Source organism: Vicugna pacos, chromosome 12, assembly GCF_048564905.1.
Source record: "Vicugna pacos chromosome 12, VicPac4, whole genome shotgun sequence".
Taxonomy (NCBI): Eukaryota; Metazoa; Chordata; class Mammalia; order Artiodactyla; family Camelidae; genus Vicugna; species Vicugna pacos.
In genome coordinates, this window is record NC_132998.1 from 65,495,539 (window position 1) to 65,565,477 (window position 69,939).

General features: G+C 59.8%; 1 long non-coding RNA gene across 1 annotated transcript; it reads right to left on the reverse strand.

Annotated features, from left to right (window-relative positions):
* Positions 1-24,642: 24,642 nt before the first annotated feature.
* LOC140700533 (uncharacterized) lies at positions 24,643-26,017 on the reverse strand. Its single transcript, XR_012078946.1, has 2 exons — positions 25,873-26,017; positions 24,643-25,109 (listed from the first exon to the last, which is right to left on the reverse strand). It is a non-coding gene; the product is annotated as an uncharacterized lncRNA (long non-coding RNA).
* Between the last annotated feature and the right edge of the window lie 43,922 nt (positions 26,018-69,939).

Genomic DNA, 69,939 nt, shown 5'->3' on the forward strand with positions numbered 1-69,939 from the left:
TTTCTCACTTTGATAAAATCTCTGAGAGCTTGTCTAGAAGAATGGAGGCAGTGAGCTGCCCCGTCTGAAAGGGGGGGCTCGTCTCTCCGCACCACTCCGGGGCCAGCGGCCCCATGCTCGGCACTCACTGTCAAAGGCACCCAAGCTGACCCCGCAGCTCCGAGCTGGGGGTCCCCACGGAGCCGCACAGCCCCTCAGGCCTCCGTGTGTCGTCCGTACACCAGAGCTCCGTGGGACCTCCGAAGGGGCGGGTGAGGAAGGCCTGGGAGGCTCCGGGGAGGGGCCGCTGTCGGCGCTCCCCCCTGGGGCTCGGGCCTCTCCCCCCCCCCAGTGCCCGGGTCCCCACGAGACCAGATGCTCCTGCCCGTGCACGCCCGTGGAGCCCCCACTCGAACAGCGTGATCTGTAAACAGAACCTTCCCTCGGAGTGGAGCCGGAGTCTGACAGCGAGGTGTCTGCAGGGCCACCCCCCCCACGGGGGCTCTGGGAGCGTCCCTCCCACATCTCCCCCGGGAGTGCCTGGCGCCCCTTGGCCCGTGGCCACATCACCCCCTCTCTGCCTCCGTCTTCACGTGGCGCCTGCCCTGCGTGTCTGACCTCTCTCTACCGTTGCCTCAGCAGGACTCTTGTCCCTGGGTCTGGGCCCCCAGGTAACCAGGATCAGGCCCTCCTTTCAAACCCCTTAAATCCACCTTTTGCCACGTGAACCAGTCACAGGTCTGGGACTGGGACGAGGACACTCCTTTGGAGAACAGCCACCCGCCCGCTCTGCTGGCCCGTCTTCCTCTCCTGTGTCTGAGCGGTGCAAACCGCATGTGCTGTTGCAGAATCCTGGGGTGCAACCCCCAGACCTCCAAGCCCCCTGGGAACTTGGCCTGAGGACCCCCAGCTTTCTCCGAGGCCCCACCAATGCCACGCACCACACCCATGTTTCCACCTCCCCTGGGCCTGACCTCCGTCCACGGACCCCACTCCTGCCTCCACAACGCTGCTTCCCAGGGTCTTTCCCTGAGCTGCGGGGGAGGCACATGGAGGCCCCAGGTGCTGTCTGGGGGTCCTGCTGGGGGAAAACCCACCATGCTCCCCACCGCCCCCACCATCCCCTCCTGAAGGGCCGTGCCAGCCTGGGGAGCAGAGCAGGGCCCATGACGCTCCCTGCCTCATCCCGGAACCTCCCCCAGGATGCCCCCCGTGCCTGTCTCCTGACCCACCCCCTGCACCCTGGCCTGTCCTCCTTCCTTCCTCACTCTGGAACTCCTGGCACGGTGACCTCGACTCTCGCACCCTCTAATGCTCACCTGTCACCTCTGCTGTTCAGGGTGAGGCACTGTTGCCTGGCCGGGGACAGGGCAGGCCCTCCATACACAGCAGTGACAGGCACCCGGGGGCCATCGGGGGCTTCTTCCCTGCTGGCTGTTCAGAGAGTCTGCCCGAGGACATATTCTTCTGAAATTCAACTTAATTCCACCGCCTCTGTTGACATATATGTGCTCAAAGCCTCACTGCTGTCCGCACAGCCTGCCTTTCTGGCTTCATCAGTCAGCCTGGCCCTGCTGTTACCTCCTCTCACCTCCCCTGCACCATCAGATGCCACCGGGGGACGCAGAGAGCCTGCCTGTCTCGGCCACACCGGGCAGTGGCCACTCATGTGGCCTGCAGTTTGGGGTCGTTAACCAGCCCTCTAATGAGGGCAGCGCGGTCCCGGCCAGCTCCTCTGCCGCCTCTCAAGGGCACAGATGCCGGGAGCGAGCTGGGCGGCTCTGAGGCTGCGCTCCACAGGCAGGGACGCCGTGCAAGAGACATAGGCCTTGCCGTCGGGGCCGTCTCTTTCCATCTCCCCAGAGGCTGATGCTCCTTGGCAGGCTCTCATCAGGAGCCCAGAACCAGAGGCCGCAGGTGTGGACCTCAAAAGGGGGTGAGCATGTGATGGCCGGCTGGTCCAAGGGTGTCGAGGAGCCTCTGGGAGGCACAGGATGCCTGGGTCTCCATCCTAGTCTGGGAGGGGTTCCAGCACAGCCCTGGGTGTGTGGGGAGGGGCAGCTTCCCAGGGACGGGGCCCAGACACCTGCCCTGGGTGGGGGGGACGGGATGTGGGTGCTGCTGGCCCCCCGCGTTGCCGTGTGGCGCGGGGCGCTGTCATGTTAGTGTTGGTGAGACATCCGGGGAACCCACCAGGCCCACCCATGGAGGGGAGGCAGGAAGAGCCCAGCCCCCGCCCCAGGTCCTGGCGATGGTGCAGCAGAAAGAGACGTGAGTGGGTGAACGGGGACTGTCCGTGCAGGACTCGTCTGACCACGCGGACCCCAGACAGTAGGTACCGTCACTGTCCCCGTTTCCACAGAAGGAAACAGAGGCGCAGAGGGACTGTGACTTGCCCAAGGTGAATGAGTGGGGTTGGCAGGAACAGGGATCGGGCCAGGCAAGCTGGCTCCAGCGTTCAGCCACGAGGGCGATGTTCTCGTCTGGTCTGGTCTGTGCCGCCAAGCAAGGCAGCCGATGGCCACCGGGGCTGCTGAACACTGAACGTGTGACTTGGCCGTGATTACTTCTGCTCTGATCAGCTGTCTGCAGCCAGAGCTCTGGCAACGGTCAGGGTGGCTCAGGAGACCTTCCCACGGCCCCTCCTGACCCCCGTTGTGCGCCTTCCCCTGGGAAAGCCCACCACGCCCGCACTTCCCCTGGAGACGCCCGTCTCCCTCCCACTCAGAGTCGACATCCGCCCGGGCATTCCTACCTGGATGGGCCAGGGAGCACCCTGCCCAGTGTCCGTGCTGACCTCTTCGCCCCCAGGCTCCTCCCTCCCATCAGTGGGTGGCTCCATCCTTGGGTCAGCGGCTCCTTCAGTCCGCAACCCACAGATGGCTGTGCGCACTCTGGGCTTCCCTCGGGCCATCACGCCCCTGCCCTTCTCTGCTCAGTGAGCCCCTCCTGCAGCCGCCCCGGCCTCCAGTGTGGGAACCACCCAGCATCTCCACAAGCCACTGCCCCCAGGGATGCGGCAGTGGAGCAGAGCCCCCAGCCGAGGAACTGTCCAGACCCCTAAGTGCGACTTGCAAGAAGAGCGCCCGGGTCTGGGCGGGCGGCGTTGCCCGATGTCACGCCCTCTGCGCCTTCGTGGTACGAGCACCCTGGCATGACTGTGACAGCCCCACGGACAGGGTGGCTTAAAGCAACAATAAACTGGCTCACAAGATCTGACCTGGCCTCCCCGCCCAGTGGGGTGCCGGCCCCACCCCCTCCGGAGGCTCCAAGGGAGACGCTTTCTTCCCAGCCCCGGGAGAGCTGGGTTCCTGGGCTCGGGGCCCCTCTTCCACCTACGAAGTCGGCAGCACGGGTCCTTCGGTCTGACCTTTCCCTGCCTCCCTCTTGTGAGGACCCGTGCAACTGCACTGGTCCCTCACAGAAAATGCTGCAGAAACTCAAATCTCCAAATTCTTAACTTAGCCACATCCAGAGTCCCTTTTGCCACGCAAGGTGTCATTCACAGGCTCCAGGGATGGGGGCTTGGACGTCCCCAGGAGCACAGCTCAGCTCTCCAGGACCGCCGTCGTGCCCGAGGCCCAAGCACACGCTCGGGGGCCATGCCCTCCCCCCAGCAGCCCCTGCCCTACGCGTGGCGCTGCCCACCCTGACTCCCATCTTTGCTCTGTGCCCAAGTGCCACCTCCCTGTCCCCGCTCAGCAGGTGACTGAGCTCACACTCTGGGCCGGGCCCTGGACCGCAGGGCAGGATGCAACATGAGCAGAGCTCAGCCGGAGCCGGGGAGGATGGAGAGGGAGACTGTGCATGCAGCAGCTCTGAGCTTGGCAGGGCCCATGGTGGGGCGGGCAGAGGGCTTCCATAACTTCAGAGGGGCTTCAGGCTGAGTCTGAGGGGCAGCGTGGCCCTGAACACTGAGAAGTCTCAGGCAAATTGGTCAAGACAGCAGGAACGCCGGGTGAGGCAAACCAGGAAGGCGGCGCCGGTGGCGTCAGGGAAGCTCTGGGCCAAGATGCTGGGGTGGCCGGGGCTCCCCGAGGAGCCGCAGGGCACGTTGACGGGGCCCTTCCATGCCCTGAGGCATCACATCACCGACCAGCCTCCATGCAGCTTGGGAGCTGGCGCGGCTCCGAGTGGGAGCCAGAGGCCCGGGGCCAAGTGGATGGCGTGTTTCTGTGAACTGTCTGGGGGCGAGAGGAGGCAGATGAAATTAAGATATGAACATAATCGCATCACCTGCGCGCAGGGCTCCGGTGCCGCCCCTCCCGCTCCCCACCCGGCCCCAGACGCAGGAACACAGAACTGAATTAACTCCCCTAGCTGCTGCAGCCACGGCTCTGGTTCTGCTCCGCGATGCTGTTCCTTTGATGTTAATCACCAGCTTTTCTCCGGGATTTTGCCTCCAGCTGGGAGACTTTGCTTAGACCCCAAAGACCCCACATGCAGTGCGTAGAACCCCCAACCGGGGACTTTCTCCCACACCAGCCCCAGGACTGTACCAGTTCTGAGCGTTTGTTTCCTGGAGAAATCACACGCGCCTCACCTGGGATGCCCCCCACCCAACCCGGTCCCAGCCGGTCTACCAGTGCGCACTGCGGATCAGGGCAGCCCACTGGGGCAGGCGCCCTGAGCCTCACACGCAGCAGGATTGGGGGAACCCGGAACAGGAGGCGGGAGGCTGTGGTGAGCGCGAGGGACGGACGAGGCCACGTCCAGGTCCTCCTGCTGAGCCACCCCCGGGGGTGAAACATACACAGAAGCCCGAAGAGGATCGTGGCAAGACAGGTGTCATCGTCAGAGACGCTGGCCTGAGCCTTGGCTGCGCCCCGACCCACGCAATCTCAGGTGAGCTGCCCCGTTCACCTGTTACACAGCCGACGGGAGCACCTGCCTGGCCAGCCTCAGGTGGTGACACGGGAAGGCACCCAGCACAGTGCCTGCTGGGGGTCAGCGACTGTAATCATCGCCATCCTCCTTGAATGAGCAAAATCACGTCGCCTCCCTGAGAGTATGAACTCAGATCTGAGTAGGTAGAGACACATCCCAGAAAATGCTCTTTGAGGAATCTTCCCCAATGGGGTCTGCAGACCCCTTGACTCAGAAAAACTGACGCTGGGAGTGGGTACCTGGACTCTTGCTCAGGCCACTGCATCAGGATCTCAGGGGGCGGGTCCCAGAAGAGCCCAGGAAGCCACGGGGCTCCTGGTCCTTCTAGAGCATCACACACAAAGCTGCTTCTACCTCATCCCCTCCAATGACGCCCGCAGGACACAGAGCACACACAGCCCATGAGTACAGAGAATGGTGGCTCAGTGCGCAGGTCCATGGAAAACCAAGAGAAGACCCGCAGGTTGAGAAGCCACAGAGAAGGCAGCCTCCATGAGCCACAGGGTGAGTCCAGGGCCAGGGGGGCACAACACAAGGGTGGGGTGCACATCCTTGGGAGGGACAGTCAGACCCTGTCCTCTCCCCGTGGCAGACGGCCCAGTCCAGCACAATCCTCTGAAAGGGTGACACGGGCTCCCTGGGACCTGGGGCTTCGTGAGCAGCTGAGGCAGGGGCGATGGAGGGGAGGGAGTCAGAAAGGGGAGGGTGATTCCCCAGCCCCTCTGCTGACCTAGCTCCCTGAGCAGAAGCACTTAGAGTCACATTCTCCCATTCTTCTGTCTCTGGGGACGGTTAGACCACAGGGACCTCCAGGGACCCCTGTGAAGTGGCCTCACACATGCGGCTGAGGGGCTGATGAAGACTGCTTGCCACACAGCTCCCTGCCAGGAGGTGACATATTAAAAACAGCGACCCCTGGATGGCAGGGAAACCGCCAGCGCGGAGAAAGGACCACACCATCAAGTGGACAAGGGACCCAGAGACGCGGGGGCCAGAGGAGGGCAAGCAGCAACAAAGGGGCAAAAGTGCATCCTGTCCCCAGGGAGACAAGCTCCTCACCCGGGAAGTCAGACGATGCAGAAACAGACTCGCAGGGAACAAGGAGGAAACTGAAAATAAAAGCGAAACGGAAGATGGCCCGATGGAGCCTGGGGAGCGAAGGTCGAGAGAGAAAATCAACCCCAGAAGTTCATCATCAGAAAGTCAGACGTTCTAGGCAAAGAAACAGAAAGACGGGAAGGAAGACATTGTCAAACCCACAAAGCTCTCCTGGGAATCAAGGGGTGAGTTATCAGGCCGGAAGTACAGAGACGTTTTCAAGTTGCTGTAGAGAAGCGTGTTACAGCTCAGTTGTGACAGCAGCCTGGATCCGGGCGAGAGACCAAGCAGCACTCAGAGGGTGGAGAACTCGGGTTTATTACGCCAGCAGGCCCGGAGAAGTTTACATTCCAAGCCCTGGAACCGTCTGTAGGTTTACACAGGCCTTTATAGGCTGCCAGTCTACACTTTGCAACATCGTATGCAAATAAGGTATAGCAAAAGTTGGCTAATTAGGAACAAGCTTTGTAGAAATGGACCAATCAGGTGGGAGAGAAATAACCAATCAGGAGTGAGGGAAATGGACCAATCAGGAGTGAGCTCCATGCAAATGAAGTACTACAAATAGACCAATCAGGAGTGAGCTCAGGGAACCAATAGAATTTTAGGGGTAAGTTCCACTTTCCTAGAAGTTAGCCGTTTCAGAGGCAAAGCGTGAGATCAAGCCGCTGGGCCAGGGAACCGGACGGCGCTGGCAGGAGAGTAGTGGCCCTGCCTGGGGGTCCTGCCGGTCTTATGGGGCTTCCCGCCTCAAAATAGTGAAAAAAGACCAGCTCTGAAAGCACATGACTGTGAAATGCCGGAACATTGTGATGGGAAGAAAGACTTAAAACGGTCAGAAAGAAAGGACTAATCACGCAACATTAAAAAGATCCAGAACCAGGGTCGGATCGGCATTCTCAGCAGCCGCCCTGGGCTTGGGGAGCAGCAGCGGTTTTCAGCTTGGATTTCTGCAGCTTTTCCAGCTATTGTCTCATTTGAGGGGAGACCTGCAGGCTGTGACGAGGCTCCATGCCCCCCGACTTCCCCCGGGAAACCGCAGGTGCTGCCCGGCGCGCAGCGTGTGTGTGGAGGGTGGCAGTCGCCCGGTCTCCAGCCCGGGCAGCCCGCTCAGGGGTCAGGGGCTCCGGGAAGGGCTGCCGGCGGGGAGGAACCTCCTGGAGTTCCTGGCGCATCGACCACGCAGAAAAGAGGTTTTCACTCCAGCGTTCTGATAAGTGGGTGATAAGCGCCGAAAGGAAATGCTAACACGAGGGCAACAAAACGTGTTACAGGAAGTGAAGCCCGCCGGGGCGGCGTGACTGCTGTTTGCATATCGGCAGCGCTGCCAGCGCCGAGCCTGGATCGACCGGCGGCGGGCGAGACAACGGGAGCCCCTCCGGGGAAGGCTGTCGAGTTTGGAGGGGAAGCGATGGAAAATGAAACCGTCACTCTCGGTAATAGGAAATCAATGCATATATAATCTAAAGAAGAGAAAACCAGGAAAACGCAGTGTAAGCGCGTTCCTATGGAGGAAGCGGAGGTGAGACAAGGAGAAGGGACGACTCGATTAGGACGCTTTGCTTCGGAAGGGCAGGAAGGGCAGAGCGCGCTGCCGATTTTCCTTAACAGCCCGGAGACGCTGTTCGCCCCGTTCACGTGCACCTGTATTGCGCTGCTGAGAACGAAAAGCGGCTCCCGGGAGGGGCCGGTGGACGGAGAACGGCGCGTGGCGATGGACAGGCGAGGGCGCGGACCCGTTTCTTCTGGCCACAGTATCCGACATTTGGATACTGGGGACCCTAAACTGAGGGACGGAGGTGGACGGTCAGAACCTTCCCCAGTCCTTTAAGAAGACAACCTTGTGTCCCCTGAGAGGCGCAAAGCCGTGATGCCAGCCTTGTCCTGAAAATGGTCTGGGGTGACGGCCCAGGGGTTTGCAAACGTCTCAGCCCCTCCTGTCGGGCTGAGATGCTCGGAGATCCAGGCGTGGCCAGGTGCCCCCCCGACACCCCAGGATTCACACGGAGCGCAGGACCCGCCGCCCCGCCTGGCAGAGCAAACCTGACCCCAGAGAGTGGGCTCGTCTTTGGAGGCCTCCGGAGAGTTCCACCTGCAGCCCTGGGGGCCCCACGCAGCCGTGACCCCTGCCCGCCCAGGGCGGGGGGCCCTCCCTCTGGGTGTGGACTGCAGGAGAAGGGGTGACCAAGAGCACGATGCACCCAGTGAGGACCCCAGGAGAGGGAGACATCTGGACCAAGCTGAGAAGGCTGGTTTTTCTGATTCCAGGTGAGGGGCTGGGCCGGCGCCCGCTTTCAGAATATGAGTCGTGTCTGATGAGGAGCAGGGCGGCAGGGCAGCTCGGGGCTGGGGTCCAGCCTGGGTCTGGGCGTTCTCCTCACTGACTCGCACAGCCCTGAGTTAAAGGACCCTCCGGGGCCGACGAGAGCCCACCTCCCAGACCCGGGGTCCCCCTGGCAAGGGCGGCCCCGCCCCGCCGAGGCACTCAGGAGGGAGATGGGCCTCCTTGTGGACAGGCATCTGAGGCCGCCACGTTGCGGGCGTGTGTAGGAGGGCGGCGTCCATTCACGCCGGCTGTCGGTGACGTCCGAGTTGAGGCCACAGCTTCCTCCCTGAGCCTGTGGGTGTTCGGAAAGGTGGTTGCTTTCTTTCAGAAGCCATCGTCACATCATGCTGTCATGAATTTTGATCATTTTATGAATATGAACAATATTTTCAATTTCATAACCATTTTGAACACCGTGTGAGACCAGTTCTCCTCCACCTACTGAGCCCTGGGGTCGAAGGTAACGCAGCTCTGGCCACACACTGGGTAGAAGCTGCAGCTGGCCGGTGCCCACTTGCTGTATAACCACCCCTTCTCTGGATTGCAGACCCCAGACTCTGCTTCCCCGACACGAGAGCTGGGGGTGGGGATCTGGGCAGAGGTGGGGCTGGTGGGAGTGGGCTCCGGAGAGGGGTTCTCCTGGCAAACTGGAGTCACAGCTCTTCCCTTCCTAGGCCAAGATGCTTCTCCGAGAGGGATGCACACATCTGTGTGCAGATCTGGCAGGTGGCAGAGGAACAACCTGCTTCCAGGAACAGGACCCCCCCTGTGTGGACGGCCTGGGGCCCCTGAGTGCCCACCTGTGCCCCTGGCCAGGGTTTCCTAAGGTCCTGTCTGTAGACAGGGATGTCCTGGGCTACATGAGGGCAATCACCCCCAGGGCTGGGGTCCCTGCCTGCCTCGTCCTTGCAGGGTGGCCTATGTCCTGCACACCCAGGACGGACAGCCAGCGTCCACGGAGCAGGTTGGGGTGGGGATACCGGGCACAGGAACCTGGATCTGAACCAGCCTGCCCATCGTGGCGGCAGAAGGAGCACCAGCTGTGCTCTGAGGCTCCGGCAGCCGGCTGGTCCCCATTTCCTGGGACCCTCCCCACAGCCGGGGACCCTGCAGTTCTGGGTACCTGGGGTGAAGTCATGTAGTGCGGGGAGCAAGGGGGCCTCACTCTCTGATGCAGGCCTGGCCCTCCCGTGCCGGGACCAGACACCGGCCTCCTGACTCAGCAGAGGAAGATGGGGCGGGGATCATCAGTCCCCACGGTCTCCGAGATGCCGGAACAGACACTCCCAGGAGCTCAGGCCGCGATGACACAGGGAGGAGGTCCTTGCAGCCCCGGGGTCAGACCGGAGGCGTCTTCTGGTCACCTCTGCCAGTCTCGCCGGGCTCCTTCACACACCTGGGGGTCACTGGTCCAAGAGGCCAGAAGCCCCAGATGGAGCGAGACGGAACCCACTGGATGAGCACGTGCCTCACTCTGTCGGCCCCATCACGGAGGGGAAACGGGCACACCCAGCTGAGGAGTTCCCGCGTCATACACGATGGGGCCACGAGTCCAGGGGTGAAAAAGCAGGGGTCCCCCGGAGGGGAGAAGGGCAGTGAGCAGGACACAACTGCCGGACAAAGAATAAAAGTGGCCATAAGTGAGCTTTATGAGAAACGCACTGCCTGTCTGGCCGGCTCCCACCCGCGGGGGAGGCAGCGTGGCTGGGGCGGTTCTCTGGGGCTGGGGCAGGCCTGTACCGCGCTCTCCCGGGATGAGGTCCAGGGGCCCGGCTCCAAGCCCATGGAGGGCCCCCAGGGAGGAGACCTCTCGGCCGTCCCCGGGCATCATGGCGGCTTTTGGGGCCGGCCCCCCGCCGCCTCCTCTCGGCCTCCTAACGGTCCTCACTGCTGGTTCCACCGTTATTTACGCGCTTTGTGAAGGATGGAGACTCGATCTGTGTTGCTAAGTAGGAACAGTATTATTCTGGCCCAGAAGGAAGTCTTAAATAAAAATATTCCCATAAAGAAAAATAAGTTATTCCTCTAATGTATTCAGAATGTCCTCACCCAGCGTGCAGATCCATGTAGCTCTTAATAATTTCCTTGCCTGTCTGGCATCAGTACACATGTGATATTGATTTTTTTTCCTCAGCAAGTGTAAGAAATACACATTTTATTTACTCTTCAAAAAATCCCCGGCACCCACAGGCTGCTAGTTTACAACCGGCACGGAGCGCAGCAGTCAGCAAAACCGACCGAATCTGGGGGGATCCCCATCGTTCTGTGGATGAAGCTTGGCCGCTGCCCAGCCTGAGTGACAGGCCAGAGGAGGTCCAGGCGGCCTGCCCGGCGTCGCAGAGGACGTAATCAGAGGCCGCCTGAGTCATTCGGGAGCCTCCTTTGAAGATGCGAAGGGCTGGGCTGGTGTCCCACAGACGCATGAGGGCTAGTGCTTCTGGGCGCGCTCTGGACCCCGTCTCCTTTGTCGAGGACCCTCTCACACCCCCGGCACTGGGCATCGTGCCGGCCTTCTAGGGGCCCGTCGGCTTGTTGACACGGGGGCCCTGCAGCAGCGTCGCGGGGCTCACGGGGGCCCGGGAGACGGTGTGTGTCTCCCCCCACAGGGTGGCTGGGCTTTGCCGGCTGTGGACTGAGCTCCAGAGATGACGGAGCCGGCTCAGGGAGGAGGGAGACCCGCACGGACGCCCTGACCTCAGGGGCCCTGCTTTTGAAGGAAAGGCTGGAACGTGCGGCTCTGCCTTCTCAGCGCTAACAGACGCCCAGGGGCTGACTCCAGAGGAAGCTGCCGTAGTTCTCAGGTTCTCCATGAGCATCAGGGGCACCTAATGCCCTGCAGACACACTAATGTTTGTGTTACGTCTTGCTGGTCACATAGGTGCGAGATAGTCAGGCGGTCAGTCATGTAATTACAAATAAAATAAAAACGCCTTCGTGCATCTGCTGACCCCTCCTCCTCGGGCAGCTGCCCCTGTCCTCGCGCCCCGCGTTAGCTGCGAGCTCCGCTGCCGCAGCGCGGCGCGCTCCCGGGGGGCGGCAAAGGCGTGTCAGCACGGAGACTGGCTCTTCATGGTCAGTGTGCTCCCGAGAGACTTGCTGAGCGCCCGTCTGCCCCTTGAGGTCGCCTGTGGGCTTGGCTGGCACCCGCCCTCTGGAAGCCGTGTGGGTCAGGGGTGTCCGGGTTCCAGAGCATGGCCTCGGGGCTTTCTGCTGTGAGGAAGCCGCTCCGCCCAGGGCTGCGCACAGGTTCGCTGGCTTCTTCCTCTCCGTGCTCTCTGTGTCGCTTTTAGAGACTCTGTCTACCTTGAATGGGTTACGATTAGGTGAGAGGTAGGAGCGCTTTGTTACTGAGACCAGAGGCCACTAACGCTCATAGCCAACGACGTAAGCGCTCCTCTCCGCAGAGGCCAGGAGCCCGGGGGCTGGGCCCCGCGGCAGGGCGGCGCCTCGGGCTCCACCCCGCCTCATCCTCGGCTCCCTGGGCCAGGGCGGCACCGCGCCTCGCGCCTCCAGCTGCGCGGGGCTGAGCCTCCGCGACGGGCGGGCCGAGGGCTCCCCGAGTGCCAGTCTCCTCCAGAATCTCCTTTGCAAAAGATACTTCCTTTGTGTGAACGTTACCCTGTTTGTGCAGCGTCAGAGGCAGGCCCGCTTCGATGCTGTCTGCAGTGACCCTCTCTCCGCATTGCAGCTGAGCGGTGACATGCCAGGGGGCTGGGATCGCGTTTCCTAGGCAAGCAGAGGTGCCTCCTTCTTTGCCCACGCCTGTCTGTCTCACCAGTCCGGCTTAGACTCCTCTCACGGGGTCTGGGCCCCCACTTGCCCTGAGCTCTGCGGGGCGGGTGTTACCGCTCCTGAACACAGTTTTCCCCTTCCTCGCAGCTTGCTGCCAGTGTACAAAATAGCTGTTAATTTTTTGTTTGTTTATTTTGTATCCAACCACCCTAAAAGCCACATTTTATTGCAATGGTATGTTTATTCTGCGCAATTACAAATGGGACATTAAGGGAAAAACTTCATTCTTTTTTGGGGGGGTGGGGAAAGGTGACTAGGTTTAGTCTTTTTTTAAATGGAGTTACTGGCCATTGAACCCAGGACGTCATGCGGGCGAAGCATGCGCTCTGCCCCTGAGCCAGACCCTCCGCACCGAGGAGGAAGCATTCAGAGGCCAAGGGTGGGGGGGTCTGAGGTGTGTCTGTTCCTCCGATTCTACATGTGGTTTTCAGAGACGCCAGCTTTTCCAGGGGCTCTGGCCTGGAATCCCCGAACTGCGCACAGTATAAATCAAGGCCTCGTGTGTGAGTGCGCGCATGTGTGTGTGTGCGCACACACGTGCATGCACACGACACATGTGCAAAATGAGCGTGCGGATATCACTGAAAGTAAACAGACTGTCCAGCTCCAAATACCCTGCCTATTCAGAAGCCGGCTGCCGTGGCTGGCCAGAGCCCGCCTGAGCCCCGCAGCGCGCTCTGCCTGGGAGCATGTCCGGAAGCCCCAGTCTCACATTCGTAACACAGTGGACGAGACAGTCCTGCACACGAGCAGGGTGCATAGTAACAGAAAACGCAAAATTAATAGAGGATGTAAATAAATAGGCAGCTGAAGGGAGAGGAAGTGTTAAGAGCTGCTCAAACTCATTTTCATTTTATTCACAATCATACTACTGTTGTCCTACTATCTTGCACCTATTTGACAGGGACACTTAAAATAATTGTCAGCGAGGCTGCAGGGTGTCAGGCGCTCCTAATGTGCATGGTGAGAATGAGAATTACAGCGATGTTCTGGGAGCAATCTGACCATCTGTTACCATTAAGAGGACAAATTTCCTTTGACTCCGAAGCCCAGAGAGTCTGGCATCCGGGGGCCGAGTGGGGGTCAGCACTGCAGTTTGCCACCGGCTAGGCTTGAGTCCAGGGCATCCGTCCCCCAGGCCTCTCCACCTCCCCCCAGCGTCCTCCGTGCTGGTCCTCCTTCCGGCCTCCCTTCCTCCTGTCTCCCACCAACCACCCCCCTCCTCCGGGAGCCCTGGGCTGTCTCTTCCCATCACCGCCCTCTTGTATCAGCCTGGCTGTCCCGTGTGTTCTGCGCTGCCCGCACCAACATGCCCCCCACCAACACCCGTCCAGACCCGCACGCCCGGCTCGCGCGATGCACTAATGGTAGGTTCCTTCTGGTCACGTGGCAAAGCAGCCCCTGGACTTGCACTCAGGCCCCATCTTTTGTTCACCCATCAACCTGTCATTCCAACCTGACCTGTCTTGTGCTGACTCCTGAGTGGTGCCCTGACGGGGGTTGGCCTGGAACACAATGGGAGCAGATGCACAGGGACCAGGAGAGCGGAGCAACTCTGAAGAAGGAGGAGGAAAAGCGTTCGGAGATCCCGCTGAGGTCTCCACCCCTGGGCCCGGCCGGGAAGGCGAGGGGGTGCCCTTGGGGAGCAGGGTGGAGGGGGTGCTGTTCCAGGAAGGGGGTCTGTGAGCAGAGGCCTGAGAGGCCGCAGGGGGGTGTGGGGAGCTTGCAGGGGGAGCTGGGCTGGGCCTGGAGGAAGTTGGCTGGAGAGCCCTCAGGAAGGCGGGCCCCGCGCCTGCACCCCGCACGGATCCGTGCCACCTCCCTGCACCTGGAGTGCGTCCTGGCCCCACCGCCTTTTCCAGGTGGGCTTTCTTGGCAGAGGCGCAGGCAGAGGCCTCCGGGACCCCCCTGAGGCCGTTCTCATTAGTGACCTTGAGGCAGCAGTTTGGCGCCATGAGTTTGCGTTTACAGAGGCTGAGCCCAGCTCCGGCAGGTGGGGAGCGGGTCTGGACTCAGGATGCAGTCGCAGCCCTGTCTTCTCCCCACGCCTCGAAGGGCAGCGTCCGTGTGGCCTTTTACTCACAAAGGCTCTCCTCCCAAACCCGCCTCCAGACCCCTGACCCCCTAACAGCCACTGTGCCGACCTGCCGGCGTGAGGATGCTGGTGCCGCCTGAGACAGCACACCCGGAACAGGGCCCGGACTCAGGCGCCCAAATGCTGTCTCCCCCGCGGAGGAGGGAGGAGGGCCTTTGTGAAAGTCGGCAGAGCCACGCGTCCTGAAGACAGAGGCCCGGGCGTGGGGCTGGGGGCTGAGCTCCCGGGGCGCGGGAGGGCTGCCCTTTGTGATCGGACAGAGACCAGGTGCTAGAGAAGGGGCCGCAGAGCCGAGGAGGAAGAGGGAGGGGGTGGGGGCGGGGCGGGAGGGAGGGGCGGGGAGGTGGGAGGGGCTGGAGGCGGGGCTGGGGAGGGAGGGGCTGGGGAGGCGGGGCTGGGGGAGGAGCGGGGAGGTGGGAGGGGCTGGGGCGGGGCGGGGCGGGGAAGGAGGGGCCGGGAGGCGGGGCTGGGGAGGGAGGGGCTGGGGAGGCGGGGCTGGGGAGGGAGGGGCGGGGAGAGGGGCTGGGGCGGGGCACCAGGCTCCTTGGCTGGTCCAGGTAGGAAGACCCGACCTGCCCCTCAGTCCTGGCGGCCTGGAAATTCCTGCGTGAGGTCTCCTGGGTCCTTCATTTGCTCTTTTGTGAGTCGGGGGCAATGACAGTAAAGGGTCTCCACGTGCCAGGGTCACCTGTTATCACCCGCCTTCCCTCAGTCCCCGGACGGAGGGGGCTTCTCTGTGCCCCTCCCCCGACAGCCGGGTGGGGGAAACCGGGAGCTGGTACCTGACCGACCCGACGGGCCCCGGACCCCTCGGCGAGTCAGAGACCCGGCCCCTCCGTCCTGGTCCCGCCCTCCCTCCCCGGGGCTCTGGGAGCTGGGGCGGGGAAGATGCGCCCCACCCACAGGGTGTGGCCGGCGAGGCTGGGCTGCTTCCACGCCAGCGTCCCCCGCGGCCCCCACGCCCTGCTCCGCGGCCAGAGGGCTCCTCTGACTCTGGCTCTCGGGCCCCTAGCGCTTCCCCTCCTCCGGCCGCGCGGGGGGTCAGAGCCCGGGAGGCGGGCCGCGCCGGGCCGCGTGGAGGGTCTGGGATGACCACTGGGTGCGGGTTTGGCCTTCAGCCCACGCTCCCGGGGAGCGCTGGCGCTGGTCGCCAAACCCCCTTTATGTTGGGGGCGGGTCTGCACGCGGATGCCCCGAGGAGGCTGCGTCCAGGTGGCCTTGCGGATTTCTGGAACTTTCTGTGTGTCCAGGGCACAAGCGGTGCTGTCCTCACGGCAGAATCAGGCCCTGCAAGGCCCCGCAAGGCCCCGCTGCCGGAGCAGCGCCCTGCCTTGTTGTCATTCAGCTCAATTTTATATTTAAACCTGACTTCAAAGTTACATGAAATATTAAAACGGAAGGTTCTCCGGCGGCCTCCCCGGCTGCTGGCCTATTTTTAGCGCGAGCGCTGGTCCCTCCGAGCAGGCACGGGCCCTGGCCCGGCTCGCTGCTGTCTGCAGGGAGTGCAGGGGCCGGCCCGGGCCCGGGGCCATCGCTTGAGCCCTGAATTAAGAGCTTGAAATGTCATTTAGATCAAAATGGAAAGGAATTAGGATTCACAGCTCAGCCCACTCCCAGGAGAATGTCCGACCTGGGGCTCTCAGGGGCCTGGCCCGTGGATGACACATGCCTACAGGCCTCCCCCCGCTGCCCCATGCTGGGCGGACACCAGGGCTTTCCGGCCGCCCCAGGAGGGCCCTTGGTGTGTGGTCAGACCACGTGAGGGGCAGAGCAGGGCTGCTCAGAGGCGGAGGGACACGCAGGGCCAAGAGCGTGGCAGGCCTCTCCTCTTGGGGACCGTCCCCTCCCGGCCAGGTGCCTTCTGGGAAGGGCAGGGTAGCCCCACCGCGGAGGCACAGCCACCCCTCCCCCGGAGCAGCCATGAGGGTGGGGTTCCCTAGATGGGGGCTCTCGTGGAGGCCTGGGTCCTCCAGCCCCAGGAAGTTGTCCCGTCCCCTCGCACCACGGCCCTGGGGGCAACCTCAGCTTTACTCTCCCTGCTTCAGGGTCTAGAACTTGCCCACCTCCTGCGTGAGGCCTGCTGCCCCCCAGGTGCAGTCAGGGCCCCTGGCCGTGGGGGATGAGGGACACTCACAGCAGCTGCAGCCCCTGGGCTCTGGGTGGGGAGCCGAGTGAGCCCCAAGCTTGGATTCCAGGTCTGAGGAAATGAGGGCTGATGGCCCCCACATAGGTCCATTCACTCTCTCAGGAACCTTCCACCCGTGCAAAGCACCGAGCTGGGGCCGTGGGGGGATTGAGGACCCTCTGCTTCTAAGGAGGGGGACCCACAAACAGAGGAGAGGGTGGGGGTCATCAGACAGGGCTGAGGACAGCGTCCAGGGACAGCAGCCCGGGGCCAGGGTAGGGAGCTGGGAGTCAGAGCTGCCCTGCAGCCCGGAGGATCCCTGCGGGACCTGGGGCTGAGAAGAGGCCGGGGGACTAGTTTCAGCAGATCCGTCCAGGAGCTGACCAGGGGATGGACGGGGGAGGTCCCTCTGGCCGGACCCAGAGCCAGAGGGCGTGTCTACATGGAGACCAAGCTGGGAGTGGTCCCGGTGAGGTTTGGCTGGGTGGTGGGGAGGGGGCTGTATGGATGCAGGACTGTTGCCTGAGTGATGTGGGTGGGGGCGCAGGGGGCACAGGGCCCGGGAGGCGGGGCAGGTGTGGGTTGGGGAAGAGCTGAGTCTGGGTCTAACAGATTGGGTCAGAGGTGCCACAGGGAACCTCGGTGGGCATCCTCCGTGGACAGACAGACAGACAGGTGGGTGTGGAGATCTGGCCAGTGCTGCCTGGCCCCGCATCTCTATGATTAAGCAAAACATTCACTTTCTGCTCTCCCCACCTCCCTGTGGATGTGCCTGGCCGTGGGAGGCCCCTGGTGTGGGACAAGGCCCCTGGAAGGACCCTCCACTCGGTGGGGCAGGCAGGGCCGAGGCCAGAATGCAGCCCACCCCTTCCCTCCACGTCGGCTGGGAGCGGGGAAGGCAGGGCACGGCAAGCCCCCGTCTGCCGTCCTGGGGGTGCGAGCAGCCTGTTCACACTGGTCCGCGTCAACTGTGACCTCACCTAAGACACCGAAGGGGCCACAGCAGTGATTGATTGCAGAGCCACAGCTGCGACGACCAAGTGTCCCAGCCACTCAGCTCCTCTGGGGACGTTCTGGCTCAGGGGATGCTTGGTGAAGAGGGAGGTGGGCACGAGGCGGTGGGGGGGGGGTCCCTGCGTGGGGAGGTGACTCGGCAGCAGGACCCAGCTCCCTTCGTGGGTTCTTGGGAGAACCTCGCAGCGGCCCAGACCTCCCGGCACCTCCCGGCTCCTGGGGCAGGAACCTCTGAGGGCGGCCCAGTTGCCAGATTCAAATTCCACCTGAGGTCTGACAGCCAAGGCTGATCTCCCCGGCTCTACCTCGTGCTAACCCTTTCTCGTGTTCCCCTAAATGAGAGTGTCCTTTGCACCTGATCCCGCTGAACAACTGCTGAACACCTCCAGATAGGCAAGGTCAGCTACACTTTCCTGAGTTCTCCACCCTGCCCTCCCTGAATCCCACACGGGGCCCTGCTCAGACCCCTGAAGCCGGCTGCCTCGCCTGCCTCAGCCCCATGTAGATTCTGGGTGGAAAGGGCCAGTGCTTTGCACGTTTCAAGCACACGCTTTGCGGTGTGTATATTGTTGCTATTATTGACATCATCAAGCCTAGATCGCAGACCCGGAAGGCCTTCCCCGTGGAGTGAGGCGGTTGCCTGAGTCGGCTGGGGAGGAGGCAGGCGGCCCTCACACCAGGTCTGTCCGGCTCTCAGGACAGATCAGCCGAGCAGGGGCTGAGGGTATGGGTGTGTGTCCCGCAGGGTGGCCCCAGGGCCCCGGCTCCAGGACGGGGCAGAAACCCTGGCTGTGCCATCAGTTCTCCGTCTGATTTCTCCCGAAGCCCAAGGCGTCTGCCTGTCTGTCTCAGTGTGTCATCGGGGAGGCAGAGAGGATGTGTTTCTTTCGCTCTCCTGACAGACAGGATTGTTTGGATTATGAATATCAGCTCGGGGGTGACAGGTGACAGGCGTCTTGGTATCGACCTTGCTCAGAAAGGTACCAAAATAGAAAGTTCAATAATCTCTATTTTAACTGACAGTTAAAAATTCAATAAATCGTCCTCTTGCCAGACACCTGTGTGCGATCAAGGCGGATAAATGCCCTGGATTCCTTGCAGGCAAGCCCGGTGTTTGTGTGTAAAGCCACCAGCCCAGCTGGAAGGGACTGATGCTCCAGACAGCCCTTTTGAAAAGGAAACAATAGCCCACAATCCCAGACGGTTCTGACAAACCCGAGAAAAAACCTTTCTCTATCCCCCTCCCGTGGACCCAAGACGGAGGCCACAGGACGGTTCCATTAGGGACGTCAACACGGAAGCCGGGTCTGTGAACATCTCTGCGCACAAGCAATGCGCCGGCACCAGCGGTGGGTTAGAAAGAGGATGGAAAACAGTTAGGTCTTCGCAGGGACCAAATGAAACGTGAATAGTACAAAAGAAAATAAATCCGGGGCAGTGTTAAAGAGAAGCCTGAAGAAAACTCAACAGCAAGGCGCGTGTCTGGGTCGTTGAAAGGCAGCAGTTATTTCTCCCTCAAGAAAGGAAGAATCGGGTGGTAAGAGTCAGACTGACATGTGACAATGTGGGCCGGGGCCAAGGGAGGGGCCGAGGCTCTAGAGGAGTGACTCCACACACAGGGTAAGCCCCAAACAGAAAAAGAACGCCCACAAATAAATGTGAAATGAACAAGGACCACGAACCCTCCTCCTGCAGAAAAAAAGTGTCGATGCAGGAGCAGAGGGAAGGAGATGGGCCCGGGAGGCCGGGGCGGCCCCACCGAGGGTGCTGGACCCCACAGTGCAGCATGCGCCCCTCTGCCCAGTGTGTGGCTCGTTCACACTCGGGATCACTTTGTCAGTTAAAAACAATGAACTCGAGCCACGTGCACCAACTTCTGAGTCTCAAACCGTAATGCAGCGAAAAGTCAAGAGGGAACGAGCATGCTGCAAAATCACACACAGTGCATCGTGAACACGAGACTCTGAAACAGCACGGTATGTGGTGTGGACAGACGCACGTTTGTGGGGGTTTGTGAAATGCACGGGGATTGCAGGGGCCCACTGAGGGGTGCAGGCAGGACGGGTGTCCCCCGAGGAGGAGGGGCATCTACGGTGTGACCACCAACCTGAGAGCCTCTCCCCTTTCTGGGAACAACACCCGCCCCAGAAAGGGGCCAGCCTCATTCACACACTCGCAGGGCTATCAGTACCGGCCTGCGAGCCACTCACCTTCCTGTGAAGTGTTCAAAACTGAGACTCGGGGAGACCTTGTGATGGGGGGGAGTCCTAAATCTCAGGTACAGTGTGTCCATTTCTAGTGCACAGCACGGTCCCCGTCATGCAGACACATACGTATATTTGTTTTCATGTTCTGTTTCATTAAAGGTTATTACAGCATATTGAATATAGCTCCCTGTGCCAGACAGAAGAAATGTGGTTTTTAAAAATCCATTTTTTATATAGTGGTTAACAGTTGCAAATCTCAAACTCCCAAATTTATCCTCCCCACCCCCTTTCCCCTGGGAACCGTAAGGTTGTTTACTGTGTCTGCGAGTCTGTTTCTGTTTTGTAGACGAGTTCATTAGTGTCCTCTTTTTTTCTTTACTTTCCTTTTTTTTAGATTCCACTTATGAGTGATATACCACTGAAGCCACCTAAGTGTCCATCGACAGACGACGGGATAAAGAAGTTGTGGTGTATTTACACAATGGAATACTACTCAGCCATAAAAAAGAATACAATAATGCCACTTGCAGCAACATGGACGGAGCTGGAGATCGTCATTCTAGGTGAAGAGAGCCAGAGAGGGAGTCCTGGAGTTTTACAGGTTGAGTTTCATTACTTTAGACCAAAAAACAGGCCACCCGTGTAGCCCGTACTGGCATCCCTGCTGCGTCCCAGGTATGTGCTCTGTCACCACCTACCCTGCCCCCAACCCCGAACCCCTCCGCTAGGACAGACCACCTGGGGACAAGAGGCCGGAGGCCACCCTGGGAGGTGTCACTCCAGCCACTTTACTTTCTGAGAACAAGGGCTTCCTTTTTCCGATTTGTAAGTTTTATGAGAAATATTAGAAGACCATGGAAGTTAAATCACTTACATTTGGTAAATTGTGTTTATCTATCAGACCAAAATTTCATGGAGAGAAGTACAGGCTAAACTACCTGTACGGCGTCTAATGCGGTACAGGGAGTCTGAGGGGCGAGGGCCCAGAAAACGCCCGTGTAGCACTTGAGCGGCCCTGGGAAGACCGGGTGTGGCCTCTCAGTGTCCCCCGTCTCTGTCCCCTGACCCTACAGTGATGACAGCTGCCACTGTGGCCCCGTGCAGGGAGCAGTGACCCGTGCTCCGGGCGCGAGACCGCGGGGGCTGGCTGGTCTGCAGGGCGTCCTGGGGCATTTTCTTAGCACAGGGATGTCTTCGTCTTGACTTTAATTTCTTCAGCCTCACAAGCTGGCGTTCATGTTTATTAGTGGAATTTCAGACGAGGCTTTGCGGAGGCTTGATGCGTCCTGGGCACGTTTCGGCCCCAGGGCCCCTGCTTTCCCCGGGGCCGGGCTGGGGGGCAGGGGACCCGGGGCTTGGTCCTGGCTCTGCCTCTGAGCAGCGCTGGGACGTGGAGAAGTCACTCACTGTCCGGTTCCTGATCTGACACGGGAGGGAGTGACCGATGTCTGGAGGGTCCGGTGAGCGCACAGGCACTTGGCAGACAGCCTGCGTGGGGATGGGGGTTGACGGCGTGGCCGGGAGGGTAATGAGGGTGTGACAGTTGTCACCGGAGCTTTGGGGGATGTGCTCCCACTGTCAGGGGACAGGGGGCAGCTGGGTCCATCCAGGTCCACCCTCAGGCCTCCAGCCCTGGGCCCCGAGCCCAGTGCTTTGTCCCAAAGGCCTCATGGTGCTCACCCAGCCAGAGGTGGAACTGACCCCGCCAGCCCTGCCCCCGGGGAGCTGGGCCCTGCTGCCCGGCAGGCGTGTCCAGTGCAAGGACCCTGGGTCAGCCCCTGGCGGCCCCCTTGGAATTACAAATATTCACCCCACCTCCTGAGATGCTGGCCTCTGTCTGTGGGGGCCGTGGCCATGGTGGGGGCTGCCCACAGCTCTCCAGGTCTTCATACAATTTGGGGCTCTTATTAGACCCCCCACGAGTCACACTTTTCTACAGTCTGCTCTTCCATCACCCTGGTTTCCACTGTAATCATCTTCCCTGAAGCCCTGTCCTCTCACCACACCAACTGTCCACCCTCCAGACCACACAAAGGGGCAGCTTCTTGACCTGAATTCCATGAGGATGCATTTCTCAGTGGTGTCCATGCACACACAGGTGCACGCATGCACACACACAAGTGCACACACACACACACACACACAGACCGCATCTCCTTTAACAGGGACTTCAGCCCAGAGAAGGCACCGTGGGCAGAGCGCTACACGGGCATTTGTGATTTCTCTCCAGGACCCACCTGGGCCATCAGCTTCTCCACCGTTTGCTTGGATGGCACCCAACCCACCCAGAACACAACCATCTGGACCCTCTTCTTGCGGACGCTGGATGCCAAGAGCCACGTGTCCCCACAAGAGGAGGCAGGAGTCGGGAGCTGGAGCCGCCTTTGCTCCGGGCCCTGGCACCATCTGGGAGCCACGAGCCACATTTGCTCTGTGGAGGGAATCGGCTTCCAGAACTTCCTCTCCGGGACCCAGGCGGCCGCAGACCTGGCCATGTCGCTGCAGCCGGGAGGCTCTTGGCAGCCATGACGAGGCTAATTAGCAGAAGACAGCCACGTCCTGGGACCAAGCGCACCGCCTCCAGGGCAGAGAAATCAAAAGACAGATTTGTTTATTTATTTATTATTTTTCTGGCTTCGGCTCTTGCCTGCCGAACTTGGCTGTTGGAGGCATTTCTTTAAAAAATAAATTCTATTCTATTCTTGGATTTTAAGCAACTTGAAATTTCATTTTAACACTTATCATTCACTTGTCATTGACTCGTCCTTTCCCTGGTTGCTGGCTGCTGTTGGATGTCGGGGTTGTGGGTCTTAACGTCACGCAGGGCGGCAGCTGGGTGAGGGGCTGCAGAGAGATGGGCATGGACCCAGCGCCCCCTGGGTCCCCCAGTGAGCTTTCCTGGGCCGGGAGCATGGGAGAAAATGGGGGTGGGGGTTCTAGAAAGTCTGAGAGATTCACAGGGGGTCTGTGGACCTGAAAGGGCCAGGAGGAGGGGGCCCCTGGGCTGCAGGGAGGTTAGCCCCGCTCACTCATTTGTCTGTCATTCCTCCACCATCCTGCAGACGTTCCTGAGGAACAGCTAAGCGCAAGCGCCCTTCCAGGTTCCAGGCGGACCAAACCCGGGTCTGAGACCCCGTCCTGGTGCCAGACAGAGGCCCCAGGGGATGTTGCAGGAAAAACTGTGTCACAGCTCAGTTTGTGACAGCAACCTGGATCCGGGCGAGAGACCAGGCAGCACTCAGAGGGTGGAGAACTCGGGTTTACTATGCCAGCAGGCCTGGAGGAGTTAACACTCCAAGCTCTGGACCCGTCTGCAGGTTTGCACAGGCTTTTATAGGCTGCCAGGCTGCACTCTGCAACACCCTATGCAAATGAAGTGTAACGAAGTTGACTAATTAGGAACAAGCTCTGTAGAAATGCACCAATCAGGAGGGAGAGAAATAACCAATCAGGAGTGAGCTCAGGGAACCAATACAATTTTAGGTGTAAGTAAGCTGTTTCAGAGGCAAAAAGTGAGATAGAGCTTCCAGGTCCGGGAACCGGGTGGCGCTGGCAGGAGAGCAGCGGCCCTGCTGGGGGTCCTGCCGGTCTTTTGATGGGGCGTCCCGCCTCAGGGAGAGTGAAGACCGGGGCGTCTGGGGCAGAGCTGGGCGCGGGCGGAGAAGCCGGGGAGCACCTGCACCGTGTGTGGCTCCCGTGGACCCTGAGGGGCGGCGGGGGCTCCTCCAGCCTCTGCACTGCCAGGCCCACCCCCCCGGATCAAGCCTGATGAGGGAAACTCCCGCCTTTTCTATGTTTCCGCAAACGTGGGAAAGGACCGCGTTAGCTCCCGGGCTAAGGACGGGCCGGGGGGAGCTGCTGGCCCCTCAGCCCAGTTCTGCTGCGCAGAATGAGGGCCCCGAGCAGAGCTCTGAGAAGGAGACAACAGGGTGCTCAGGAGAGCGGGGAGGCCACAGGCGGCCCCTTGGAGCCCCCGCGTGCAGCCCAGCCGCGCAGAGCTGGCCGGTGGGCGCACAAGGGCCGGGGACACCGCACAGCCTCAGATATCGCCCAGCGGTTGGTGGTCCCCCGGGAGGTTTGGTCGGGGGCGGGGGGTAAGGCGCAGACTCTGAGCAACGCTTGGGGAAACAGCTCTGGGCGGGCGCTGGAGGGCACGGCCCCCGTGTCCCGCCGTGGGAGCCGGCAGGCCCCTCGGCCTCCAGGACACAGCGCGTGCCCGCTCCCCTCCTCCCAGGCCTGCCCGCGGAGCGGTCAGAGGCTCAGGACGGTGGGGACCAGCAACACCTGAGACTGATGTTTCTACCTTGAAGTTACACCAGCGTCTACGCTGAGAACCTGCTGACTCCCGCTAACCCGCGGGTGGGAGGCCTCGCCCAGGAGTACGTCCCACAGCGTCAGGGCCCTGCGCTTCTCGAACAGAAGAGGGTCAGGGAGAGCCCGCCCAGAACACGCGGCGGCTCGGCGAGCCAGCAGGAGGCAGCCGCCCATCGGCCGCGCCCACGGCCCTTCTTGCACACAGCAGGGCAGCTGCGCCCCCAGTATTTCGTCTGCCTTTCCAGGCCCGGAAGGGAAGGGGCCCGGGAAGCACTGACCAGTCCGCGCCCTCTACAGGTCCTCTCTGAGAAGGCAGAGGCTCCGCTGCATCTCTGCAGCCAGCCTGGGGTCCCGTGGCCCCCAGCTATGAGGGGAGTGGGGCTTTTTCTCCCCTTTTCTTTACTTTGTGCGTTTGGAGGGCAATGTATTAAAAAGAGAACATGAGGCTAGCCGGCCCTATGGTGCTCCTCTAAGAGAAAAGCCCTGCCCGCCCCCGAAAACCCTGAGAAGGAGAATCGCAGGTTTCGCCCAAATTACTCAACACTTGGGTGGGTTCCGCCTCCGCCTGCATCCTCTGCCGCTGACCTTCCCACGTGGCTCCAGCCTGGGCCCTCCCAGGCCCCAAATGCCGCCACCCAGGCGGAACCACGACCCCGGCGACCAGACGTGTGGCTCCTGTGCACAGGCAAAGCCCTGATTCCACATTGCCCGACGCTTGCTGCTTGATCGACTGTAGTGTTTATGGTCATGGTCTCTGAAGTTTTTTTAAGATAAAGAGGACAGAGTGCAGGGCAGCGAGAGGCAGTTGACAGTAAGTGCTTATTATGCAATTATGGGCGCATTAATATGCATATTTTCTCTGCAGTTGGTAGCGCCTAAATACATAATTTTTGAATATTTAAGAAGCATGTTATCTCCAGAGCCTTCTGTCTGCTGAAAAGTAGGAAACGTTCTCCCATGGAACGTGGCTAAGTCCCTCTTGCTACAGAGGGGCCTGCGGGTGACAAAAGTCTCCAGACGGTGGGAAGGGGCCGTGGGGACCTGGCTGAAGGGCAGAAGCTGTTGTCACTGAAGGTGCTTTTCAGGGGCAAGTGCGCCTCCCAGTTCTGCAGCTTGAACGGGAATGATGTAAACAGAGCGGGGGGCAGTGCCCTGGATGAGGTTCTGGAGCAAAGAGGAGCAGGAAGGACGGAGCAGCCGTGGGCGGGAACAGCAGGTGAGGGAATCAGGACACCAGGACTGGGCTGGACTCTGCGGATGCCCATGTGCTGCCTGGGGGGAGAGAGCAACGCGGGGAGAGATGGAGAGGCATCACCCACGTGCACATGCGCACACAGAGGCACAGAGGCACACGTGCACACACACAGAGGCACATGCAGCAAGATTTTAGGATTTCAGGAACAGATACAGACCAGGACAGGCCTTTTCTCGTCTTCCCTCTCCCTGGGAACAGTCTTCACGACCCCCGGCATCTGCCCAGAGGACATCCCTGACTCTGCAGCACCTCGGCTCCCCTCTCCGTGACCCCTAACACTTCACTGTCACGGCTCTTGAGACCCAGTGGCCCTGTGCCTTCCAGGTGAGCTGGTGTGGCTGCCTGCTGGGCAGGGCGCCATGGTCCAAGCGTCCTGCCCGCACACCTGGCACAGGTGCCGAGCACCATGTAGGCTCCTAGGGGACCAGTGGACAGGAACAGCACCTGCTGGGAGGGGTGAGATGGCAGGACTGTCCCCCTAATCATGGCCAACTGGGCCAGGCCTGTCTCCTGCCTCCCAGGCAGTGCCACCACAGATTCCAGGCTCTGCTCAGATTCGGGGTTCACCCTGCCCTCTGTGTGTGCAGGGAAAGGGCCCAGGAAGGCAGAGGACTGTGGGAGATGCCAAGGCGGCTGCCGGCAGGGTGGGTGGCCAAGGTCTCCCGAGTCCCCTTGCAAATGGGCCAGGCCTCTCCTCTGTAGAGCACAGGGCGCCCCAGGTGGCAGGCCTGGCAAACCCCCCTCCCTCTGCCCGTCTGGGGGTCTCCTGGGCTCAGGCACCTCTTTTTGCCCCAGTAGAGATGTCGGGGGACATGGCGTGAACTGCCTAAACCTCTAGGGCCAAGCAGGCGCTGTGGGCAGGTGCACCGCGGCCAGCGATCCGTGAGCAAGACCCAGGGGGTGGGGTGTGCGAGGACCAAGGCTCCTGGTGTTTCCATGCCGAGGCGTCCACGGTGAGGACAAACCCCTCCATCCCAGAAAGCCTGCAGTGTCAAGTGGGGACCACTGTGAACTGTGAATGGGGCTTCCAGTCTTCAGAGCTCGCCTCTCTTCCACCTTGGATGTCCCCCGTTGGCTACCTCCCCGAGGGGACTCCTGCAGAGCAAATGTCTGATTTGAGCTCAGGGGACACGTGGAGTCCGCTACTTTTCCACACGCTGCGGGCCCTCGATCCTCTGCTGAATGCCCAGGGCCAGCTGCATCCCCTCCCAGGCCCCCAGGACTCCTGCCACTTGGAAAGCCAAGCCCCCCACCACCATCCCTGAGCTCCCTGACCCTCAGGGGACAGAGTGAAGGTGTGATCTCACCTCCTGTCTGCGCCCACTCCAGGAGGGACAGCCCTGCCCTCCTTGGCGACCTCCGCTGGTTCCTGCATTTAAGATGTGGGCTTCCCATGGCCACATGTCCTCCGGAAACTTCTCAGCACCTGCGGATCCCTCCCCCTCTCCTGGCTGTGACCCTGAGGACCCTGGAGACCACGGGGACAGTGTGGCCTCGGCTGAGACTCCGACCTCCCCAGCTGGTTCCCCCAGCGCCAGGGACCCCTGGGTCCAGGTCACCACCTGGATTCCTGCACCCAGCGCCCCTCCCTCGGCTTCTGAAGACCAGGGCCTCTTGCCTTTCTGGGCTCAGGGGGCCCCTGGCCTTCGGGAAGCCCAGCTTGGCTCCTGTTCCCGAGGAAAGGAGAAGGGAGGGTCCGTCCTCGTACGTCCGGCCACCAGCGTCCAGCTCTGCGGTGAGGGCCGCGTGCTCTGAGCCTGAGCCCCGCGCAGGGAGGGGCGGCCCCGCGCCCCAGGGTGCAGCTAGGGCCCCTCAGACTTGCTGGCACCTGGCCATCCTTTTCTCGACAGTTTTTAATTTTTTATTTTTTTAAATTTATGTATATATTTTTGTTGACATGTAGTCAGTTTACAATGCTGTGTCAATTTCTGGTGTCCAGCACAACGCTTCAGTCATACAGGGACATACGAATATTCTTTTAAAATGTAAGTTACTGTAACATATTGAATAGTTCCCTGCACTGTACAGTAGAAGCATGTAGCCTACATTTTATATATAGTAGCTAGTATCTGCAAATCTCAAAATCCCAGCACAGTTTTTATCTTTAACTTCTGTGTGGGGGAGGTAGTTGGGCATACTCATTAATTTTCGTGATGGAGGTGCTGGGCACTGGCCCAGGACCCTGTGGACGCTGGGCCGGCGCTCCACCACTGAGCCGCCCTCCCCCTTCTCAGCAGTTCTCACAGAAGGAAAGACGGAATCCTCTAAGGGGCCGGCTGGCGCAGCACAAGCTCTGAGCGGCCAGGGCCGCGTGTGGGTGGGGCTCCCCGTCCACCCCATGGCTGCCCGGCGCTGGGGTGGGGCTGCCCCCGGTGTTTGTTGAATCAGTGAATGCTCATGCAGGGAACAGACAAACATCGAAAAGTGGAGGGAACGCGTGGATTTCAGATTCTCCCACTGTGCCTGCCGAATCGGGCACGGTCACGTCGGGACTGTTGCCCCCGAGGGGGCGAGACGCCTCTCCTGCGTCCCCGCCGCCGCCGAGCAGTCCCGGGCTGCCGCGTCCTCACCTTGACGTCGCTGGGACCCGGGAGCCATCCCTGCGAGCTTAATACCAAGGTCGGTATTTTTAGATGCAATTCTTTAATTTTTGAAAACCCTCCAAAGAGATTTTAGTGATGGGTACATAGTTGATAAATACACATAAATTGAAGAGCTATAAAAAGAACTCTTTTAAGAACTCTCTGTTCTCTTTTCCATTTCCTGGAAGCTCATTAGCATATGTGGAGAGAGGCGGACTCCCGCCCTGGCGTCTGGGAGCGGGATGCTGACCCCAGGCCGACAGCCCTTCCTGGATGCCACGGCCCCGGGGCTGGAGAAGGTCGTGCTGAGTCCAGTGGCGTGGGGTGTGCCCAAGGCTCTCCCAAGGCCCAGCCTGCTCTGCGTCCTGGTCAGAGGCCCTGGACAGCGGACCCTTGAACAGGCTTGGAGACGCCGAGCCCCCGCGGGGAGGGCCGGGTGAACAGCAGTTTTCTGGAGGCTCAGGAAGTCTTGGCCCGTCCTTTAGATGCAGGCGGCACTGTGCACAGGCGGGATGCTCGGCCCTGCCGCCGGACAGGTGCCTGGAGGATCTGCCTCGGGGAGCACACAGGCCAGCGGCCCAGCCCACAGGCCACAGCAGCACCGAGAGTGAGGAGAGCGGAGACAGAGAACACAGAGCGCGGCTGGGGGCCCGGTCAGCATCCTGAACCTTGCGCCTGAGAGCAGAGGCCCAGCCACACGCAGAATGGGAACCGGAGGCCTGATAGCGGGAACTACAGCAGGTGCCAGTGTCCTGAGGTGAGAGGCATGTGCAGTGCTTGGGAGGCCCCAGGAGGGCTGCCTGGGTGCACGACCGGGGCCGGGGAGTCCAGAGGGCAGCGGGGAGCCACTGATGAAGGGGACCCGGAACTGCGTGTCCCCAGGCGGTGGCCTTCAGGGTGGGCCTGGGCGGGTGCTCGGGGCGCTGCGTGCACGGCCGGAGTGGGGTTCGCTTCCCCTGCCCTGGTGCCCGGGGACGCGGGTGCACGTTCTGGAGAACACGGCTGCACCAGCCGCCACGAGCCTCCGGATGGACAGGGGCCGGCGTGGGCATTTCTGGGCGAGGGAGGATTTCCCACGGCCTCAGTGGAAGCGTGAGACGGACCCCGCTGTCTCCTGCCTGAAGCTGTAAGTGGTTTCGGGCAACTTCCCTGAAAACCTCACAGCTGTTTCAGTTGCCACATCTCCAGCTTTTGAACATTGTCGCCGGCCCGACAGGCTCGCCGAAGCATCCAAGCCCTGCCCGTCTCACTGTCTCCAAAACCCCCGGCGGCCCGGCGCCCGGAGGCCTCCTGGGGACCGTGCGAGGCTCAGGGAGCGCCTGCTGCCCCTGTCTCTGTGTCCCTTTGACTCCGTGTGAGACAGCCTCCCCTCGCCGCAGTGACGGCACGTGTCGCGTGCAGCGCCCTTTTGGAAATGGCCGGCGTCTCTGGATACACGCGTCTGTCTCGGTGTCTCCCGGTCCTCGAACCCCCTCACTCGACCTCCCTGTTCTCACTGCTGTGTGGCTCCCGCCTCTGCCCCTCGGGGTTTCTAAATCCTTTCTTCCCCCAACTTTTGTGCTGCTGTGGGCTCGGCAAGCCTCCCGTTTCACCGTGTACCTAACTCAGCCACGTTCACCCACACTTGGACCTGGTTCAGTTCAAGGTTCTAGACGTGCAAGTGTCACTGGTTTATCAGGGGGTTAAGAAGCTGAAGTTGGGTGTGTTGACGATGCCAAACAGCCCCGTGGTCCTCCACCTCCCCATGGTCTCCCGCCTCCCCGTGGTCCTCCCACCTCCCCGTGGTCCCCCGCCTCCCCATGGTCCCCGCTTCCCTGTGGTCCCCACCTCCCCGTGGTCCTCCCACCTCCCCGTGGCCCCCGCCTCCCTGTGGCCCCCTGCCTCCCTGTCGCCTGCACCTCCCACAGGCAGACGCTGTGCTTCGCCCCGTGGCTCCCCTGTTTGCAGCGGCTCCTTGGCAGACCTCCTGATCCATGTCAGCAGCTGAGAGGGGTCTCCGGGAATGTGGGGCCACCAGACAGCACACAGTGAGGACACGCCTGGGGGCCAGGGGCTCCGAGCCAGGCAGATTACATGACTGCAGGTGAGTTTCCAGGAAACCCAGGTCATAAGACAGATTTGAAACTGGACTGAGTGGAGTCACACAGCAGGGCACACGTGTGCACACTCACCCACGAGTCACCCGGCATCCACCGAGCGCCAGGCACTGTCCCAGGTCCTGGGGCCTGAGCAACGGGCAACAGCCCCCAACAGTGTCCCCTTCCTGTGGGCCTCATTCCAGAGGGGAGGCAGGTGGGGACCGCTGAACCACCACAGCAAACACATGCACGCACACACACGCGTCTACATGTGCACACACACACGGGATGAAGCATGAACTGGGGAGGAGTCCGGTTCTGGTCTCAACCTGGGCGCCAGCCTCGTCTCCCCAGCCGCGCTGGGCAGGGACGGGGACCCTTCTCTGGTGACAGAGGAGCCGGGAAGTCTCTATTTAGTATATAAACAGTGTTTCTTCTGACCTTTTTAAAAATGAAACATTTCAACTCTAGAGAAAAGTCAATAATACACCAAGCAGCCATTCCCTAACACTCAGATTTAGTCATTTTTGAAATATTTGCTTTAAATATTTCCCTAAGAAATCAAACGCGATTGAACCCTCGCCCCGAATCCCGTCTGCCTCCGGGCCCTCGGCCTGGAGCCGGGAGAGCCCCAGAGCGAGCGCGGCCGCACACCCCACTTCCCTGTGCTCAGGTTTTCGTATGTATCCGCGAGGTGGGCTTAGGTTCCTGTGTTTTGCAAACCAGATAAATAGTTTCGTTTGTACATTTCACTGTACACGTTGCTCTAAGAAAGAAATCCAGCCTGCGTCTGAGCTGTCGAAGCTGCTACACTCGTCCTCCGTGCATCTTAGCTGCGTAACGTCCCACCCGAGGAGCAACTGCGTTCAGGCAGGTTTGTTCGCCCTTGACAGCCGGCCCCGTGGGACCCTCCTTCCTGCGCTGCTTCACCCCGTGAGGAGACGCCATCACCGTCCCCCACGGGGCTGGCGCTGGCTTCCGCTGCTCCCCTGGGGTCCCCGCGACCCCCGGCTCCTGGGGCCTCTCACCGGAGACCTGCCCTCCGCTCACCCTGGGCTGCAATGCGGCATCATTGGAGTTTTGATTTCCTGGATGAACAGAGAACGCGTCCTGTGCTAGGTCGCCAAGTCCCCTTCTCTGGGACGACCCACCCTGTCCTCCACCCAGGGGCCCGCTGAGACGACTGGGTTTTGCTTCCTAACTTACAGGAACCCTCTGCGTGTTTCAGATACACTTTCTCAGGTGTCAGCGCACTGCAGGCACCTCTCCGTCTGTGGTTTGAATTTCCCCTTCCCGGGGGCTGTGGTAGGCAGTGCAAGAGTCTTCCTTTCAAGGTCATTTAAAAAATTTTTGTTCCTGATTGTGCATAAGAGAACTTCCTGAGTTATTAGGTCATGAAGACGGCCTCTGATTTCTTCCGGTTTGTGAGACTTCACTTCCCGCGCCTAGAGGCCCCGTCCCCGAGTCTGCGGGGGAGGCCCCGCGCGGCTCTTGGCTGCCCCCCGCCCAGGTCTGCCGTGCAGCTGGGCTTCCTGTCCCGTGGCCGCCCGGGCTCCAGGGGCCGAGCCGGCTAGGTCGGGGCCACGCAGCGGGGACCAGCCGTGCCTGGTCTCTGGAGCAGCTCGGAAGCAAAGGGCCCCACTCCCGTCACCTCCTTGGTTTACACAGAGCGCCAGGCCCGTCAAGGGCGCACGGCGACTCACCCCAAGGTGAGCAGTCAAGGACGTGGCGCCTGTGTGTCAAACGCCCACGAGGGCTTGCTCTTGGCGGTCATCTCTTCTGCTTCTCTTCCTTCGTTCCAGCAGTTTTGTGACGTCTCCAGGCTGCCCCTGGCGGAGCAGGCCCGGGGCCTTCCGTGTGGGTCTGGCTCCTCCGAGACTTTGAGACAGGAGGGAAGGGGCAGGGCACAGCCGTCAGCACAAGATGGCGGGAGCTGACCCCCAGGCGACCGTGACCTTCCTGGTCTGCTCCTGGTGGTGTATCAGCATGTGAATGGCGCTCCCACAGGCGCCCTGACGGCTCTGAGGCTGACCCTGAAAGGGCAGGGTGGGCGCGGCCTGGGGTCCCCGGCCCTTCCCCAGAGTGGTGGGAACAGTCCTCCCACTCGTCACCACATGAAGTCACAGAGCCCCTAGACACTGTCACCCCCGCGCCTCCCTGCCGACTGAGACGCCTGTGCTAAGTCCACGGAGCCTGTGTCTGAATAAACCTGCTTTCACTCCTGTGGCTCCTCTTGAGCTCTTTCACTCGGCAGGACCCGAGCTGAGCTCTGGGGCGCGGCCCTCCTCTTGCACCCCCACGTTTTCCCGCGTCAGCTCTGCTCTCCGCCCGGCTGCCGGCAGGCTGGCCTCGCTTCCCGGCCTGAGGGAGTAGCAGGCGCTTCCCCGCACGTGTCGCACACCCAGGCCCCCTCGGGGAGCAGAGTGGTGCCAGCCCTGGTCGGTTTCCAGCCGTGGGGGCTGGGGCCACACAGGGCGGCCTGGGCCTGTCCTCCCGCGGGTGGGGAGCCCTCCAGTGCTGCCCCAGCAGCCCGCTGGCCTCCCTCCCGCCCGGGCCCCCGCAGCTGGCTGGCGGCAGAGCTGAGCCTGGCCACTCCCGCCCCGCCTTCCTGTTGCTCGTTTCTCCTTTAAAACGTGGCATCGGCCAAAGCCACGTTTCAGGGTGGACCCCAAGACCCCGGACCCTGAGCCCCCACCTGGCTTCCAGGGCGATGATTTCAGCGTCCCCCCACTGCTGTCCCAGAGCGGCTGTGTGGGGCAGAGCCCCTGCTGCGAGGTGGACGAGGGCCCCCGCGGTTGCAGGAAAACGCCTCCTAAGTGGCTGCCCGCAGGGCTGGTTTTAGAAACGTAAACGTGCGCTTGGCCAAGAGAAGAGTCTAGGGAAAGCCTCCTCTGAGACGTCTGAGGCTCTGTTCCCGACGCTCCTTCTGACTCACCTCCGGGCGGGTGGCCCTGACCTGCAGATCAGATCCTATTTACAAACCAAAACAGGCTCACTGGCGTAGAAAGCCAACGACAGTGACCACAGGGGAAGGTGGGGAGGGACAAGTCGGGGGCTGGGGACTGACAGACACACACGGCTGCATATAAAGCAGGTGAACAGCAAGGACCTACTGCAGCCACGGGGAACTGGATTCAGTAGCCTGTAATAACCTTTAATGGGAAAGAATCTGAGAAAAGAAATGCAGGTGTGTATCTGTATAACTGGATCACTTTGCTGCACACCTGAAACTAACATTGGGAATAAACCACACTTCAATAACAAATTTTAAAGAGAAAGAAAAGAAAATCACTTCATAAAATCAAAACCAAAACCATGAAGCATTCTTTGCCCAGAACTATTTTCAAACATTTTACAACATTAAAATCAGGGCAGGTTTACCCATGAGGCCTGGGACCCCAGGACGGGCAGAGGCCACAGACGTGGGTTATAATCTGAAGGAAAATAATGAACATGTAGATCAAAGAAAACGTCTCTATGTCTCATGTATATTAAATACAGATTTGTCTTCACGTCAGTGCAGGCGTGAGAGAGGCCGAGGGAGCGGCTGACGGACGTCGGGGGAAGGGCCCACGCGTCCTGTTACACATTTCTACGTTTGGTTGGTTTATCTTTTATTAATGAATTTTGAATTGAGGTGGGAAGCCCCCAGAAAAACCCAGCAGAGCCCCCACTCTCGTGCCGGCACCATCCAGTTCCCTGGCCCAGAGGCCCTATCTCACTTTTTGCCTTTGAAATGGCTTACTTACCCCTAAAATTCTATTGGTTCCCTGAGCTCACTTCTGATTGGTTATTTCCCTCACTCCTGATTGGTCCATTCCCCTCACTCCTGATTGGTTATTTCTCTCACTCCTGATTGGGCTATTCCTACAAAGCTTGTTCCTGGTTGGTCAACTTTTTATACCTTATTTGCATATGATGTTGCAAGGAGTAGACTGGCAGCGTATAAAAGCTTGTGTAACCCTGAGGACGGGGTCCAGAGCTTGGAGTGTTAACTGCCGTGGTCCTGCTAGTGTAATAAACCTGAGTTCTCCAACTCTTCCAGTGCTGCTGGGTTTCTCGCCCTGATCCAGGTTGCTGTCACAACTGGGCTGTCACACCGAGCTGTAACACATTTTTTGCAACAGAATTTACTTACAGAACTAAATTAAAATTTTTTTCTTTGCCATATAATTGACATCTAATTTGATCTCAGGTATACAGTATCCTCATGAAAAGAATTGGTAACTTTTTTTCCCTAATTTCTTAAAAATCTGACATAAAATGGGAGTTTTCTGATCCTTGAGAGGAAATTTGAAATTCTTTTTCTGGTTATGAAGCAGAAATGCCAGTTAAAAGTGTAAACCACTTTTTACATCTAACAGTTACATATCTATATATTTGCCATCTTTTTGGAACAGTTTGGGCACATTCTGTTTAAATCATCCACTCTGATGATGGTTTTCAATTTTTCAGGTAAAGTTGTTCATAGTTACTTCCACTCTGATTACGTGTTTTTAATTACTGAGTTAAAGTTGTTCATAGTATTGCCTTAGTTTTAAGCCTCTTATTTTTTGTGCGGTTGGACTTCTGTTCTCTCAATAACGTCTGTCTGTGGCCCCCTTCCTCCTTCCATCAGTCTTGCCAGAGCAGCGTCGGCTCTGCTGTGCTGATAAAGTGGTAGCTTTTGGTACTCACGACCCTATTTCTTTGTTTCCTGTTTCATTCGTTTAAGTTCATATTTTTTTTTGTTTATTTTGTTATTCTCTTATGTTTTAGTAAATCTTTTTTATTTTTTACTGTGTATACATATACAATATAATACATATACAATCTTCATATATATGATAAAACACATTTTTACTTTAAAAATTATTTTTAGATATTATAAATTATAATATATAGAGTTTATTTTAATATAAAATATTTCAATATAACGTATTAAAAATAAAACTATATGTATCAAACATTATGTGTTCCTCTAAATGAGGAAGCTACACTCCTTGGGCCAAACCCAGCCCCACCCCCGGTGTCACAGAGCAGGTGTCACCGGCGCACAGACTCACCTGCGCACTCAGGTGTGGTCCGTGGCTGCTTCCCCTCCAGGTGGCAGAGAGCGGCGGAAGGCCGGGAAGAGGTCCCGTCTGAGCCCCGCAGAGAGCTCAGCCCTTCGTCCGTGCTCCACAGTCTTCAGGTGCAGCGTTTCTGTCGGCATCTTGTTTTAAATTCCCCGAGAAATGGGTTTTACAGTTCCGTGCTTATGGGGCTTTTTTTCAGTTACTTTTGACTTTGACGTGTGATGTTCAGAGGACGCATTCTGCAAACACCGATCTCCAGGAACTGCTGGACCGTGGCTGACTGTCCGGCGAGCGCTGACGTGCCCCTGCGGTCTTAGGTGCGCGGCTCGCGACGGCTGCTGCATCCGGCTTGCTCCTTACGTGCCACAGCCCCCTCTGCCACCCTCTGTCTCGGCAGCCTCTGTCACTGAGCTGTGGTGACGCCTCTCGCCGTGATGTGCGTGTGCCTGTTTCTCCTTGAGACTTCTCAAGGACAGTCCCGTTTCTCCCGCCGTGGCGCCGCTCTTCCGCCTCCGGAACGTGTGCTGCTCCGCGTGGCTGTGCCTGGGCGGGCCGTGCCGGCCTGGCTTCCGCTGGGTGTGGCTTGGCCAGTGCGACACGTCGCCTTCCGTCTTTCTGAGCCATTCTCTTCCTGTGTCTCTTGTCAGCAGCACTTGATCGCGTCCTCATCTGTCTGTCTGTCTGACTGTCTGTCTGCCTGTCTACCTATTTATCTATCTATCTACACAGAGAGGGGCTTTCTCGAGCAGGTGTCTCCTTGCGCGCTCGGTGGCCAGCAGCGCGGCACGCTGTCCGTCAGGCCCCCGGTCGAGGGCCCCTGTTGGCCCCCCTCCCGCACGGCACCCTCGCCTCGCAGGTGACTGACTCGATCCTTCTGCGGTTTAGACAGGACCGTCATTTCTGCTCTTGAAGCACTTACACCGGGGTTGCGTAGTATCTACGCCAAAACTCACACGGCACCGCCTGCCTGAGTGTCTTCAGCTTCCTCCGACGCACGACAGAAGCGCCCCGGGACGTCAGCGCCGACGGTGTCCCTCCCGCGTCCCAAGGCCTGCCTCGGGAGGCTTCACGGAGACAGGGCGAGCAACCCCCTGCCGCACGCAGGAGCTGAGCAGCTAAGAGGTGCGACGAAATTAGGGAGAGCCGGGGGGGGGGCTGGGGAAAGTGCGCCGGGCGCGGAGAAGGGGGAGGGCTGGGGCGGGGACGGGGACCGAGGGGCCAGGGAAGGGCCCTGCGCTTCTGTTGCGTTGCTGCCCCTTTAGCGAACGTCTCGGGGGCCTCCCCACCTCCCCCGGCGCTCGGGGCGGGGCCAGCAGGAGGCCCCGCCCTCCTCCCGGGAGCCCGGGGCCTGGGCACCGTGATGCCGAGAGCGGAGCAGCCACACTCCTCCCCACGGACGGACGGGCTGCGTCCGCACAGAGGCATCCAGACACCAATGACTTGATTCAGCTCCACCGGCCCCCTTAGCCCGTGGCGGGGACCTTCTCCAGGGGGCCCCCACGCCGGGGCAGGAAAGCGCCATGCTCGGGGCTGCCTGCTGGGAAACGGAGCATGTGCACCTGGTCCAGGGACCAGACTTGACGTGGATTGGATCTCACGGGTGACAAGCTGGCGCGGGCAGTCGGGGCCACCACGGGGAAGCAGACGCCCTCCCCAGGTGGAGGATGACGGGAGTTACCCAGCCCAGCGCCGCTTGGGATGGCTGGGTCGTTCATCCCGCGTCGGGCGCCCAGTGTCTCTCACATCTGCCCCCTCGGCCCCCTCCTGATGGAGCCCCAGCTGTGGACTTGGGTGAGGTGTCTGCCGTTGTGGGGGTGACTGGGCGACCCCAGACCTGGAAACTGCAGACAGAGCGCCATCTACCCTGCGGGCCCAGCCATCACCTCGGGGGCCCCGGTGCCGCCCACCCGCTGGTGCTTAGGTGACCTCGGGCATGTTCACGGAGTGTGCGAGGCCACCCCCAGGACAAGTGGGTCTGGAACACTTTTCTTTTATGACCATTCATAATGGGTTTTAAAAACCAATGGCCTTCCTCGCCCCCTCCTCTCACGCCTCCTCTGGAAATGAAGGTGCAGCCTCTTAGAGCCACACTGGGGTGGGTGCAGGCCTGGTGGGTGGCGTCCAGACCTTGCTGTGGGGCGTGTGCTCGTGAACCCACTCTGGGGGCCCAGCTGAGCCCCCGCCTCTGGGACCTCTGGCCCTGCAGACCTTCTGACTCCACCCTGGACAAGGAGGTTCCTTCAAGGTGGTTTTGGCCTTGGGATGAGCATTTCTGTTCTAGCAGTGGAAGCTGAAGGTACAAACCTAGGAACTGTCAGCTGGCACCTGTGTGAGACAGAAGGACACTGGCCAAAGAGTGAAGGAAGGACCGCGCAGGTGAAGGCCGGGGTGGCCAGCGCCTGGATCCAGCTGCTCCTGCAGCCTTCCTGAGTTCCTGCTCTTCCCCCAGCTGCCTTGGGCTTGAGGGTCCTTACGTCCTTTTATCCCAAACAGTCTTGCTTGGCACTTGCTGCCTTCAGTGCACAGGCTGGATGTTTATTTAACTTGCTCAGAAGCCCTTTTTGAAGTTTTAAGCAAGAAACCTATGAATAAGAGAGATGCCACTTAAGCCCATGGTGCTGCAAGCCAGGCTCCTGGGCCCCGTGGGGGTGGCTCCTTCCTGGGGGGGGGGCACAGCCTAAGCAGAGGGGGTGACCTGTCACCACCCGCTGCACGACCTGTCTGTCAGGGGCAGGGTGTGGGCGGGGCCGGGTGGTCTGAGCGGCCTCCCGGGGTCTCCCGTAACTAAGGAGAAAGTCCGGAGACCGCAGGCTCGTTGTCTGCCCGTGCGTCTGGCCTGTTTCAGTCCCTAACCTGGGCCCTTGAATCACCAGGCGTCTGGAGGGTTGGCTTGACCAGGATTTGGAGGTGGGGGACCTTTCTCACTTCCGGCCCTGGACCCTCCCCCTGGTCCCTGGGGGGAGTGGGCTGACCCCGCTGATTGGAGTAAAGCCTGGGGAACGTGTGTCCAGCCCTTCCTGTCTGTCTCCGCGTCTGTGACCAGTGGCTTGTGTTTTGCTGCTTCTTGGGAAAGGGCGAGTTTGGGGGTGGAAGGCGGGCATGCTGTCTGCAGGGCCCACCATGGCTCTGCCCGGGTGGATGGCAGGGAGCGGATTTAAGGATGGGCTTGGGGGCTGCGTCCCTGAAGGATGCTCTCCAGAAGTCAGCCTTCCTGTGGAAGTGATGGTAATTGGATCTGCCACCAGCAAACTCCTTTCCTATCAACTGACTGGTTGCAAAGCCAGTCAGAGAGGGGAGGCTGACCCCTCTAGACTTGTGGTCCAGCTCTGCGCTGGCGCCTGGGGGCCGGGGGTAAGCTGGGTCACCAGCACTGATGGAGGCTTTCACAGACACGCCTCATCCTCTGAGTCAGGAGTTCACTGCCTGAAACGTAAGTTCCGGCTGACAGTTAGTGGAATTCTGTCTCCCCACCTGGAATGGCGCCGACTCTCTGTCCTGTTGGCAAGAGGGCGCATTCTGTGGGGTTGGGTCTGTAATGAGGAGGCGCAGGGCTCAGATCTCCTCCAGGTGGAAGCACCTCCCGTGGTGACTCATCACGCAGACTCTGCTCATTCGACGGACGCATTGCAGAGCTTCAGTTCCTAGGAGTGGGGGGCTGGCTGGCGGGGCAGGTCTGCGGCCCCCGGGCGGCCATGGTGCGGATGTGCTTGTCCCCAGGGAGGGTCGGCGTCCCCGCCCAGCCTGGAGCTGTTCCATCTGGAGGAGGTGCTTCCCCTGCGGTGGAGGAGCAGGTGCTGTGCTCCTGGCATCTCCCCCGGCGGGTGGCCAGCTGCTGCCTTTCGGGGAGCAGGGGAGGGGCTTTGCCCAGGGGAAGCTGCAGATGAAAAGCGTTTCCTCATTGTTGAGTTGAGCTGCGCCGAGCAGTACTTGGTTTCTGAATCCCTTCCTACTGGTTTGAAGGAGAATTTCTCACTATGGAAGAGCATTTACTGAGCACACAGAACACCTGGACCCGATTCAGCCTGTGGGTGTCATCAGAGCCCGGGCCGCCTTCCCCCTTGTGATCACAGAGAAACGTGGCCCAGACGAGCTCCCCTCCCAGCCAGGTCTCCATCAGTTCCGTCCTCCGGGGGACATGTGGTCCCGAGCCCTCCTGCCGTCCTGTGCGCTCTGGGGCTCGAGCACCCAGTGTTTTCAAGAGACATGTTCTATTTAGGAAGATGACTCAACATCCTCTGACCTGGCACAGGGGGTGACTGTTGGGAGCCCAGATTTACTCAACAAAGAACGGATTGCGGGCGGGGTGGTGGCCCCGGCACGTGGCGCTGGCTGGTCCTCCCTGAGAGCTGGCCCGACCCTGCGCCTGTGTGAGGGTGCCGAGTGCGGGAGGCGCTCGAGTCCATGTTCCTGGGATGAGGGGAGCTGGAACAAGCCCTCCTTTGGCCGCGGGTGCGGCCTGATGATGGCATCTACGTTGTACGCTTGTGAGGACGTCGCCGAGGATGAGCGTTTGTCCCTCTGGGCGAGGTTTCAACGTGGAATTCTGGTCCTTCCGTCTGTCTTACTTCCCGTCGCTCCAGAAGTCGGGAGGGGCGAGAGATGAGGCTTCTGGGCTTAACTCAGAGGATGCCACCCCCATCGTGAGGGCTGTGCGGTGGCTCAGCGGCCGGCGGCTGCCGCATCCAGCACAGGGCCTCCCCCGGGGGTTACGGCGTGCCGGGGGCTGCCCCCACTTCCAGGAATCCTGGATCTGAGACCTGTTCGTATAAACAATTTAGCTTTCCTGTGGTCAGGCCCTGATTTTAAAGCTGATGGGCACACTTAAAGGGGTGGTTCTAATCCGCAGCCACACCTCCGCCAACGCGTGTGTAGATCTCGGGCGCTGTTTCCATTAGTGCTGCAGGGATTGCGAGAGCAGCGGTCCGTCAGGCGGGCGCCCTCACGCACCCAGCGGTGACACCCAGGCAGAGGCGTTCTCCTAACACCGTGCCTGGCGGCGGAGGGCTGACCAGCCCTGGGTCTTCCCTGCAGGGCTGAGCGCGAGAGGAGCAGCGCCAGGCGCCCGCACTGCGAAGCGGCCCTGGGAGGGAGGTGGACGGAAGCCTCGTCATCGGGCAGCTGCCCCGCGCACTCCACTGCCGGCTGTCTGAGAGCCCGGGGACCACAGCTCGGGGCCAAAGGGGAGAAGCTGCCGAAAGGACGCTCGCCCGTGCTATGACTGTATTCAGGGCGTCGAGTGACCGTCACTAACAGCATCTGTTGGACTCCCTGCGGCCAGATCTAACACCAGAAGAGGAACCCAGGGAGCAGGATGCGCGGTGACAGCCCACGGTTTTGGAAGCACTGGTGTCAAACTGAGACGTGTCACCTAACCCTGGTGGCTGCCTCCGAGTTCGGGAAAGGGCCCCGTCTTCCATACGGTGAAGACGCCCAGGGAGAGAGAGACGGGCCGCGGGCTCTTCTGGGCGGGAGAGTGTGGCCCTGGGCTGGGAGGCCCGCCGTGCGACCGACCCTGTGATCGGGGAGCTCGGCGGGCCCGCTGTGCGTGTTCAGGCGGTGCAGGAACTGTCACAAAGCGGCAGCTGAAACTGCTGGAGACGTAACTGTTTCAGACAGAACAAACAGCTGGATTGATGGCCCTCGCTCCCTAACCCTCACAGCGCCCAGGGACGGCAGGGTCCCCTTAGGGGGTCCTTCGCACGCAGCGGAGCCGGCGCGCAGTCTGCAAGGGACACTGAACTCCACCCACGTCCTCCTGGCAGGGGGCGAGGCTTCACGCCGTCTCTCCCAATCTGGGGGCTTCCCGAGCCCAAAGAAAATGCTGGTATGAGGTTTTCCAAGGGGTGTAACTAAAGAAAAAGCATGTTCGGCAAGACTGTCTCTATTCAGAGCAGAAACAAAGCAAGGAGGACCCGTTGGGGCATGGAGGGGCGCACGGGGAGGGTGCCCTTCGCAGGGGACTCGGTTCCAGGGGTGTTCATGCCTCTTGCCTGCTAAGCGCGAGTGTTGTGTGATTTTCACCTCGTTGGCAGGGAGTGGGATGGGGGACAGGACACCGGGCGCTGAGTTCAGCCCCCGTGCAGAGGGGCCTCGCTAGGCCCTCTGCGTGCCCTGGACCGTGCTGACACCTGAGCGGAGGCAGGGACCGCAGACTTTGTATTCCCAGAAGGGACCCTTCTTTGACTTGCTCCGCCTCCTGCGGCCGGAGACACCGAGGTCCCCGGCGGGGTCTCCGTTCTCTGTGCCCTCCCACCCTCCAGCTCATGCCTCTCCTCGGCCAGGGTCACCCTGCCTCCCTGGCTGTAAAGTAGATCCCAGAAGGGCACTTCTTCACCCACGTTAGTCTCAGACCTGGGTCTGGGCACGTACACATGTGTGGGTGCGTGGGCTGTTTTCCACGAGACAGTCTCACGGATGGTTTCCACTTGCGGCGGCTCTGTCAGGGAAGCAGGAAGCACGCGTGGGTGTCGGTGATGGTGCCCTCTGCCACCGTGGGGAGCACCCACATGGGGCCGGGCTCCAAGCGCACACCCTTCTTCCCGTAAACACTCCGCTGCTGCTGGCTGCTCCGTTGTTTTCTGACTTTTCGCTGAGAGATGCCCACTTGCACACACACACCTCTTTGCGCTCAGCTGTCATTTCCCCGGGAGAGCTTCCTTGCAGGACGATGGGTGAGCTCGCTCTGCACCCTTCAGGTGGGAGTTCCAGGTCATGCCGCAGCCGCACCAGGAGGGAGTGGGGGTTGGGGGAGTGACTCCGGCGCGTGGCTCGGGGCCCCGCCTTGCAGCCAGCGATGACCTTGATGGCCTTGCGCAGGAGACCGGGAGGCACCCTGGTGTGTGGCTTGGACACAAGGACACTCTTCTGAGCCTCTTCCACTTGTGTTTCTCCTGATGCACATCATTGACTCCTCATCTCTAAGGACGTTCTCAGTTGCCCCTTTTGAGACAAAGGCAGTTTGTACTGACCACTTTTATCTGGACAGGAATGGCGAACGCTGTGCAGAAACTCAATAAATGTTTGCTAACTCCATCCACTGGCCCATCTAGGGGTTTTATTTAAAGGTTGAGTTTTGCTCTAAGATGTTAATTGTGTGGCTTAATAATGATTTCTATTAATGAGGCCATTAATTTTGTGAACCCGAGCTCAGGGCCGGTGTGGCTGTGGCTCCCGTGCCGACCTTGGGATTCGGCCAGACTGAGGAGAACAGGGAGATTCCCCTCCGCGTCAGTCGCCGCAGGGCAGGACCGGGATCAGGAGCTGTTAGGAGGTAATGATTGTGAACTCAATGATTTTAACGGTTTTGGATAAATTACTCCAGAAAAAAAAAAGAAAGATCTTCAGTACATTTTATTTTGGAAGGTTTTGTCCCCTGAAGCAATTGATTAGAGGCATAGGAATAGAAGCAGATAAAAGAAGAAGAAAAAGAAAAGGCGCGTTTGATGATCTGTCTTATTTAAATTTGACTTAGGGCACAGAAGTCCCGGCCCTGTGACTTCAGATGCACAGCTCTGCATTAAAGGGGGGCTGAATTAAAGACCACCGTAAAAAGCCTCTAAGTATTTTCTCATTAATTCCTCCGATCGATCAGCGAGCGGTCTCTGTCTCCAGGAAGCCGCGGCGGAGGAGCCCGGATGCGGGGTGAGCCAAGGCGCCGCCGTGCGGACCCTGCTGCGTCCCAAAGGGCCCTTGAATGACGCCCACACCCACTGAGGGTGCCTGGGGCCTGAGTTTGCCCTTTCCCACATCTTGGACGCTTTTCCTGACACAATTTTGACATTAAAGCAGGTTTCACAGCAGCACCTGAGAAGGAGACATGGGGAGCAGGGGTCCTCCGTCTGGGGGGTTCTTGGTGGAAGAGTCTCCTGGATTCCACATCGTCTCTTTTCCTTCTGAGATGCTGGCCTGGGGAGCCAGACGTGCAAGGAGCAGTAAGTAAATGGAGAGCATGAGTATTTTTCAGGTGTTACAGGAAATGTCCGATAAACTCCCCTCTCCTGCAAATTCAGGGCAGAAGCAGGCGGCTTAGCTCTGAACCGGGCGGAGCCGCTTCCTCCCGGTCCTGGACACCACCTTGCACGTCCTACAGGCGCTCCCCCGGGGACGGGCTCGCAGACCCACCTGGCGCCATGAGCTGCCCCTGGCCCGGTGGGTCGTGCTCCTTGAACCCCAGGCTTGGCCTGAGAGAGGAGCGAACCTTCCACGGCGGGAGGCCTGGGGGCGCGTGGGCCCCTCGCACAGCCCCTCGGTGGAGACATGCGCGAGGGTCCGTCCCCCGCGGACAGAGGTAAGAAATGTGGGAGGGTCTCAGCCGCCTCCCCGCCCCCGGGGTGGGCAGAGCCAAGTGTGCAACACAGCGGGGACAGGTGGGGGGGGCCTTCCCGACTCACTGGCCCCACCACCAGCTCCTGAACCAAACTGTGCCTCAGCTTCCCCACAAAGGATTCAGGGGTCATAGGGCACCCCCTTCACGGTGTGGCAGGGACACAGGACAGTGACTGTCCCGGAGCAGATGCTGGGCTTTGCGGGTTGTGACGGAAATGACTGCACTTTGGAGGCCATGGAGGTCACGCCCAGGACACAGGCACACGGGCAGCAGGTGACTGCGCAGCGTCAGCACCAAATACAGACGGAACGAGGAGGCGGGAAACGGAAGGGAAGATGGCAGACCTGGAGGGCGGGCCCGGCCTCATGCTGTCCCAACATTGTCCTTCCCGAGGGGGCGCTCAGCACGGGCTCCCGGAGCTGGGGAGGCGGGGGGTGAGGACCAGGGCGCATCACTGCTCAGAGCTGTACGTGTGAGCGCACACACCCCCTACACAGACACACAACACACACACCCCCGACACAGACACACACACAGACACACATACATAGAGACACACACATCTCCCCACACAGACACACCCCCCCACAGACACACACAGAGACACACACACACCCCACACACACACCCCACACAGACACCCCACACAGACACACACACTCACCCCCACACACACAGACCCCCACACCCCAGACGGGCCACACACCACACACCACAGACACAAAGTACCCCAAATCAGATGTTCTGAGCAGGTAAACAAGAAGGAGCGAATGAAGGCTGCAGTCACAGCGTCTCTCCCTCAAAAATGTTAGGAACTTATAGGGAAAAAAAGTTAATTTCCAAGCAATGAATTGCCTCCATTTGTTTGTTTGAAAGCAGAGATTAGGGCAGAAAGCACAGAAAGACATGATTCCAAAATCAGAGAAAGACAGGGAAGCAGAGGCGCAGGCACTCAGTCTCCTTCGTGGGCGCAGACACGACCATTTCACGTGAAAGGCAGGAAGTCCGATCCCGCAGTGCACTGAGCCTGTTCCTCCGCGGCCGAACAAAGCTTTCTCTTGTAATAAAAATGTCTTGATATTGAGCGAATACGTTCAGGGGGACACGAATAAGGTGGGGAATGACAGGCGGCCGTCCTGCCGGAGGCTGGGCAGCATTCCGGGCACAAGTGTGTGTGTAGCTTCGCTCTCGCTACTGATGTGTTCGCACGTAGCCTTCTCCGGCGCTCCCCAGGTCACAGGTGCTTTACCCACACACAGCCCCGGGCTTCCGTGTTTGGCCTTCTACGTTTATACGTTGACTCCATGTGAAGTCTGCACCCGCAGAAGCTTCGAGCTGGTGACCGAAATCATCAGCCCGCATCTCGGGTCGGGGCCTAGAGCCCCTTTCCTCCTGGAATAAAACGCCTGTGTGAGGGGCCCCCGAGTGCGCCTCTGGGGGTCTACTTGCGTCTCTGCTCGCATTTTTCTCTCTAAGATTTTGTTGCTTTGGGGCTTTGAAGTGCCTTTTCGAGGTCTCCCTTCCCAGCCTCCTCCAGGACCCTCCCATCCCTATGACCCAGGATTTAAATCACTGAATCACTCTTCATTACTCACTGTTTGCCCCTCAAATTTCCTTCCATGTAAACTCTTCCAAATAACCTTTGGAATCATTTTCAGTTCATTTAGTTTTTCCTTTAGCTCTTCTGTGTTCTCTGCAGGAAACACATCATCCACGTGCGATGGTTCATTTCGCGTGCCCACATGGCCAGCCACGGGGAGCCCGGATCCCTGGCTACACGCTGCTCTAGGTGCGTCTGGGAGGGTTTCCTGATGCGTGAGCATCGGAGGTGGTGGGCTCAGAAATGCCGGTCCCCTGGGGGGGGCTCATCGGATGCCTTGAAGGTCTCAGTAGAACAAAAAGGTGGAGTGGGTAGAACTCACTCTCTCTGCCCGACTGTGAGCAGGGACAGCGGCCTCCTCCTGCCCTTGGACTGAGACAAGCTCGCACCACCGGGTCTCCCGGTCTGGTTCTCACCCCCACGAGCCCATCATGTGAGCCAATTCCAAATAATATATCCCTACACACACACACAGCCCCATTGGAGAACCAGGACTAACCCAATTTGTGAACCATAAAGCGGGTTATTATTAATTTATTTAAATCCAATAGAATCTGGTCCTAAACAAGAAAGCGTAACCGCAATGTCGGGGAAAGGGGGGACTGTGGAAGAAGAGCCTCAGTGAATGTGCGGCGGGTGCTCACACGGCCCCTGACTTACTGCCGGTTCACGTCCATTGTGTGTACAGTTCGGCATCTTAATGTTTTTCTAGGATAAAAGTGTTTCTTTTCCCTTTAGGAAGCGATCTATTTCTTTTCTCTTAATTATTTTTTGAATTTTTTTACTGGGGTATAGTCAGTTTACAACTTTGTGTCAGTTTCTGGTGCACAGCACAGTTTTTCAGTCATACATGAACACACATATATTCTTTTTCATATTCCTTTTCATCATGAGCTCCTACAGGATAGTGAATACGTTTCCCTGTGCTGTACAGTGTAATCTTGTTTATCTGTTTTATACATGCCAGTCAGTATCTGCAAACGTATCTGGAAAATGGAGACGTTGCAACCAATACCACAGAAATACAAAATATCACACAGGAAGCGACCTATTTCTTTAAGGGAAAGTGTGCATCTCTGCAGGAGGGCGCATTCTCTGAGGCCACCAGTGTCCGGCAAGGACCATGCAAGAGGCTCAGCCCTGGAGCGGGTTCACCCGGGGGGGCTCGGCACCCAGACCCACACCCGCGCAGCCATCCCTGGGCACAGCCCCCGGGGTTCCAGGAGCCTTCATGTAAAACACCTGTGCTCAAAGCTGCGCAGGGACCACCGGGGGTGGGGCGGGGGCGGGGCGGGCCCCTCCGCCTGCACGTTTGACCCCCGCTGACTTTCCACGTTTCTTCAAAGCCTGTTTCACTTGCGCAAGGGGAGCTCTGAGCAGATCTGGTCCTGAGGCCAACTAGCCTCTGTGTGGGGCTTGTGTGGGCAGCCGTTCCCCCGAGGACTGAGGACAGACACCGCAGGTGACCGCCAGAAGTGACCGATGCTGTAACCTACGAAAACAGAACACAGTGGGAAGTACTGGAATCATGAGGAAGTGACGGTTTTCACCGCTGCCTTTCGAGTTTCTCTTATGAGGGTGCAACAGGAAATAGGTGTGTAGTCGTTCTAAGTGCATCACGCAGGGGTGTGAGGTGCATTCGTGTTGTTGTGCAGCCGTCACCACCGTCCAGAGCACGCTCACCTCCCCAGACCGAGACTCCGCCCCAGCCAAACGCTCCCTCCCCGCCGCCCGCCCCCGCCCTGGGCCCCCAGCCTCTGCTTCCTGTCTGTAAGGACTTGACTCCTCCGGGACCTCCTGTAAGTGGGACCGCAGGCTGTGTCCTCTGGCGACCGCCTGCGTCCCTGAGCGTGACGTCCTCAGGGCTCACCGCCGATGCAGCGCGTGTCAGAGGCTCCCTCCTTTTCAAGGCTGAGCGACAGCCCCTTGGACAAGAGACCTCACTCGCCCATTCACGCATCTGCTGACGGACACCTGGCCGAGCCCACCTTCCGACTGTTGTGCACGTGCTGCTACGAACACGGGAGCCTTTCTGAGCCCCGGCTCGAGCTCTTCGCGTGTGTGCCTCGGACGGGGCCCGCTGGGCCACGTGGTAAGTCTGCTCACCACTTTGAGGAGCTGCTAAACCTCCGTGGGTTCACCGGGTCACATCCCCGCCGGCCGAGTGTGGCCGCCGCGACCTCTCGCTGACACGCGTCGCTGCCGTCCTTGCAGGCCGGAGACAGCGGTCCACTGGGACCGAGACTCGCGTTTCCCTGGCGGCTGACGACGCCGAGCGCCTCTTCCCGTGACTGCCGGCCAGCCGAGCGCCTTCCTTGGAGAGACTTCTGTTCCCACCTTTTGCTCGTTTGTGAATCGAGTGGCTTTGCTGCTGTTGAGTTACAGGAGCTCTTTGTATGTTCCACCATCTTTGCTGTTCATATCATTTTAAGTCGTAAGTTAATAAAACTGAATGCTTAGACCGTCTGTGCTCAGCCAACAGCCCACAGGCTTCCTGGAAACTGCAGTCTGCCCGCAGGCACTGCCCTGAGCAGGTCCGGCGCTCGCCGCTCAGCCTTCCCGGCGTTGTCAGGACCAAAGGAGAGCCTGCCTGTGGCGGGGTTTCCGAAAACCCTGAAGTGTCCCCCGATCTAAGGAAACACAACCACTACAGTTTACGACTGTTCTCATGACTCAGCACACAAGCCCCAGGACCTCTCTCGTGTTGACGCGCCTTTCCTGTGAGCGGAGCTGTGCTGGCGCGGAGGCCGGAGCGGAGCGCTGCCATGTGCGCCGACGTCCTCCCGGCCGCCGTCCCCGGGACGCTGATAAGTGAGAAAGGCGATCAGGCTTTCCTCCCACAGCCTCTGAAGACTCGCAGAGCATTTCAGAGCCTTGGAAAGCACTTAGCCGATAAAAAACCCTCTAATGAATGAAAGGCAGGCTCTCCGAGCCACAGAGCCCACGCAGACAGTGACAGGTGCGAGTCCCGGCGACCCCGAGCGCAGGGCGCTGCCCCGGCCCGGCCCCCAGGGTCCCGCGCCCAGCATCCCTGCCGCCAGGCCACCTCCACGGGGCTGCCATTCTTCATGCTTCTTGCCTTCTGACCTTGCTCTGAGTACGAGAGCCCAGACTGGACAGGAATTCAGGGCAAAACAGCCGTCTGCTGGAAACCTTGCAAGAGGAAGCCACCCCGATGCCTGCTGCTGAGGGCGACTCCAGTCCCCACTGTCCCATTTTACCTGCAATTGTCTTCTTCCTTTTTCATCCTCCCTCCCTCCCTCCTTCCTTCTTTCCTTCCTCCTTCCCTCCTGCCTTCCTGCCTTCCTCTCTTTTCTTTCCAGTGCCTCTCAGTTGCAAAGAACAGGACCCATGACTTGTCAATAATCTAAGAAGGGTGCATGGACCCACCACCCAAGTGGCCGCCAGGACCTTGGTCATGACCTGCATCTGAAAGCATGGTCCATCCCCCTCCCCCAGGGCGTCTCCGTGCACCGAGGCGAAGGGCTTCCCAGGTCTGTTCACCACCCCCCCCTTCCCTTGTGCGGGTTTTAGTACATTTACCTGCATTCCTGACCATGCGTGTGTGCTACACTGCTGGCTCGTGTTGCTCCTCACATCATAGAAGAGACACGCAGCACCGATCTAGCGTCTCACTTAGATCAGGTTGCGGGTGTGCACCCATCACCCTGAATCACCACAGTTCCTTTGCTTTGACTGCTGAGCTCCCCTGTCTCAGAGGCCAGCACCTGACTGCCCTGGGCTAGCCCTGCTGCCTCCTGTTCCTGTAAGCGAAGTTCTCCTGGAACACAAGCATGCCGAGTCCCTTACGTATCGTCCACAGCCACCTCAGTGCTCCTGTGGCAGAGCTGAGTGTCTGTAACAGATTCCTGTGGCCTGCAAAGCCTGAAACATTTTCTTTTCTTAAAATGTATTTTTTTAGCAACTTTATTGAGGTATGACTGACCTGGAAAAAGCTGTACGTATTTAATTTATAGAGTCCAGTGAGTTTTGGGAAAAGTGTACATCCATGAAACCATCATCAACATCAAGACAGTGGACATTCCATCATCTCCCAAAGTTTCCTCCCCCCATCATCACCACATCATCATCACTGTTTGTGTGGTGAGAATACTTAACACAAGCTCTACCCTCTTAGCAAATGCCAAGTATACAGAACAATATTGTGAGCTACAGGTGTTGCATTGTGTGGTGGATCCTGTAGTTTATTTATCTTGTACAACTGAAACTCTGTACCCTTTGACCGTCACCAACCACTCCCCTTCCCTGGCAAGCAATATTCTACTCTCTGCTGCTATGAGCTTGACTGTTTTGGCTTCCACATACAAATGAGATTATGCAGTATCTGTCTTTCTTGCCTGACTTACTTCCCTTAGTATAATGTTCTCCAGCTTCATCCACTAGCCACAAAATGGCAGAAGCCCTTTTTCAATAAAGGCAGAGTAATATTCCATTGTGTGTATATACCACATTTTCTTTATCCGTTACTCCATCAATGGTCATTTAGATTATTTCCATAACTCGGATACTGTGAATAATGCTTTTTTAAATTTTGCATTAATTATTAATTTTGTTGTTATTATTTTAGTACTTTGAATATTTCATTGCACTCTCTCCTGTCCTGCAAGGTTTCTGCTGAGAAATACACTGATAGTCTTATGGGGGTGACCTTGTATGTGACCAGCCACTTTTCTCTTCTTGCTTTCAAAATGGTCTCTGTGTTTGACTTTGGGCAATGTGCGTATGACGTGTCTCAGTAAAAAACTCTCCATCTTTGATCTATTTGGAGTTCTTTGGGCTTCATGGATCAGGATGTTCATTGTTCTCCCTAAATTTGGAGAGTTTTCTGTCATTATTTCTTTAAACGACTTTCGGCCCCTTTCTCTTTCTCTGTGCCTTCTGGGGCTCCCATATACTTACGTTGATTCCTTGATGCTATCTCGTAAGTCCTACAGGCTTTCTTCACTCTTTTTAATTCTTTCCCCTTTTTGTTCCCCTGGCTACGTAATTTCAAATGCTCTGATTTCAAGTTCACTGATTCTCTTTTCTGCTTGATCAAGTCTGGTGCGGAAGCTCTCTGTTGCATGTTTTTAGTTCAGTCATATTCCTCAGCTTCAGAAATTGGTTCTTTATTATGGTTACTCTCCCTTCCTTGAACGTCTCATTTTGTTCTTGGATTGTTTTCTTAATTTGATTCTCTGTCTGATTCTCCCGTAGCTCACTGAGCTGCTCTGAGATGGCTCTGGTGACATCTTTGTCAGGCAATTTGTGTGGCCCCATTTCTTTGGGGTCAGCCATAGGAACTTGATCTGTTTCTTTTTAGTGTCATGTTTTCTCAATTTTTCTTGTGTTCCTTGAAGGCTTGTGTTGCTGCCAGCACATTGAAGAAACAATTATCTCTTCCAGTCTTTGCTAATTGGGTTTGGGAGAGAAAAACCAGTCAGTCTGGCTAGAAATTCTGAGGGTCTCTCAGAAATTTTTTATGGATGCACCCGTTTCACTCTGCTCATTCCCTGTTCAAAAGGAAGTCTTAGGGCTGTTTTCCTTCTCTGGGCCTCACAAGCCGGGTAAAGCACTGAGAGCCTCTCGTCCACCTTCCCGGGGGACGTGCCCTGGGCATCGAGTTGTGCACGTTCTCCCAGTGCAGCGCAGTCAAGCCGGCTGCTGGTGTCCGTGTGTGGTGTGCAAAGGCTTGTGCATGCTGTTGTGAGGGGGGCGGTCAGGGCACCGGCTCTGGGGCGTACGTGGGGTTCTGCAGTCACAGGCAGCTGGCTGTGGGGGTCTGCAGGTGAGGCGTCAGATGGAGTCTGTGGCAGGGCTTGGTGGGGTCTGACACCAGTTAGCAGAGTCCACAGCTGACAGATCTGCGCGCCGGCTGCTGTGGCCCTCCGACCCTTTCCCTGCTGCCCTCTGTCCCCAGGCTGGTCATCTGTGCCGGCTGCCCGGCGTTGCGGGCAGGGTGAAGCAGACGGGGGCCTGCTGGGCAGCAGCTCACAAGGGTGGGGAGCCAGGTGCTTGCTTTGCTCTCACTTTCCCTCGTGAGAGAAGCCGTGGTTCGAGGGCGCCCCTCTCGGGGGCGACGTGGATGAAGCGAGCCAGTCTTCGCGCTCTTTTCAGCACATCCATTATTAGACTGTTCTGCTCTCTGGCGCGCTGGGACCTCTCAGCTACACTCCTGTGTCCCACGGAAGCGTTCTTGTCCATCGGTGGTTGTGACCCCAGTGTTTCTGTGGGGGTCTGAGAGCTGGAAGCGCCTACTTCTCCGTCTTGCTGACTTCGCCCTAAAGCCTGAACTGTTTCCAACCTGATTCTTACAGGAAAAGTCTGCAGATGCCTGCACGGCTGCTTCTAAGCTTCGCTGCCGTGAAGAACATGTGGACGCTCCTGTATGTGTGTCCTGGCCCATGTTCAGGGGTCTCCTTTGGGTGAATCCCTAGAAATGCAATTGCCAGTCACGTGGCAGGGATGCTCAATGTGGGGGAAAGACACATGAGTGTCTCCAGTGTTTTGCACCAGTTTATGTTCCTGCTAATAAAGTAGGGCCCCTGGGAACTCACGTCCTCTCCAACAACGCTTACTGTTAGTTATTTTATTTTATTACCGATTAAATAGATGTAAACATACTTCATTGGCAAACCTTCCAACAGGGGGCCGATGCCATCGGTCTCCGGTAAACGCAGTCTCTTCCAGGAAGCAGAATCAGTGTCTGTCAACTCCTGCTCTTCTGGTACTGTGGCCCCGAGGCAGGGTTCTGATGGGGTAACTGCGAGGCTTGGTGAGGGCGCAGGGACGCTTGCTGCAGAGAAGCCGCACAGGAAGCAGGCACCTTCACGCCAGGTTCGGGAGCATCAGGTCAGCCTCCCGCGACTTGGAGATTTTCTTGAAAGTGGCCCTGACGATTTGAAAGGGTGTGTTTGTTGCTGGGCACATCTCTGCTTGTGCCCTTTCTGCTCAGGAGGGAAGGGCACTGAGACTTCAGACTCTGCACGCTGATACCACTTGGGATCTGCAGGGGCCCTAAGCTGCTGTCCAGCCACAAACTGGGGGCATTGGGGCCCTGCTGCAGTCCAGCCCTAGGGAAGACAGGGGTAGGCTGGCCTCGGGCCCCACAGCACACCCCTCCGTGATGTGGTCACCACACAGTGACCTGGCCGTGGATGGGCTCATCACGCCTGGACCGAGAGGCCACACGTCCTAGCCCTGCCCCGGCCAGGCCGGTCCCCAGGGCGGCCTCCCATCTGAGCGACTGTGTTAACTGAGTGACTGAGTGACTGAGAAGGAGCTGGGGGTGGGGCAGCTGGCTCTGAGGAGGGCGACCAGCATGGTGAAAGGGCCAGGTCACCATGCTGGCTGGGTGTCACACGCTGGACGAGGGTCTCAGGTAGAGACCGTCGCCGTGAACATCAGGAGAAGCGCTGAGCAGAGGACCTGCTGTGCTGGCCGTGGTCCTGACGGGGGAGACGCGGCCACCGGGGGTGTGCTCTGCGGGGCGCTGGGTGCCTGCCCCCTCTGCGCTGTGACCGCTCCCTCTTGTGGTCCCCACCAGCACAGTCATTGTCGTTCTTTCAGCCAGGGGACACCAAGGGTAAGTGGTGTCACCCTGACCAGGTCGTGGCGGGTGGTGAGATACTTGGTTAGACGTGGCTCAGGCTGTGTCTGTGAGGGCGCTTCTGGGTGAGGTCAGCGTGCGTCGGGACGGAATAACGCAGGTCACCCTCCCCAGTGCGGGGAGGGGCGGCGCTCAGCCAGTCACTGCGGCCTGAATGGAGGGGGAAAGGAGCAAAGGAGAAACCGCTCTCTTGCTGCCTCACTGTTGAGCTGGGGCATTAGTCTTCTGCCCTCAGATTGCGACGTACACCACGGGGTCGCCTGGGTCCCTTTGGACCAGACCAGAACTGAACCACCAGATCTCCCGGGTCTCCAGACGGCAGACGGCAGATCACGGGACCCCTCAGCCTGTGTGATCGCTGAGCCAGCTCCTCACAGTGACTCTCTTTATATGTCTCCACCCACCCAACCACCCATCCATCCATCCATCTATCTATCTGTCTATCTATCTCTCACTGGCTCCGTTTCTCCAGAGAACCCTGACTGATTCAGTGAATGAACCTCCTTTGGATAAAGCTCCTGAGCAGAGTGGGCGCTCGGGAAGACATGGCCGGGGCCCAGGGTCTGTTCCAGCCCCAGCCCTCCACGGACCAGGGCAGGCTGGGGGCTGGCACCGGGCTGGTCTCTCCTCTCGGCCTCCACGCCATTTTCCCACACTGATCTGGACTCCAGTGACCTCCAGTTCCCCTCCTGTTTCACTCACAAATGTGGCTCCCACGTGAGCCCTGGGTCCTTGCAAACTCAGGAGGTCTCCTGGGAAAAGCTGTCGGAAAGAGGCACCAACTCTTGAGAGCGTCCCCGAAGTCCTGAGCCCCTGGGAACTCCAGTCAGAGCAGCCTGTTAAGCAAACAATAGCAGAGGGTTAATAAAAGCGGCAAAGGAAGGGCCCTCCCCTGGGTAACTGCCTCCACCTCCAGGGCAGGATCAGCAGAGCCTCAGCGTGTCCTCCGGGGAGCGCGTCCTTCCCAGAGACCCCGGCGTGACCCCCGGGGCCCGGGAGGGAGGGCTTTGAGTGATGGTGCTGAAGCACTGCAACGTCTCCCGCGCCCTTCGAGGCGGGCAGGCATCGTCTGGCAGGCAGAGCCCTGCTCCCAGGTGGCAGGGACGCGTGTGCGTGTGCAGGCGCGAGTGCGGGCCAGGCGCGTGGAGGCTGTGCTGGCACTGTTACTGGGTCTCCCCGAGGCTTCTCTCATCGAACTACTCAGAGGGAGACAGAGCAGCAGACGCCCTCGTGCAGGTGAGAAAGAGGCTCGCGGGAGCAGCCGGCCTCGTGTCCCAGCTGCGGCGGGAGCTTCTGGACAGAAGCCAGGGCTGAGGAGGGCTGTGACGGCCGTTTCTGCCCCCGGTCCTCTGCCCGGGATTTTGCCAAACCCCGGGAGCCACGCTGATTGTTCTGGGACTTCCTCCCTCCGTGTATTTCCCTGTGAAGGTGCGCATTGGGCCCAGTGCCTTCTGTAACGTGGGGGTGACCCCCCGTGAGGGGCGACAAGGGTGGGCAGGGAGTGAAATCGGCCTGCGGCGGAGCTGCCAGGTGGCCGAGGGAGAAGGAGGGAGACCCACGCAGCATCCAGTTGTGTTAATGCCTCTCTGCTGTGGATCCTACATCCCAGACTTGGAGAAAAGCCCTAATTCCTGTACCACTAATGGCTGAAATGACAAGTCGAAGCGGGTAGAGGCTGCTGACGGTAAGAATTTCACTTCCAGAAGCCTCCGTGTGGGGGGCGCCGGGCACTGGGCATGTCCGGGCAGGGCGCTCCGTCCCAGCCCATCAGTCATTAACGGTGCAGGGCGATACCACTGCGCACCTGTGACCACGGGGCTCCCGCCACCTCGGCTCTCCTCCGGGGACCCCCGCGACGCCAGAGGGGCTTCATTCCCCAGGTTCCCAGGGGGCGATGTCTGCAGTTCCTTCTCCCGAATCCAGCGTGGCCTCCTGCTAATGGCAGAGACACCACTGAAATCAATTAGGGGCTGGCGCTTCCGGACGCCCTCGGAGGTGGCGCCTGCCATCTGTGTTCGCTTCTTCCCGAGCACCTCCGGTGTGGCAGCTGGAGTGACAGTCGTCCTGCGCGCTCTGCAGATATAATTGTATAGAGAATGCATTTAACGCTTCAGTGGGCAACTTGGTATAACAGTTTAATTTTTCACTGAAATCTAAATTTGCTCCCAGACTGTATACTTTTCTATCACATTAGATAATCAATCTGAGCAGAAATCCAATTTTAACTCAATCAACACTCCTTTGGCAAAGGTTCCACAAATGAGCAGCCCCCTCCCCGAGGTGGCCGGAGGCTGGGGCCCCGGCAGAGGCGTGCTGTCCAAGGTGCTGAGAGTCCGAGCTGCTTCCCGCTCCCGACTGCAAGGCCAGTCTGCAGAGAAGGGGCTGGACAGGCGGGGCCTCGGCGTCTCCCTGGGTCATTCTTTTATTCTAGTCTCTTCCACAGAAAGCACTAGAACGGCACTGGAGGCTGTTAGACCCCCTGTGCACAGGAGCCCCTGGAAGACCCTGGAAGGCCCTGCCCACTTTCCACTCGTGGGGAGGGTGTGTCCCCAGAGGGGCCGGGAGATGCCCAGTCTCGGCCCCAAGTCTCCCAGGCGGAGCTGGTGGCGGGCTGGACGCATCCCTCGGGTCTTCCTTCCTTTCTTCCCTGCAGGGAGGGAGCGTTTCCTCGGTGGCTGCAGGGCTGTAGTTCAGGGGTGGTTGGCAGCGCCTGGGGGGAAGGGGTGGCCCCTCGTCATCTGACACCGAGTCGGTGTCCCTGTGTGGGCTCTGTAACTACCACACCAAGAAATAATTAACGGCAAAGAAACACGCCAGGCGTCAAAGGCAATTTTTCTTCCATAAACAGGAAAGTCTTGCTAATTAGGCCAAATGAGAGGGAGCCTGCTGAAGTTTATGAAAATCTGTTATTTTTTGAGTTACTGGAAAGCACCCTGGCTTCACGATGCGCAGATCTGAGCAGAGCCAGTGAGTCCCGGGGGCCCTGCCGGCGGTCCTGAGCCGGGGAGCGGGCTCTGTGACTCCGGGGAGGAGGCTCTGTGGGCAGCCTCGTGCCCGCACCTGCTGTCCATCTTCAGACGACGCGGGCTGTGGGTGTCTTGGCCCCGGGGCCAATGTGCTCAGGTCACAGCAGGTCAAAGGCGCACCTGTGTCTGAACAAGCTTTCCTAGTGCCAGCTTCCCTCTGTGCAAGCGTCTAGAACAGGTCTTCCCCGCCAGACGCACAGGTCAGCAGGTGTCCCGGCTCGCGGTCCACTGTGGCACCATCACCACCCATCGCCCCGCCCTCGGGTGGCCTCAGAGCTCTTGTCTGAGGTTTGCGTCCTCAGAGCAGACTGGATTCTGCAGTGACGGAGGAGGGATTGCGGGGCCCGGCCCATCCCTGTCATCCGGGGACTCGCGGGCTGAGCCTGGACCCCCGGGGTGGATGGAGCTGCACCGGGTTGTGCCGTGGGGGTGGTGCCCGCAGGTGTGAAGCGGGACAGAGAGCGCTCAGGGCGGAAGCGGGAGCCAGAGAGGCGCCCACCCGCGCACGGCGCTGCATTCACCACATCTCCCGCCTGTGTCGCTGCCGCTTTGACTGGGGACTTGCCGACCAGGGAGATTCTGACCCCTGGGAGGTGCTGACGATTCAGATTGCAAACTCCCCTCCCGTGAGCCCAGCTTCCTGGTGCAAACTGACCAACCCGGAGCCCACATCCCCCTTTCACCCACCACCTCCTTCTCTGGCCCCTGCACCCCGGGGGGTGTCCAACACCATAGCCCCTCCCCACCCCTGCAACTTGCTGAAATCTCTCAGGCTAGCGGGTCCCAAACCCGCTTAGCCTCTTACTCTCCTGCCTGGCCCGTCCCTTCCTGTGGAGCCCAGGGGCCTCCCAGGGCTGCCCGCTCTGCCTGTGGCCGGCCCTGCGTGTCCCCCGTGGGCCCTGCGGCGCGGCTGCCCCAACCCTGGGACCTGTGGGCAGGGAATCACCTCAGCAGCGCTTGTCTCCTGGTTCACTGACCTGGAGGAACGAGTGGTAATTAACCGACACTAGAACCGGCGAGCAGAGGGCTCTCTGTGCAGCGCTGGGGCGGGACGTCGGGTTGGGGAGGACAGGGAGGCTAGGGGTCAGAGGAAACCCTGGGCCTTTCGTGGGAAAGGGAGTGCTCGTGTACGTAGACCCTCCACCCTTAGAGGGGGGCAGCTGTGATCAGAGATGAGTCTGGACACCTTTTTCAGCCCAGGTTCAGGGACCCTTCACCGTGGAGGTGGCCTGTTCATGGGCCTCAGGCTGGCCAGGGGTCGGGGGGTGGGGTCCCACCCGAGATGGAGGCCGTTGCACTCTGTCCCTCACAGGTGGGCGGGGTCCACTTGGGGCAACGCCAGCGTCTCTTCTGACTCCCCGTTATTAAACTGGGGGACTTCCCAGGGGAACGGGAGAAGCGAGAAACATTTGGCGAAAGTCAGGATTGGCAAAGGCATCCTGGAGCCCGTCTGTGTTGATACAAAAAGTGGCAACACAGTGTTGAGTTGTTCCACCCGTAGAACCGAATTAAGAGACGGGGGGCTCCCCTGCAGATCGGGGCACAGGCTCTGCGCACCGGCGGGCCGGACGCCTGTGGAGCCCCTGCTGGTGGCTCACTGGAGACAAACCAGCCACCCTCAGCAAAGACGGGGCCGAAGGAGTCTAACTATGATGCCTTCCATGTAAGGATAGCTAAGCTCATATTTCAGTAAAAGAGAGAGAGACATAGATTGTCTGGCACAGAGGAGCCTCAAGACACCTCCCGGGGAGAAAGCCCCTTACAGAGCCCAGCTGAGGGCGGCCGGCCGCCAGATGACGGCAGGAGACCTGGTGGGCGCGTCATGTGGTGTACGCGTGCGTATGCGTGTGCTCGTGTCTCTGCCGTGTGTACAGTGTGCGCGCGCGCGTCTTTGCATGTATACACGTGCACACACGCGTGCACACACACAGGGAGTCCCGCTGAGGGGCTGGGGACCTTCGGGCCAATCCCGTCTGAGATGTGAACTCCGGGATCAGGACGAGTGAAGCCGGGGTGGAGTTGGGGGGTGTCGCGTGGATCTGTACCTGCTTGGGACCTGTTTAAAAGCTTCACGTATCACTTTGTGCAGTAATATATGTTTTTTAACAGCAGAAAAAAGACAGCAGACACACAAAGCACCCCAGGCACAGCCGGGCAGCTCAGGGCCCCCAGGCCGGGCCCCAGGCGGGAGAGGACCAGACGCCCTCTAGGCACCCCCACCCGCTCCTTGTCCAGCGCTGCCTGTCTGCAGCCCACGCTGCCTCCTCGTCGCAGAGGAGCGGAGGGCCCCATCTGACAGGGAGACTGTCCTGCAGGCAGGTGGAGGCGGCCGCAGGCATTGAAGGCCCCTCCCTCCTGCCCCTTCTGAGGGCCGAGCAGAGAGTCAGCCCTGCCAGAAGGTGCCCGTCCCTGGGGCTGTTTCCAGCAGGAACTCCCGAGTGCTGGGAGCAGTACCTGAAGCCCCCGACAGACCTCTTAGCACCTCCTGTGGCCTCGGGGACCGGGGACAGGGTGGCCCCAGGAGCTCGTCAGTTGGGCAAGTCTTGGCTCGGAGGCGCCTTCCCGTGAGGCTTTCTCACCATCTGTTTAGGACGCGCCCCCTCCTTCCCTTTTGGGTCCCCTCCTCGAGCCTCCCTCCCCACTACATTCCAGTACATCCAGAGCCAAACCGAAGATGCGCAGCCACGCCCCAGCCTCTGCGGGCAGAGCGCGTGCGCGAGCGGACAGACGCCTGACCTTCTCTGGGCAAGTTACCCGCGTGGACGTTCCCGAGGGCTCAGAGGTGGAGGGGGCCGCGCAGGGTCCCTGCACGAGGCCTGGTGATGGAGCAGAGGGTGGTCCAGGAGAGGAGTGTCTGCGTGATGGGCGGGGTCCGACGGCTGAGGCAGGGAGAAGCACTTCTGGGGTTCAAGGCGCTGAAGGGTGTGATAGAATGAAAGGAGCCAGGGAAAAAGAAAGGCAGAGACCCCAAAAGCGCCTCGTGGCAAAGGCAACGTGCTCCTGGCAGGCTCCTTGGCTCTGGGCCTGGAAATCTGCATATTCGTAAGTGGTGTTGGCACAGGAACCGTGTTCCGACTTTTAGAACCGCCTGAAAACTTAATAACACGGGATGGAAGGTAAGGCCGGCCGACAGCGGCCGGGGGCCGGGCCAAATCGGGGGGGGGGGGCTGGAGGGAGGGTCGCGGGGCTCACCCAGCAGCCAGAGGGCCACTCAGAGGGTCACCCAGAGTCAAGGAAACAGAAACCAAAGGTGACAGCTGCAGGCGCTGGGAACAGCAGCTTGACCAGCGTCACAGAGAGGGAGGCCTAAGGGATCTGCATCATCTGACGGCAGGAAGCCAGCGCTCAGCGTCGGAAGCTGCTAAGTGAAGTCAGCAGCACAAACCTGCCACCTAGACGGACGGCAGGGGCCCCGAGGGGGACCGAGAGTTTGGAACGGAATTAGGGTTCACTTTGAGGAGCGGGTCTGGGGTGGATCGGCCCACTTGAGATTCTAAAATAATTATAAATACATTCTTTTGATAAAAATGAAAGATGTATTGAATAAGAACAGATACGGTTCTCTGAAAAGTGCCGTCTGTGTGACGCAAGGGCAACGGAGGAATGCGGGCTATAACCCAGCCCCGCTGGGCACACCCCGGCTCGTCTGCAAGTCGCAGGGACTCTGGGTCCGCGGGCCCTCCCGCCGCCCCGCAGGGCGCCCTTGCTCAGCGCGGGTCCTGGCCGCGGCCCGCCCAGCCCACCCAGCCTGCCCGGGGCAACCGCGGCCTCCCTGCAGGGCTGCACCGGGCTGTTCCTCTGGAAGCACAAGGCGGCTCTGGGCGTGGAGGCGTGCCCAGGCGCGGCGCTGGCTGGCTTTTCCGAATATACAGGCGGTTCCAGGGCCCTTGGGGGATCTGACATCAAGGGTGGGGCCCTGAAGGGCTGGGCTCTTCTCCCCTCAGTTCTCTTTGAATTATATTCGCGGCTTTAACATCTGTAATCTGGACACTCCTTCCTGCCCCGCTCCAGACTCTTCTCCGATCTAGACGCGAATGTGCGTGGCCAGCAGGAGTGGCCCCCGCCGACCCCGTGTCCCAGTTTGCTCCTTCACGGGATCAGCCCCTCCTCCCCCTGGCTCCCGAGCCCGTCACATCACAAAACACACCTCCCAGCCCCGGTTTCTTCCAGCTTCACCCATGGGGCCCCCTGTGTCTCCGTGGAGACTGGTGCCTCCCCAGCTTGCCCCTCCCCCTCCGCTGTGGCCCGTCCTCACGGCTGCAGCCTCGGAGACCATTAAAGGTGTCAGGCCAGATGTGTCACCCTACTTGCAGGCACCCAGGTGAGTCCCCAGGGCAGGCCCTACGGCCTCGGTCTTGCGCCCGGCCTCTGCAAGCTCTCCGCGCCCTGTGACTCGGCCCTGCTGGGCGTGGGTCAGCAGGCCCGGGAGCCAGTGCCCTCCTGCCTCCGTGCAGAAGAGGCGCTTCCCGCCTGAGCTCGGGCCCTGCAGGGAGTGGCCCTGGTGTCACTGAGCAGCGTCTGCGTCGGCTGCCATCAGAGCGCCTGGTTCTCCGCGCCGTTTGCTCGTCAGCACCTCTGAGCAGCAGTGGGGCTCGCTCGCTGCCCCCCAGCCAGGACGTGAGCCCGTGTCCTCTGCTCTGTCCCAGCCGACGTGTGCCCGCCCTCGCTGTCACCACGGTGTTTGTCAATCCGGGTGAACCAATGAAGGAGTGAACGTGCCAGCCTGGCCATCTTGGGGGCCCCCTCATCACCTGGGGACGTTTCAGAGCCGGAGGGGTGGGTGGCAGCCCTTCTGATTCTCCCGGGGCCTCAAGCCTCCATCGGCACCCACCCCCCCCGAGGCAGCTCAGAGGAACTGCGGCGGCTGGGTGCCCCCGGCCTCGGCCCCCGGGCACTGTTCCCCATGAGTGTGCGCACAACTCCTACGGGCGGCGGCTGAGAGCAGCCGTCCCTGGAAACCAAGGTCCCAGGCTCGTGGGTGAGAAGTCCCAGGCCAGGCGCCCGCAGTCTGACTCCTCCCTCGGGGCCTCGGGGGACCCGGGGCTCAGGTCCTCTCTGACGCACGCCGGCCCGGCTCCCACGGCGCGCGCCCACCTGCCGAGCCCAGCCCGGTCCCGCCAGGTCGGCTGTCTTTCTGTGCCACACGAGTGGCAGAGGATCTTTCTGCCAAGTGGTTTCTGGTCTGCTGCTGATGGACCGGCTCTTTCCCGACGGAGCTCCCGCACCCTCAGGTTTCCTGTCTGTCCCCCCCGGCCTCTTCTTCAAGGAGTATATGAATTGTAAATAAATGTTTGCATGCACGGGGTAGCTGCCGCTGGCAGGAAGCCTGTGTGTGTCCTCCTTGCGAATATAGATTTTCCCACTCCTGTGCAAGATGAATCATGTCCCCTAAATGCATCTGCTTTGTAAACCCAGATCTCCACACACCACGTTCCCCGGGAACACAGCTTCCAGATAGGGAGACGCTCCTGAGTCCTCCTTGAGGATCATGTTCTGAGAAGGAAACACATCTTCCGCAGACCCAGGATGGCTTAGGGCAGCTCAGCCGAGGGCTTCTCGGGCCCGACCTGCGCTGCCCCGGACACGGGCCCCGAAGGAAGCCTGTATGAGGAGCACGGCGCACCTCGGCTGGGCCCAGCGGCGCCACACCCTCATCGTCACCGCCTGTTCATTTCTGAGATCTGACCCTCATGTGCGACCCGGGAGTCCCGCCCAGCAGACGCTGCGTGACCTCAGACCTGTCGCCTTGTTGCATGGAAGCCCTACAATGTCCCGGCTCTACCAGGAGCTGGGGACACACACGGGCCCACGTCTCTGCTGCTGGGACTCCAGGCTGCCCTGAGGCACACGGGGTGAGACGGTGGCTGCACCAACTCCCCGTCAGGCGGCAGTGAGGGAGGGAGGGGCCCAGGAACCCCACCCAGCTGCCCGACAGCCAAAGTCAACCTCAACGTGAACTTGGGGGCCACTGGCGCCCGGGACTTCGCTTCCCCACCTGTGAACGGAAGGTCTTCATGAGACTGACAACCAAGGGCGTTTGGGACAGCCACTCTCTCCCTAAGTTACTCCTGTCTCTCTCGATGCTGTGCGAGCTGGAAACAGGCTTTTGGTAAATGTGACCCTGAGCAGAACTCCAGCTTGGAGCCCAGACAGTGGTCCAGAGGCTCAGGCCTCGGGAGAGGGGGTCCCACATTGGACCTCGCATCCCACGCCCCATGTTCCGAGCCAGCGCATCATGGCCCCACCACACCTGCCAGGTCTGATGCTCTGGGTTTAAGGATCCTTCATGGTCACACCTCACATTGCAGGCAGGTGAGGCCAGGCGATGCGGGGAGCTGCCTGTTCAGGATGACACAACTGGCCTCCTCCGAAGGCGACCGTGTGGACGAGCTCAGAGCCACACGTCAGCCCAGCTGACACTGGGAAACTCTCATTGGAAGCATCCACTTCACAGGAGACACACAGGGCAGGCGGAGCTGCCCACTGCGTCCCTGTGACAGATGGGGCCCCTGGGAAGAAAGCTCGCATCCCCACACCCCCCGCAGGGCCTGCGTGGTAATTAATAGCCAGCCGAGGGAACTTGATTGCTGCTCCTGGGTCTAAAAATGGATAAACAACCATTACTGCCAGAGAGGTCCAGACCGCATTCATCACCATTACAGAGCGAAATTCCGCCCGTGCTTCTTAATCCATCACCGCGCTCGCCGGGGCTCCGGCCCCCTGGTCCCCGGGAGTGGACGGCAGTCGCCGGTGTGGGCCCGAGGCCAGGCATGATGGATGGCAGCCGCGGGCTCCAATCTGGAGAGGGTTGTCAGGGAGAGGACGGCTGCGCACGGCCTCCATCCCCGAAAGAAAATTTGCACATTGTGTAAACATCAGGAGCCGCCGCAGAGCATTCTGGGCTCAGACGGAAGGGGGAGCCCTGGGGCGGAGAGTGAAACCCAGCCCCGGCTCACTTGCCCACTTTGTGACGGGAGGCAGGGCCGCGTGGAGACGCGCCTGCCGGCAGGTGCCAGGCACTCCTAGCACTGTCGCCTAGGGCCGGGACACGCCGGGCGATCCTGTCACCGGCGCCCGGCTCCGGGACGTGCGCTGGTTTCAGTGCTGATCATCACCAGCCTGTGCTCTTCCCTGTGCGTCCACGGACGAAGGCGCATCTTCACACTGTGTGACATCGATCATCTCACTGGAGGCAGAACTCGTGGGAGGACAGGGAGGAAGGCGAGGGAGGCCAAGGGGTGAAATACGCCGTCAGAGCCAGGAAGGCAGATTCAGGAGCCCTGGCGGGGACGGACGTGGCTAATCACCCCCCAGGTCTCTCCACCCAGTGGCATTTGTGCCACTGAAGCCACGCCTCATCCCCGCACCACCCCAAGAGCAGAGGGCCCGGCTCGTCTGCCTGGGGAAGGAGGGCCCCTGCTCCGGCCCCCAAGACAGGCCCAGCAGGCTGTCCCCCGTGACACCCCGACAGGCCCTCTCCAGCCACCGTGCTGCCCCTCAGCGTGCTCCCTGGACCAGCACTGTCGTCCCAGCCAAGGTCGCCAGCCCCTCCAAACCCCAGAACAGGTGGGCACCACCCTAGCTCAAGGTCCGCTCAGACAGCGGCGCCCCCACCTGGGTCTCCCTGCAGTCTCCTTGGGGCGCCGGCCGGCTTGTCGGGGGGCTGGTCAGACACGAGGCGCCCCCGGCCCACCCCGGTCCTGTGCACAAAGTCCCAGGGAGTCTGGAGGGCCCCAGGGGTGGGTGGGCTCCTGTTCAGGGCCGAGCCAGCATCATCCCAGCTGGTCACTCGGTGAACCTCCTCCAGGTGTGGTCCTGCCTTCTCCCCTCGGATGTGGAGGAAGCTGGAGCCTTCTGTCGGCCTCCGCCAGACGCCTGCAGAACACGCACAGAATCGTGCTCCCTCAGCTGTGACTACGAGACCGCGGGAGGCCGCCTGCATCCTCCGAACCCCAGCGTCCTCGTCTGAACATCGGGAGTGGGCACCACCTCGTGGGTTGCAGAGAGGATGGAGCCGTGACCACAGAGGCCAGTGCGTGGGAGGAGCTGATGGAGATAAAGACGGTTGAGAAGCCCCTGGCTCTACCCTCTGAGCAAATCACAGGTGGAGGAGGTGCGGCTAAGACTCGTGGGAGACGAGAGTGAGCAGGACCAGATCTCAGGGGAAAGGCGCGCAGAAGGACTTGGGGGGGTGCAGGGGCGGCAGGCCCTGGCTTGAAGGAAGCTGGCAGATCTGCGGTGCAGGAGCGGTGCCTGGGGAGGGCCCCGTGCCTAATGTGCAGCCAGAGCCCGGGTGCAGCCGGCTGGACTCCCAGGCCCCACGATGGTGCGAGGCTCCATCTCACACGAGCCCGCCTGCTGGTGCCCGCTCCCTCCTCTCACCCCAAGTGTCCTCCAAGGAAAAGACACCAGCCACCTCTCTCTGATGCCCCCACCCGCTAAGTCCCGTGGTCGCTACAAGTCATAAGATACGGTCTCAGCCCTGTGCAGAGTGTCCGCTCTCCCGTGACTTTGTCCCCGCACCCTGGGGAGGGGGCTGGCTTCTCCTGTCTCCTGCCCCTCCCTTGGCCGCCGCTGGGGCCCCCGTGGCGAGGGAGGGGAGGACACAGGCCAGTGAGGCTCCTGCCGTGCACCTGACTGCCCCGTGTCCAGTGGGGTTTGAAGGCGACCCCTGGAGGGCAGTGGCCCCAGCACAGTGCCCCTCCCCATAGAAGCCCCCTTTCCTTCCTCCGTCTCTGCTCCAGAGGCTACACCCCCACCTCAGGCAGGGCATGAGGAACTGTCCGCTGCTGCCTTCCTCTGGTGCCCGACGTGCGCAGGCCAAGCAGAGCCGGGACCTGCCGCACCCCCACGTCCCCCTGTGGCCAGGAGAGCCTGGACAGTCGGGAAGAGGCCTGTGCTCAGCTCGCTCCCAGCTGCCTCCCTGCCTTCCGCACGCTGCCTGATGGGGTCCCATCGGCCTCGTCCAGGCTGCGTCAGGGGTGGTGGGGCTTGCAGAGAAAGAGTCCACGTGCCGGGGCAGAGCAGAGGTGGAAGTGGTCCGGGCTCGGGGGAAGGGCAGCGGGGCGGGCTGGGGTAGTCCCCTAAACCTGTGTCCACCCAAGCCTGTGAACGTGGCGTTCTCTGGGAAAAGGGTCTTTGCAGGTGGGGCAGAGGAGGAGCCTGGAGGTGAGCCTCCCCTGGGTTACCTGGTGGGGCCTAAATCTAACGGCAAGCGTCCTTGTAGGAAAAGGCACGGGGGAGAAGCCACGTGTGGATGGCGGCAGAGATCGGGCCGATGTGTCCACAGGCAAGGTCTCCTGGTGTCTCCAGTGACACCAGGAGCCGGGAGAGAGGCCCAGAAGGACCTCCCAGAGCCCTGGGGGCAGCCGGTCCCCAGCACCTCAGCTGCGGACTTCTGGCCTCCAGACTGTGAGGGGAGCACGTTCTGTTGTTTCGGAACCCGGGATTCGTGGTCGTCTGCTGCTGCAGTCACAGGAAGCTCACGTGGGAAGGGTGCCCTCCCCTGGGATTTGGTGGTGTGCCGGCCACCAAGGCGGGGGTGGGGGAGAGCAGAGAGGAGGGGGAGGGGCAGGGCGGTCAGCCTGGCACGCGACCTCCCGAGCGTGCTGTCCGGGTAAGACGTTGCCAAGGGGCAGAATCCACCCCGTTGGCCCCTGGGGCCCGAGCCCCTGGTTGGAGTCAGATGCACAGCTGAAACAGCTGGCGGTGAGACTCAGGAGAGAGCCTGCCGACCTGAGCCCTGTCTCCTGGCCTGTAAATGGGGGCCCCCCTGCCTGGGGGGTGGGGGCTGCGTCTGGCGCCTGGAATCTGACCACCTTGTGTCCTGCCCCTCAGCCTGTCCATCCTCCTCTGCCGTGCCCCTCCTCCCCTGCAGCCCCCAGGGAGACCGCCTTCCCCAGCGAGCTAGACTCGGGGGCTTCACGGGAAGACAAGGGTGCCTCTCCGTCTCCCCAGGCTCCGTCTCTGCCTCGCGTCGGTCGAAGGGAGAGACAGTTCAGGGTCTGCGTGAGCCCGCAGCTCCCTCTCCAGTGGGCGCACAGCTTCGGAGCAGAATGCCTCCTCCAGTCGTGAAGTCACAGAAGGTGTGGAAAGTGCATTTTGACGGCTTTTGAGCGGAGAGAAAACAAGTCCACGTGACACACAGGGGGACATCAGCGAGAAGGAATGTTCCCTGGTCACTGGGAGGAGAACGTTGTTCCCCTAACTGCGGCCTAAATGCCGTTGTCTCCCCCCCCCCCCCGGGGGACGCGCCCAGTGTCTGGAGATGGTCGGGAAAGACTCTCTTGTCCCTGAGACCCCAGGGTGTCGCGGTTACCACCAGTCACACCCAGACCCTCGCCCGCCAGGCCCACTGTGAAGATGCCACAGGTCCAGCCCTGGCCCCTGATGCCCCCCGTGTGAGCCTTACTCCCGGGGTGCAGCTTAGGAGAACAGGTATGCCCTGACGACACGCACTTCCAGCCCAACACGGGGCTTCAGGGGCGCCAACTGGTGGCCTCCTCAGAGCTTTCCAGACCCGACGGAACTGCAAGGCCTCGCTTCTGGATGGAGGGCAGAGGCATGGAGGGGCCCGCCCCGCCGACGCTCCGGCCAGGCGTCACCGTGGTCCTCGCGCCCACCAGGACAATCTCAGCTCGCAGAGCACCTGTGTGGGGCCGCCCTCAAGGCCGCAGCCAGGGCTGTACAGCTCGCGGGCTCACAGCCCTGACCTCCTGACCGCGCGGCCCCTGCCTCCGCGCTGGGCAGCCGGCCTAGAGCACAGCCCGAGCTCGGGGTGGGGCGCCGGGAGCCTCCGCAGAACCCGCCGCCCGGCGTGCCCACCTGCCCGAGCCGTGGGGCGCCCGGTGGCACACGCGGCAGGTCCCCTCTCAGGATGAGCTCAATCCACTCCCTGAGAGAACATTTCTATTTTTCCTAAAAATATCCGGACACTCCATATTCCGTTTCCTGTAGCCCACGGTACTGGGTGCCCAGAAAGATGCCGGTCAACACGAACGGAATGGGGGGAGGAAGGAGGGAGGGGAGGGGCGGGCCTCCTCCTGGGTGGGGTCCCTGGCACAGAGGGCGCACGCGCAGCCCACCGCCCCCGGCACGCGAGGGGCGGCGGGGCATCAGTCCGGCTTCTCTGCGGGGACGTGGGGCCCTGCGGGCTCGGCCTGAGTCTCGGGCCCTGGGCTCCTGTCTGCCTCTGGTACAAATCGCCCTTCCAGGCCTGATATTGGCATTAATTAAATATTTCAATATTTGTATCTGAGAAAGAGCGCTGCAGCCCACCGCAGCCATCTCTGATTCGATTACCCAAGAAGGCTTCATGGCGACCCCTATAAGTGAATACATTTTCAACATTTTTTTTTCCTGTTGAAGGTAATTTTCATGGCTGGTTTAACTTGCAAGGATGATAGAAAATATTAATAAAACATTTGATGTCTAAGTCGGGGTGGAAGGTTAATAAATTAGACGTCATATTTCACTTCTGCTCACGTGACGGTAATTGTTTTAAAAGGGATTAGTGGAGAAGGAGGAAGCTTCTGGTGAAGTTTTGGAGTCATTGAAGGTCTGGAGGACCAGAGCCACCCTCGCCCACCCCTTTCACAGCTGGCGCTGCTGTGTGGGGTCCCAGAGGGAGGCAGACCCCCAGCGGCCTCTGTAAGGAGGGCGGTCTTGTATGAGGTGGCCGTGAGCACCAGCACCTCACCTGGACGGGGAAACTGAGGTTCCGCCAGGTAAGTGGCACGTTGGGTCCCCAAGCTGGGTCAGTGACAAAGCCAGGATCCTCCCATCTCACCCGTGACCTTTCCAAACCCCCGTCGGGGCGCAACTGGGGGATTCAGCAGGAGGCTGCGCTGTGTGTGGCCGGCGGGGATGCCCGGAGCCTGTCTGCCTCGTCCAGGTGTTGCGTCCCCTCCCCACCAGCAGAGGTGGTTCCAAACCTGTCACCCCTTCCCTGTGAGACGCTAATCTCGGAGAGCAAAGGTAATCCTGGAGAGAATCACGGGAAGCAGAGAGATGAGAAATATCTACAAAGATATGTTTTCCAAAAAGGGGCTGACTTTCTTGTGGAAGGAAGCAGTGAGGAGAGTGAAGGGATAGGATTCGGGGCTGAAGAGACAGTGATAGAGTGGGTCCAGGAGTCGGCTGGGGGCTGGGGGGGCTCCCCGGGAAGCTGGCCGGGTCTGGGTGGGGTGGATGTCCAGGCGGGGCCCCTCAGGGCACTGGGATGGGGTCCAGCAGGGAACATCATCAGTGAGAGGCAACCTCGGAGTGGGGATGACCTGGCACCCCCAACGCATGTGCACACACTTGACTCACACATGCAGATGTGCGTGCGTGCACACACGCGCACACAAACACACACAGACACACAGCGCACTTGTGCAGGCATGCCACACACTCACGTGCACACAAGACGCTCACCCAGTGCACACACAGACAGATGTGCACGTACATGTATGCACTTCACAGGCTTTTTGTGCAACAAAATTCACCTGGCCACCTGCGCCCTCAGGGGGCAGAGTCTCACAGCTGGTGATGGTGACACAAGCCAGTGCATTTTTGAACAAGGGCTCCACGTTGCCCCTTCGCCCAGGGCCCCACCTACTGTACAGTGCAGGCAGATAAGCAGAAATTTCCAGGGCTTTCCTCCCAGCAGACTGCAGGTATCCATGGGCTTCAGCGATCATCCTGGCCTGAGCCCCCACCCTCCCACCGCTGGAGGAGAGCGTGGTGTGCGCACAGCTGGGACGGGCGATGGCGAGGGCGGGGGAGTGATCTTATCAGCTTCCACGCACATGGTGCTATCGTAACAGCAAGTTTGCTGCACACAGCTCTTGAGGTGGGAAGCCCCATGAAAAAGACCAGCAGGACCCCCAGGCAGGGCCACCACTCTCCTGCCAGCACCATCTGGTTCCCTGGCCCAGCGGCTTTATCTCGCTTTTTGCCTCTGAAACAGCTTACTTCTAAGCAAGTGGAACTTACCCCTAAGATCCTATTGGTTCCCTGAGCTCACTCCTGATTGGCCAATTTGTAATACTTAATTTGCATGGAACTCACTCCTGATTGGTCCATTTCTATCACTCCTGATTGTCCCATTTCTACCACTCCTGATTGGTTCATTTCTATCAATCTCGATTGGTCCACTTCTACAAAGCTTGTTCCTAATGAGTCAACTTTTGTTACACCTTATTTGCATACGATGTTGCAAAGTGTAGACTGGCAGCCTATAAAGGCCTGTGTAAACCTTCAGACAGGGTCCAGAGCTTGGAGCGTTAACTCCTCTGGGCCCGCTGGTGTAATAAACTGAGTTCTCCAGCTCTCCAAGTGCTGCTTGGTCTCTTGCCCGGATCCAGGATGCTGTCACAACTGAGCTGTAACACCGAGCTGTAACACACTTTGCTGCAACACTCTTACATCATGAGCTGATTTTACAGAATGTTTTCATTCCTCTGAAAAATGTCTGGCCGTCTATTGAACGTGAATCACGGTGCAATTAGACTCAATATTTACATAATCAGCTTTCTTGGAGCAGCAGTGAAATGTCACCATTTACAAAGCACTTTTAATTATTTGAAAAAATTACATGCCGGCTAGTACATTTTTTTGGCAATTAAAAATAATACCCACATGGAAGTTTTGCAAGGATATGGATATTAAAACTCAGTTACAGGGTTTGCACTTTCTGTCTTTGCACTCTGAGGACGCGGCCCCGGGCTCTGGACATGAAATGCACCAGGGTAGCAGCAGCTGAGGCTCAGCTCTGGACAAGCCCTCTTTCCTGCACGTCTGCCGCACTCCCACATGCCTGTGGATGGAGTCTGTCCACCGAGGATGAATTCCCCTTTTTTCAATGGGGTCGTGGCCCCACTGCCCCTCTAGGAAAGAGGTCCCCCACCTGCGAGTGCTCAGGTCTGGCCTCCCCCTGCGTTTGGGGCAGGTCCCGGGGACATGCTGCACCCCCACGATGGGGAGCTGGCTGAGTGGAGGCTGGGTGCTGGGCGCTGGGCAGGGCTCTGTGCAGACGAGCAGTGAGGCTGAACCTGGCAGGGTTTATGGAAAGTGAACCATTCCCAGACTCACAGAGGCCGTGTTCCCCAACACAGTGTTCCAACAGCTCTGATCAAGGAACCCACTTCACAGCAACAGAGGCAGGACAGTGGGCCCGTGGTCATGGAACCCGCTGGTCTCGCCATGGCCCACCACCCTGAGCAGAGCTGCTCCCGTGCAGGGCGGGGTGGGGTGGGGCTCTCCAGAGGGCCGCCTACCCTCTGCACCAGCATCATACATGGCGCCGTTTCTCCCCCTGCCGGAATTCAGGCGTCCAGGAATCCGGGAGTGGAAACCAGGATGAGACCACTGCCACCCCCCTGGCAAGATGCTTGCTTCCCGGCCCTGTGACCTCAGGCTCAGCTGGCCCAGCGTTCACAGTCCCAGAGGGAGGGTGCTTCCACTGGGAGGAACACAGTCATCCCATTGCCCTGGACAGGGACCCTCACCAGCCCCTGTGGGTCCCCGCGGCCCTGGGTCAGCAGGCGGAGAAGGGGCGCCTGTGCTGGTGGGAGGAGCCTTGCTG